The 72,089-nt window shown below is 46.5% G+C and overlaps 1 protein-coding gene across 1 annotated transcript; it reads right to left on the reverse strand.

Moving 5' to 3' along the window:
* Nucleotides 1–9,997: 9,997 nt before the first annotated feature.
* LOC138282985 (pentraxin fusion protein-like) lies at nucleotides 9,998–44,660 on the reverse strand. Its single transcript, XM_069221076.1, has 3 exons — nucleotides 44,588–44,660; nucleotides 15,738–16,020; nucleotides 9,998–12,839 (listed from the first exon to the last, which is right to left on the reverse strand). The coding sequence occupies exons 1-3, from the start codon at nucleotides 44,622–44,624 to the stop codon at nucleotides 12,698–12,700; spliced, it is 462 nt and encodes a 153-aa protein (XP_069077177.1). The 5' UTR covers nucleotides 44,625–44,660; the 3' UTR covers nucleotides 9,998–12,697.
* Between the last annotated feature and the right edge of the window lie 27,429 nt (nucleotides 44,661–72,089).

Below are 72,089 nucleotides of genomic sequence, written 5' to 3' on the forward strand. Positions count from 1 at the left end.
ACTTTTGGGGGACTCTGGTTACCCCAACCTTTCGTGGCTATTGACCCCAGTGAGGAATCCCAGGACCAGGTCAGAGGAACGGTACAATGAGGCCCATGGGCGGACTAGGAGGGTGATCGAACGCACCTTTGGCCTCCTGAAGGCCAGGTTCAGGTGCCTCCATATGACAGGTGGATACATATTCTACTCACCGAAGAAGGTGTGCGACATCATCATCGCCTGCTCCATGCTCCATAATTTGGCTTTGCAACGCCAGGTGCCTTTTCTGCAGGAGGATGATCCAGATGACGGTGTTGTAGCAGCTGTGGAGCCTGTGGAGCCTGTGGACAGTGATGAGGATGAAGCTGATGAAGAAGACAACAACAACAGGAAGTCAGTCATACAGCAATATTTCCAGTGAGACACAGGTGAGAAGATTTTCATTTTTAGCATTACATTAACTTTCACACGTCTAGCTCTATCCTGTTTTTCGATTTAAGTCAACATTTGGTAACTGAGTTGTACCCTTCCATTGCGGTTTCACAGGGGTGGTTACCTACGTGTCAACTGCTTGCATCCTTCAAGGGCTTGTGATGTGTGACATAGGTATGTTAGCTTTAGAATGGTACACCCATTATGACACTGTCATTGATAATACATTTTTACTAAATCACAGACTGACTCCAGATTGTTTTGTGTTTCAAGGGTGTTTACTGAAGTGCTCAGAAATGGGAGGGGGTTGTAAAATGAGGATGGGTGATGGTGGAGGAATGTCCATGGCAGAGTCCAGTCTATTAGTCTCACAGGTGCACTGCCCATCTGGGCATAGGAAGAGGAGCTGGGGCAGTTTAAGTATGGACAGGGTAACAAAGTGGGACAGTGGGAGGACAATCAGGGTGGTGTCATTTCCTGGCGGGGTCTTGCCATCTTGCTCTGTCCTGTTCCTGGATCTCAGGGACCGCTTGCGTGGTGGTTGTCCGTCTGCAGGGGGTGGGGTGCTGGTGTGTTGGTCCTGTGGCGGGGCGTTCTGTCCACTAGCGCCGGCGGAGGTAGTGGGCATTTCATCGTCCTGGCTAGTGTCAGGGGCCCCTTGGAGTGCCATGGTGTCCCTCAAGGTCTGCTGTATGTCCTTCAGCACCCCTACGACGGTGGCCAGGGTGGAGCTGATGGTCCTGAGCTCCTCCCTGAACCCCAAATACAGTTCGTCCTGCAGGTGCAGGGTCTCCTGCAACTTGTCCAGAAAAGTCGCCATCGTCTGCTGGGAGTGGTGGTATGCTCCCATGATGGAGGAGAGGGCCTCGTGGAGAGTGGGTTCCCTTGGCCTGTCCGCCCCCTGTCGCACAGCAGCCCTCCCAGTTCCCGTGTGTTCCAGTACCTCCGTCCCCTGGACCGTGTGCCCACTACCACTGCCCCCAGGTCCCTGTTGTTGTTGGGGTGGTGGGTTACCCTGGGTGCCCTGTAGTGGTGGACACACCGCTGATTGACCTGTCCTGGGTAGGGAGGTTTGGGCCCGCTGGGTGGGTGATGTGCTGGTGTTACCAGAGGATGGAAGGTCGGTGTTGGGCTGTGCCTGTGCAAGGGGAACCGACTGTCCCGAGGCCCACGATGGTCCGGGCTGGTCATCAGGATCCAGTAGGGCAGAGCTGCTCTCGTGGTGTTGTCTGGACCCTATGGTGTGGTGACGGTCCTTCGGGTTCCTGCAGGGGCATAAGAGCATGATTATTGCATGTGTGTGTGTAATGGTGTGCAATGGGTGGGTGTTTGTGTACCCCAGTGCATGCATTCCTGTGTGTGAGTTTGTGTGGTGATGGTTGGGGGGGTGTACTGGGTATGTGCAGTGGGCATGCTTTAGTGAGGGGTGTTCATGCTTAGTTGTGTCATGCAGGGCTTGGTGTTGGGATGGGTGGTTTGTGTCATGGGTACATTAGTGAGGAGTTGTAGTGATAGGTGAGGGTTTGAGGGAGAGGGTGTGTGATAGCATGCAGGTAGGGTGGGGGATATGATAGTTAAGAATTGACTTACCAGTGTCCCATCCTCCACCGACTCCTGCGAGGCCCTCAAGATGCAAGATGGTCAAGACTTGCTCCTCCCATGTTGTTAGTTGTGGGGGAGGAGGTGGGGGCCCGCCGCCAGTCCGCTGTACTGCGATGTTGTGCCTGGAGAGCGTTGAACGCACCTTCCCCCGTAGGTCGTTCCACCTCTCCTGATGTCCTCCCTATTTCTTGGGTGCTGTCCCACGGCGTTCACCCTGTCCACTATTCTGCGCCATAACTCCATCTTCCTGGCTATTGATGTGTGCTGTATCTGTGAGCCAAATAGCTGTGGCTCTACCCGGACGATTTCCTCCACCATGACCCTGAGCTCCTCCTCGGAGAAGCGGGGGTGTCTTTGGCGTGACATGGGGTGGTGTGGGTGATGTGTGGGGTGGTGTATGTGGTAATGAGTGTGGTGAGTGTAGTGGTGTGTGGTGTTTTGTGCGTGGATGTTGTGTGGGTGATGGTGTTGTGTGCCTCTGTGTAGTGGGGTTGTCTATTCTGTGCTCTCTCTCTGTCACCTTTGTGTCTAATTTTTGGTAGTAGGGGTTTGTGGGTGTGTGTTTTGAATTGTGTTTGGTGTGTGGGAGTGTTGTTTGTATGTGTATCAGGTGTGTGTATTTTGAATTGTCCAATGTGGCGGTGTTTTGGAGATGTGTGTGTATCTTGAGCACGGCGGTGTGTACCGCCAATGGAATACCGCGGTTGAAAGACCGCTGCGTGGATTCGTGTGTCGTAATAGCATGGGTGTGTTTCTGTTGGCGTGGAGGTGGAGGATTTGTTTCCGGCCGTTTATCACTGACCTTTGGTGTGGCGGTGTTGTGTGGGTGTCTGAATTTCGGCAGATTCCAAGATGTGTGTCATAATAGCTGTGGCGGAAAGCCCCCGCGCGGCGGTGTATTGGTGGTCTTCTGCACGGCGGTAAGCGCCTTTTACCGCCAATGTTGTAATGACCCCCATAATCATTATCAGTGGCCGCCAGAGAGGTTGCTCATTAAATCCAACGTGAATGTAATGCTTTAGCATTTTGGAACGCTTGCTTTGGTAACAGCCTCAAGGGCTGGAATGGGGGGTACGACAATGATGCATTTCCCTTGGGCCTTAGGTCTCTCTTTAAAGACCGCCATCTGAACAGCTATGAGAATCTTCTCAGTGGGAGCAAAGCACTGTACAGCTGTGGAGTATAACTGTGATTTATATGCAATTGGGACTGTCTCACCCTCGTTGAAAGTCACATAGGTGAAACCAATGGCACGAGCAATTACTCTGATGACCAATTTTTTTTTTATTGTCCCTTTTATGTAAGTGTTTTGCTTCAAGAATGCCTTTTTGTAATGCTGTAGGAATGAGTGTATGTTCGACAATCCAGAATTTGCTGGTAAAGTCAGGACGCATTAGGTCATATAATGGTTTAATGCGTTGTGCATAGTCTGGAATGTAAGTTCTGCCAAAAATTAGAAAGCCCAATACAGATTGAAGCTTTTTACTGTATTTGGTGGTTGTAGTTGTGTGCATTTCTCTAAAAATTGGGGCACAAGGCTCTTGCTTTCATCTGTCAAATCGAATCCCAAAAACAGGAGGGCTACCCGTCATAAATGTTGTATGAGGTTGTCATCTGTGAGATAGCTATCATCCACATAGGACTACGCCTCAGGGTCTATATTGTGTAATATTGATGTCACACAAGCTGAGAACAGACCTGGACTGTGTTTGTAGCCTTGTGGGAGTCCGAAACATTTTCTTTGAGAGCCTAGGGCACTGAAACTTGACAGGTCCCTATTTTCTGTGCTATGTTTTGGCAGAAAAATCTGTTGGAAATATCCAGGGTTGTTTTGTATTTTCTCCACACAATGTTGTTCATTAGTGCTGTGCTGTTTGCATTTTGCATAGCATATGTCTTTGTGTGACTGTTTAAGTGTCTATAGTGTAAGGCTATTTTATTTGAGTGGTCGGGTTTAGTGAATGGAAACAATGGATAATTCATTGATGAGTTTGAGCGTTTAATGACACCCTGGTACTCTAATTGATTGAAGATTTCCCTCACTGGGCCTTTTGCATCATAATTTATTTGGTATTGAGGTTGAGATTTTATTGGTATTAGGTGGTAGGAAGAATCTTTATCCCACCCTAAATGATTGTGATATAATGCAGGTGCCTGCACCACTGCCCAATCAATGGCGTACATTTCAACAAGCTTTTTCGGAACAAGGGCAAAGAAAGATTTTTCAGTAACGTCCTCTCCATATGGGAGATCACAGACAAATACTGGTGGCCAATCTTTTTCGGCCAGCAAGATATCATATATAGAGATGATGCAGTCCTAAAAGATAGCATTGATTATGCGTTCAATGTACCCCTCTAACTGAATAGTTACTTTATACACCCTACCGGGTGTGGAGAAACTCATGCCTGCAGTCTCTATTTGCAGGTAGTCATCAGTTGCTTTCACCTCCTGATGCTCTATAAGATCCTGGCAAACTATTGTGACTTCTGACACTTTTTTTCTTTTTAAATTGTAGTTTCTGTTGTGGAAGTGTCTCTTCTTTCTTAACTGAAACCTCAGACAACCGTTTTCTTGGTTTTCCGTACCTGGTCTGGTGCTCAGACCACCCCCCTCTCTCACTGCTTTTTTCCGGTGAGTCCTGAAAGGAACGAGATTGGCGTGTATCAGTATACTGATTTCTGTCAGGCGTTTTTATATTATCTCTATTCCTAGGGTTACATCTATTTTGTGGAGCCTCCGAATGCAGAGATTCTCCCATTTCTTTTTTAGGTGTTTGTTCTTTTTTATCCCAGTGTTTTTCGCAGCCCTCAGGTGCTTGCTTGGTAGTATCTTTATTAGTTCTACCTTGTAGTTGTGGTTTAGTCAGTCTGACTCCCAGACTATCTCAACCAACACTAGAGTAGGTTTCAGCGATAATCTTTGGCAGCTTGCGTTCTTGATCCTGTGCAGGAACGTCACAGAGCCGCATGCGCACTGTTAGTGCTACTGCTTCCCCTTTAAGGTTACTTAATATGATTGAAGGCACCGTTGCAAAATTGTCCATTAATTGCATCCCCAATTTTTTTCTTGAACTTGTTTCAACACCTCTGGAAGATTGTCAAGTGTTGGTGTATCGTGTGGGGTTGTGTAGAGTGTGGAAAATACTGTGCCTCATGTATTGCAGTTATCAACTGTGGGAACCATCCCAAACGGCAAGCACATTGTCAGAATTATGGGCCATATTTATACTTTTTGACGCAAAACTGGGCTAACGCAGTTTTGCGCCAAAAAAATTAGCGCCGGCTAACGCCATTCTGAAGCGCCATGCGGGTGCCGTATTTATTGAATGGCGTTAGCCGGCGTTAGCCGACCGGCGCTGACAGGTGTGCGTGAAAAAAAACGACGTACACCAGGCAGCGCCGGCGTACGGAAAAATGGCGTTTGGGCGTCCCAAAATGGGGCAAGTCAGGCTGAGGCAAAAAAATCGTCTTAACCCGATTTGCGCCATTTATTTTGGGCGCCCAGACGCCATTGGAGGAGGCATCGCCATCGCACACAAAAACTCCATCCGCATCTCAACCGACACCGACAACTCACTCCCCGACGCCGAACATCTCCACTTCACGATCCACAGCGACCCCAAGACCACCCTCAGAGGCACCCTCATGTACAGACCACCAGGACCCCGCACCAAGTTCAGCGAAGACATCGCAGATTTCGTCAACCCTCACGCACTCTCGCCACCGACTACATCCTCCTAGGAGACCTCAACTTTCACCTGGAGAACCTCACCGACAACAACACCACCGCCTTACTGGACAACCTCGCCAACCTGGGACTGAATCAGCTAGTCAACACCCCCTCCCACTACGCCGGACACACGCTCGACCCCATCTTCTCCTCCAGCAAACACATCACCTTCAGCCACACCACCGAACTCACCTGGTCGGACCACAGCTGCGTCCACTTCATCTTCAAGAAGACCACTGTGCACCACCACACCCAGCAACCACCAAGAAGACACTGGAATCGTATCACCACGGATCAGCTCGCATCAACCCTCTCCCAGAACCGACCCACCAGCACCACCGACCCAAACGAAGCCGCCAACAACCTCACCAACTGGATCTCCGACTGCGCCAACCTCCTGGCCCCCCTGAAAACTCAAGCCAGCACCAACAACCACAAGAAAAACTCCTGGTTCACCCCCGACCTCAAGGACTCCAAGAAAGAATGCCGCGCCCGCGAGAAGACGTGGCGCCTCAACCAGACCGAAGAGAACATGTCAGCTCTCAAGGACGCCACCCGCCAACACCACCAACACTTCCGCGCCGCCCGAAAAACAGCCTACCGGAACAGACTTGACAACAACGCCCACAACAGCAAGGAACTATTTGGCATCGTCAAAGAGCTCTCCAACCCGGACGCAGAGAACAACTCCATCCCTCCATCACAGGACCTCTGCGACTCCCTCGTGTCCTTCTTCCACCACAAGATCATCGACATATACAACAGCTTCCCGACCACCGACGCGAACCCCCCCCCCGGAACCCGCTACCGACATCACCACAATCCTCACCTGGAGCCCAACCACCACCGAGGAGACCACCCACGTCATGAACTCGATCCACTCCGGATCCCCATCGGACCCCTGCCCGCACCACATCTACAACAAAGCCGACGACATCATCGCACCGCACCTCCGAGATGTCATCAACGCCTCCCTCACCACCGCCACCTTCCCGGAGAGCTGGAAACACGCAGAGCTCAACGCCCTCTTAAAGAAACCCACAGCAGACCCCACCGAACTCAAAAACTTCCGGCCCATCTCTCTCCTGCCGTTCCCCGCCAAAGTGATTGAGAAAATTGTCAACACTCAACTCACCAACGCCCTGGAAACCAACGACTCCCTCGACCCCACACAGTTCGGTTTCAGGACCAACCACAGCACCGAAACCGCCCTCATCGCAGCCGTGGACGACATCAGAGCCCTGACCGACAAGGGTGAGACCGTGGCCCTCATACTCCTGGACCTCTCCGCAGCCTTCGACACGGTCTGCCACCGCACCCTGATACAACGCCTCAGCAACGCCGGCATCAGAGGCAAGGCCCTCGAATGGATCATCTCCTTCCTCTCCGGAAGGACTCAGAGAGTCCGCCTGCCCCGCTTCAGATCCACAGCCACGGAGATCATCTGCGGCGTACCTCAAGGATCCTCCCTCAGCCCCACTCTCTTCAACATCTACATGACCCCTCTGGCGAACATCGCACGCAAACACGGACTCGACCTAATATCATACGCCGACGACACCCAGCTCATCTTATCCCTCACAAACAACCCCACCTCAGCCAGGACCAGATTACATGAAGGAATGAAGGAAGTGGCGAACTGGATGACAGACAGCCGCCTGAAACTGAACGCCGACAAGACGGAGGTCCTCATCCTCGGCCCCACTCCCACCGCTTGGGACGACTCCTGGTGGCCCCCCGCCCTAGGCAGCACTCCCCAACCCACCGACCACGCGCGCAACCTCGGCTTCATCCTGGACTCATCCCTCACCATGACCAGACAGGTGAACACGGTGACCTCGGCATGCTTCAACACCCTACGCATGCTCCGCAAGATCTTCCGCTGGATCCCCACCGACACCAGGGAGACCGTCACCCACGCCCTCGTCACCAGTCGCTTGGACTACGGGAACACCCTGTACGCGGGCATCACCACCAAGCTACTGAGGAAACTCCAACGGATCCAGAACGCTGCCGCAAGACTCATCCTGGACATCCCTCGCCACCACCACATCTCAGGACACCTGAAAAAACTCCATTGGCTCCCCGTCAACAAGAGGATCACCTTCCGACTCCTCACCCACGCACACAAAGCCCTTCACAACCTCGGACCCAAACTCATCAACAACCGCGTCTCCTTCTACACTCCTCCGCGCACCCTACGATCCGCCGGACAGGCCCTGGCAGCCGTACCCCGCATCCGCAAAGCCACCGCCAGAGGAAGATCCTTCTCTTTCCTGGCAGCGAAGACCTGGAACTCTCTGCCCAGCCACCTTCGCGCCATACCTGAACACCTCTACTTCAGAAGGCAGCTCAAGACCTGGCTCTTCGAGCACTGACCCCCCCCCCCCCAGCGCCTTGAGACCCTTTATGGGTGAGTAGCGCGCTTTATAAATGCGAATGATTGATTGATTGATTAACATGACTCCTGTCTTAGCAAAGACAGGAGTCATGCCCCCTTGCCCAATGGCCATGCCCAGGTGACTTATGTCCCCTGGGCATGGTCATTGGGCATAGTGGCATGTAGGGGGGCACAAATCAGGCCCCCCTATGCCACAAAAAAAATTTAAAAAAATACTTACCACAACTTACCTTTTCTTCCCTGGGATGGGTCCCTCCATCCTTGGGTGTCCTCCTGGGGTGGGCAAGGGTGGCAGGGGGTGTCCCTGGGGGCAGGGGAGGGCACCTCTGGGCTCATTCTGAGCCCACAGGTCCCTTAACGCCTGCCCTGACCCAGGCGTTAAAAAGAGGCGCAAATGCAGGGTTTTTTGCCCCGCCCACTCCCGGGCGTCATTTTTGCCCAGGAGTATAAATACCACGCACATGCCTGGGAGTCATTTTTTAAGACGGGAACGCCTACCTTGCATCTCATTAACGCAAGGAAGGTGTTCACGCCAAAAAATGACGCAAACTCTATGAACTTTGGCGCTAGACGCGTCTAACGCCAAAGTATAAATATGGAGTTAGTTGTGCGTCGAATTTGCGTAGAAAAAAACGACGCAAATTCGGTGCAAACGGAGTATAAATATGCCCCTATATGTTTATCCTGAGGTCACATATGCGGAAAGACTGGTTCCAGTGCAATTTTGTTTTGAGCTAGCCAAAATGGAATTTCCTCCCGCTTGGCAGGTACCTTACCCATGATCGAATGTACAGTAGCAGGATTAATACCTTGCATTACTGCATGTGGTTGGGCTAGAGCAGCACATGTTGGGTTTATATTTAATGTCTGCATCACAAATTGTACTAAAAGTCTGTATATTGTTGTAAGCTCTGTATGCAAGCGTCAGACCTCAGCTATCGCCGAGGCTACAGCTTCAGGATGTAGTATATATTTGGCCAATAAAGGCCAGGTCGGGCCATCATTACTCAAAGGACCTAACCCAACAGGTAGAATTGTGTGAGGTAGGGTGCCATCAAGCCAATTATTATGGTATTGATAGGTTGAAGGTATATCTAAATATCCATAAGCTCTATATTGTGCAGGTGGATTTGCAGATGTGAAGTTATGGAATGTATGTGTGTTCCCATCTACTGCGGGAAAGTTGACCCATGAATAAAACATTTCTCTTTCTGAAGGCTGCATGAGCCTTAACAACAAATGTAACTGGACCCCCTTGGGACGTTAGACCGTTTGCCAGTAAATGTGCAGTATGGGGGGGCTCATATTCACTGCTATTGCTACCTGTTGTGGGTTTGCCATATTACTGGTATTTATGTGTTCAGAGATAAGGATACCAACTGGGGATTCATCCTTTTAAGGTTCAAGCTTGAACAACCTACAGCTTAAGATCGGTCCTACGTACCTTGTTGAGGAGGAAATCCTGAATACCACGGAAGTTTCAGTATATAGTATCGAGGTGTCTTTAGCCTTCAGTGAGACAGAGATACTTAGGAGGATCCGAATATTAGTGCCTCACCAATTATTGATGGTGCTATGTCACGTAGGTTCTCATTATGGGAATGAGGCTACTTGGTTTGGGTGGTAGGATCGCCTGGATTGCAGGTGCTAATTACAATTCCACACCAGGTAATACCTATCGGCCTAATCTGGGTTTTCCGGCTAACTAGCAGCGCCTCATCTCTGGCCGAGATGATTGTGACAACCGGGCACATGGCAAGATAGACTCCTCAGGGAATCGTGGTGAATCAGATTGCATCCCTTTCTCTCAGTTACCAAAATCTTACTCAGGCTAAGACAACAGAGGCAGAATAAAGTTCAATAAGCATTTATTGAAATAACTGCATCTTAGATAAGAGCGTATGGATAGCAATAACTAGGATGATAAAACAAAATAAAAGCAAGCATGTGACTAGAAATGTAAAACACAAAAACAGTCCTATCATACTATCAAACAGTCCTATCAAAAGGGGGGTGGATCTATGATCCTCCTTTCTACGCTAAGTATGAGCACAGCATACTAAGCCTAATCTGCCCTTCTAGTTTCCCCCTGGGAGAACATCATCCCTCATACCTGGAGAATAGCCCTGAAGTTTACAAAGACAACGTCCCCATACAGATCAAAGGTTCGGCCATTTAAGCAGGTAGCTGTAGCTAAGCATTCAGCAATGAGCATACAGTCGTGGAAATCTGTCTGGAATCTCCCCCTAATGTGTCTGGGACAAAGGGGTGTTCTTATACTACAACTACTAACATTCTAAGAAATAGCCTAATCTTTCTGAGGATGTTAAAGACACAGCATACCACATTTGTCGGAAATCCTATCTGTAGCCTTGGAAGAAGCACAGAGTCTCTGCTACGAACGCAGTGTTTTCCTAGGCGGAAGGACAATGCGATAGTAATGTTAAAACAGCAACGCAAAAGTGGCTCTTGCTAAAAAAATAAAACCTTGCTTACAAATATTTATCTGGGTGAAAGTGTACAGCTGCAGGCCTAGTTAGCTACAATAACGTGTATAAAATATGGCTAAAATAGCTATACTACACCGTCAGCTTCCATTGAATGGTGCAGACCCATTGTTTTCAATAAATTATGTTTTCTTAGGGTGGGCTTTGGGTCAGCCCTTGCTCTTGATTGGATTGCTTTGTTGTGCATCTTAGGTCTCTGCTCTGGATCTGAAGGCTTTCTGCCCCATTCTTGGGTTTGGTCTGTACAGGGATGTATCAGTCTCAAAGTGTTCTGAATGGATGAGTTATATCATTCCACTGTTGAATGAGGTGAAATGTTTTTCATTTCAGCACTCCATAAGAGTAAATGCCTTTCCTTGGTCTCTTCCTCATTCGTTCCTCCTGACATCAATGCCCATACTCTTTTTCTTTCTGCTTTTAATCCATTCCCTCTGTTGCACCTTTATTCCTTTTTTTGTTATACAGTTTTCACTTCCCCCACCCACACATTCTGTTTTCTTTCTCCCTTTTCATTCTCATCCGTTCTTTTCGGTCACACAGTATTTTCCCATTCTTTTAACACTTTCCTTCTTACTTTTCGTTAACCATTCTAAGATGACAGTTCAAATACTAAATTTAAAAAGCAAAAATGGTTGTTGTTACATCGGAGCACATCACAGCTCTTGCATGCATATGCAAAGCCAATAGCACAGACTTTTATTGGTGAGACCTACTGCCTTTATCAGCGGTTGTTACATATAATTCAACATATATGCCACTCTTATTGATTTCTCAAGGTACATTTTCATAAGGAATTACGTTTTACCTCCACTCCCTTTGCAAACAATATTTGTCCAGGAACTGTACTCATTCTGCAACAGTGTATTCATACCTAAGATTTTGCTTTGACATGCACACTCATGTTGCTCAGACACAGCTGAAGAACGCGAAAGAAGCCACAATCTTGGCACTTTAAGGTTGTGAATATGCATTTCAGACATACTAACAAAACAATTAGATTTGTTATTTCCATACAGTGCAATACATGTTTACCAACTCTGCCAGTGTGTACCAATGTTGACACTCATTAGAATATGTTAAATTTCTTTCATAAATAATTCAGAATTGCAGAGACAGGGAGAAGCATACAGGAAAGCAGATCTAACACATGTGACTTATACCTAAAAATGCAAGCCAGTCCTATTTGCTTCACCAGCACTTGTGTACTCATGAGATAAATGTAGGAGCATATTTACGAGAGGCTTGCACCGCCGAGTGGCGCTTTTTTTATGCTCTGGTGGCACAAGCTTCTCAACCATATCTATGAGGCCACATAGAGCTCCTTTCTGTGATTTTTCATGGACTCAGACATGGAATAAGGCAAAGCACAGCAAGTCGCTGCACTGCCCTACTCTGCGTGCAGGGGCATTTAGTAGGTTTTCCCACGCAACACCCATGGATTTCGTTGCTGTCCCTGATTTACCTAATGATGTAAACCTGGGATAGCGGTAAAAGCTTACACCTCCCCAGGGATGGGGTAATGAGGAAAGATGTATTTATTTATCCTCATTTTCTTCCTCTTTCCAGGTGTGCTGTATTCTGCAGCACACGTAGAAAGAGAAAAACACCTCTATGGATTGTTTTTATGCAGGAAGGTGCCCACCATGGTACAAGGGTGCCTGCACTGGTTCTAGGCAGCAAATTTTTAGCTGGCACAGGGGGAAAGGACAAGAATGCACAGTATTTCATAAATACACCTCATTTCTGCCCTTTCACATCGATGGAGGCCAGTACAACAATAAGACTTGCTGAGCTGTGCTGCCCTACGCCAATTGCCCATAAATAAAGGCCTTAGAGTATTACAGTAATAGTTCATATCATGTTACTGAACACTTGATTGCTTCCACAAGACATTAGCTAGTCATCAAGTGAACTTGCATGATGGAAAACAGAGTAGCATGCAGAGGTCATCTCCTCAGCCATGGTGGAGTAGTGCCAAGTGGAGCTCGGAGCAGCACGTCCAGTGAAACACTTTATTTTCTGTCTGACGTCAGACCACGTTGGCTTATGGACCGTAAACCTCCACTTCACACAGTGTGAGGAAATCCTTCCGGTTTGGGATAACTACACTGACGTATCGACCCACGAGACCATCACAGCAGAACCTTAAATTGTAGTACACGCCCAGCGGAGAGAAGGAACCACAGCTATGGGAAAGGAGATGGACAGATGAACAGATGTGAGTTATAGCAGAAGGAATTAAATAGAAAGCAGGCAAACGTCGAGAGGTGACAATAATGGTTTATTGACAGCTGTATGAGAGGATGAGCAATCAATATGTACTTTTAGTGGAACTTACAACTGCTCTATACCTAAAAAATGTAAGCACTCTCAAACTATATGTTCTTTGGGAATTTGAACTTCTTCCAACCATTTCTTCTTTATGCTTGTACTACCTCTGACCACTCCATCGCCTATTGAAATGGAAAGCCTTTATCAAATCTGTGATAAGCAATATCAACAGTTTTTATCACTACTATAGTGTATTATTGTGGATCAATGCTAAATGTACTGGTTTCATGTATGCAGATGCCACCCCAGCTTACCTCTTTGTGTATATATAATTCTTGGTTTGACCACCTGTCTCGCACAGAAGCACATGATCTTAAATTAAAGTTAACATAAAGCTAATCCCTCATCTTTGCTCCAAAAGTGGTTCTTTGTATGCTCCATCATGTTTACCTGATTTTGAATCAGGGGTGAGTTATCCTATCTTGATGTCGTTGGCTGGTTAGTTAGGATGTTTTACTTTTTCTACAAGCTGAGGTGAAAAGACACATCACAGCATGGTCTGAATCACAGGTTCAATTTCTTTTGGTATGCCTGGCTCTCACAAAGAGTCTGTAGCTCGAAAGAGTGGCTTGTATGTCAGGTCTGAAGGCTTCAAATTAGGCATTCTCTACTTTGCTTTATTTTAACACAGCAGCCATGCAAACCACGAGCAGTAAACACAGAAAAGATCAGGACAAAGCTACAAATCCCAGTGCTCTCAGGTATCCCATATGTAACAGTAGAATGTCTAGTAACCAATGAGCACACAAGTCAGGCTATGAACCCTTTGGACATCCTAAACTCCACCTCTCCTGCTGCAAGGAACTTCTCTTTCCTTTGTAAGGAAATCATGTAATTCTTGCTTTTGATTTGAAACTGAATCAAATGCGAAGGCATAAATATCCATTTAAATATCTAAGTGGATGCAAAATGATCACATAAAGTTTGCAAGAGTACCTCTGAAGATTGAAAGAACAGCTGTTCCCTGTTGTGATCTTTTCTGTTTTTACTGCTTGTGGTTACATGGCTGATGTGTTAAATGAAGCAATGTTGAGAATGCATAATTTTCATCTGTGTCCTTACTAAAGTTTAAATATTCTTGCTCACAATTGCTATGAAATGTCGGACATCCCCACAATTCACTGTCACCATCTACACCATCTATACTTCTATAAATATAAATTAACAACATTGAGGATTTGTGATCCGGCAGATGTATTTTCTTTAGTGGCTCGGACCATTTTCTTACTCATTCCAGTGGGGTGATGCATTCCTTGTGGTGGTCTAGCCATGGCTATCTATCCTGTATCCTGAGGCCTATCTTTGTGTATAAGTGATACATGTGAGCGAGCTACCCATCCCTGCATTCATATTTGCAAAGTCCTGGCAATTTTTCATTGAAGCCCATGTCCCTTAAGGAGACAGGCTCTGCAGTAAAAAAATCGTGAAATTGTCATGAGGAGAAAGAAGGGCACTGGGTAGATCGTGCAATGCGTCACTGGTGTGGCGTGTGCCCATTCCCACCCTTAGTACCCACAGCCTACATTCATGGAGTGGAAACTTTGACTCCCAGACGGCTTCCAATTAGCCAATAGCTACCACACACTATGGGTTCAGTATCCAATCAATGTTTTGTGACCACAATCAAGATTGTAAACCTTTTTGAATTATTAAAATACACATTTAGAAATAGAGCTTCTATATAGATTTTATCCTGGTGAAACTACCTAAAACCCCACTTATTATAGATTTAAAACAAATAAACACCACATTGTTCATAGTTAAGGAATAAAGGGTGAGAAACGTGTGTTATTGGGGATACTGACATTCCTCAAGGCTACCCTAGTTAAGAGGCCCAATGCTTCTAACAAAGCCCTCAGCTCCTTAACTTTTCAGGATTGGACGGTTTCATCAGAGACGGGGCGCACGGAGTGCCTATTGGCCTCCGATAGGCTGCAGATAGGCCCAACGTTTCTCTCAGTCAAGCCCATGACATGCTTAAGGTGTATGCAGTGCGGCCATCCTTTAAATATGAAGGCCTTTCCCTTGGTAATGCCATGAGCGGGATCTAGTCGACATCCTTGGAGACTGTGCATTGTGTCTTGGGTCCTATGGCCCCATCAGGACCATCAGGATCCTCCAGGATGGGTGACTGATGAGTCAGGGTGTTAGTCTCTCAGCTAGCAACTGTCAGGAACACATAAATATCCTGCTGAAGGAGAAGCTTCAGAAGAACACAAGAGAAAATGTGGAATGTATACCAACCATCACAAGGATCCCAATATTGGTGCAGTAAGAGCAATTGCAGCAACAACAGGGGATTGGCGGAGTAATCTACATGAAATCAAAAATTACCAATACCACCATTTCCGGTTTACATTATTTATAGACTAAGACAGAAGGTGGTGACATAATTCCATGCATTCTAAATTGCAAAGTAAAAATACGGGCAGTTCACCTATCGCATATTTGAATACCTGTTAAATGCTGTCGGGCAGGCAGATTAGCGTGCAAATGCTAAAAATAAAAAGTTAAACGTTGTTATGAGTTAAGGAATTGGTTAACCAGAGAATTCCAGTAAAGGTTATAACTAAGAAAATAAAATATGTTTTTCTTAAATAATTATTATGAATGAATTAATAATAAATAATTAAGAAAAACATTGAACCCGATATTTATCTCAAAGGGATAATGACTCAGAAAAAGACATAGGGAAAGTGGCTGCACATCAAATCCTCAAAATAGTAATGCATTACCATCTATCGACCGCTTACCTTGGGTTGTTATTGTCCGGGGAATTCCCGACGCGAATATCCGCCCCTTCTAGGCGCGGCTGGCAGCAGTCATTCCTGTTGTATACAACGACAGCGCCTACCGTGCGAGGCTGCTTGAGATCCAGCCGCCACCAGGGAGCCCTGTCCGGGCCGGTGTGCGTGCAGGAGGAGCGCTGGAAATCCTGCTTACGGTTCCCGTCGATGGCGCGCGCCGCGGTAGCCCACGGAAAGAGGGCGAACTGGGAGCTCTGTCGGGCCACCCCTTCGCGCGCCAGGTTCTTCGCTGAAAGAATGAGAGGGAACAGGGGCTATGACGCCGGGAGAAGAGGAGGCTCCACAGCCCTGCGTGTCAATTACTTCAGAAAGTTCTAGAAGAATTTCATGAAATATTCAGGGATAAACCATGTTCTTCATGAGCACATGAATACACATTAATTTACAATACTAAGCCCATTCTCCAATGAATAACTGTTATTAGTTTGAAAAAAGACCAGCTCAAATTTCTAAGACAACTGGAAGATGGGGGATAAAACTATATTCAAAAGTAGTGCAGAAAAATAATTTTACAAGTGAGCAGGGTAGGAGTTGCCATAGTAGCTTTTGGGCCAGATGTACTAATATTTAATTCGGAATTAAATGTGGTAGCAAAGTGTCCAACAGCTTCTTGCTAATTAAAACCGGTGTTGCCAACTGATTAATATATTAATGGAATGATTCGCACAATAAAGATTTGCAGTGGGTCATTATTATACACAATAGGTTGCAAATTGCGAGTCAGTCAAATTGGAGCCCTTTAAATGAATTGGGGCTGTATTTAAAAGGAAATGTTGGCTTTTTTTAACAGTTTGTTCAAGAGATTGTAGTGGACTTCTGGACCATGGTCTACTGCCAAATACACTTTCCCAGTACCCCCCTTTGTGAATTGGTTACTGTTGCAATCAAGGATGGATGCTTGTAAGTTATAAAAGAAGCTCAGTTGTAGGTTACAGATGGGGCCCCACCCGGAGCAGTATCCTGCTGCTTAGCCCTTCCCATCCAACTCTCCATCCAATCAGGCACAACACTCTCAACATTCCAACCATACAAGGACCTCACTCACTGGCTGAGCAGCACGGAACATTAAGGTAGTGGGGAGAATGCATAAGATAGAAGGAAGCCACAACAGTTACCACCTCCTTTGAGAAGCCATTACTTTTCAATGGTTCATGACCTCAATTCCAGACCAGAATTTCAGTCACAAACTATTGATACACTGCACACCAAATCGCAAATTGGAAGGTGTGCCCTAAATACACCTCTTACAAATAGCTTTTCAATATTCTTGTCTGAACCCATCTTGAAATTCAGTAACCCTTTACTGAATTGACAAAAGAGTTTAGTGAATACCAAAAAGTCATTTTGCTGTCACAAACCCTGTGATTTTATACATCTGGGCCTTTGCTCATTATAATAAAAGTAAACCACAATAAGGCTGTGACTGGCCCATTTCACATGTTTATATTTATGAGTTTTGAGAATTCTCATTAATTCCCAGTATTCCTGGAAAGCTGCAACACTTGTACATTTCCCAGTGTCCTACTCAGAATGACATTTGACAGCTACTATTTTCCAGGTGTGAAGTTACATGCAGAGTTCCATTCCGCTTTGTGGAAAGGCAGCTCACTGTACAAATTAACATGTTTTCTCTCCTTAGAGGAATCCCTTCCCCATTTGCCCCCCAGGTTTTGATGTGCCTCCTTTCCACTTCCTGCACTAGAACTGTTGGTACTCACGTTGGAGTAAATCTCTAACCTTTCCTATGGTGGTAACAGATGTTATGGTATGTTATGTTATGTTATATTTGCTAAAGGCACTATAACATACAAAGGTATTCTTGTGCTGAGCAGTTCTGTGTGCCTAGCCCTTCCTATGGTAGGTTGTTTAATTGAAAAGCCAGGTCTTCAGCTTCCTTCAGAATTCAAGAAGAGAGGAGGAGGCTCTGATGTGAAGTGGAAGGTTCTTCCACACTTTTGAAGTGATGTAAGAGAACACCCATCCTCTTTATCCGGTTCTGTATATGTGTGGGTTGTATGTGAGTAGGAGTCCTGTGGAGTTCAGATATCTGGGTTGTTTATGAAAGGAGATGCAACTGCTCAGCTAAGTGGGGTTTGAGTTGTGTAGTGCCTTGAATGTGTGTGTGAAGAGTTTGAACTGAGCATGTTTGGGCACCAGGAGCCAGTGTAGTTTCCTGAGGTGTGGTGTGATGTGGTTCTGTGTGGGAGGTTGAGTCTGGCTGCTGAGTTCTGGGTGGTTTGTTGTCTTCTAGTAAGGTTCTTGTTGATCCCCGTATAGAGGGTGTTCCCATACTCGAAGGTTCGGTGACCAGGGCATGAGTGACAGTTTTTGTAGTGTTGCTTGGGTGCATTTGAAGACCTTCCTCAGCATCTTCAGGGTGTGGGAGCCGACAGTTTCATTGCTTTATCTAAATTGTGGAAAAAAATCAAACCACGGCAAAAAGAGTGTTTGGGTTTTTTAATCTTCGTGGTTTTAGGTGCATTCTGAATGAAATTGCAACTGTTCGGTAGCATCAACTCTGAATTTACTTGTCATTTGTATAATGTTAAACCACGATCCACTGTAGCCTTCAAACCTGCTACCTGCAGCTGTAACTGGATTTTAGCAGCACGTCAAATGACCCAGCCAGAGCTTGACTGGGGAACTGAAAGCAAGCCTGGCAGAAATGCTCAAACCAGCCCTACCTCCTTTCTCTCATTGTTCTCTATCTTTCTAGCAACTTTTACTCTTGTTCTGTCCTCTCTTTCTCTCTGATCTCTCAATCCGTCATCCCTCTTTGCCCCTCCCCCTCTCTTATTCTCTCTTTTGAAGCCCTCCTGCTTGCTGAAAATAGTCTTGAGGAGCTGGGGAAAGTGATAGAGCCGTCATCAGTGGTCCCAGGCTTTGAAAACTGGCCACCAGGGAAATGCTCAGTGCAATAAAAGGCCTGTCCAGCCATGGACAACCATCATCTGCTATATACCGCTAACAGTCTGCCCCTCAACTTCATCTAAAGGCTTGGCTGGAAGTTGACATATAATGCAGATACATGAACTGGACTGGTATAACTCACCAATGAGCATTGTCAGAGTGGTGTTGGGGGATTTTGCAATCCACAACTGCAACCATCAGATTTGAATTCAAATTGGCAAGGAAATTGACAACATCTAAACCTAGATCCAGTAATGGGTGCCACACCTTGGAGTGCTTTACCCTGTTGAAGACATTAGAGAGATCCATAAATGCTGGGTATAGAGGATGACATCGGGTAATGGTGTACTTGCCAATTAATAGGTGTTAGACTTTTCATCCTTGGCGTGGTCTCCCTTAACTTTTTGCCTCTGTTCCCCAGGTTGTTGATGTGTGCTGGACTCTGATTTTGCTATTTGTTTTACTTTGGGCACTTTACCAATGCTAACCAGTGCTAAAGTGCAAGTGCTCCTTTACAAAATGTGTATGTGATTGGTTTAACCATGATTGGCATATTTGATTTACTAGTAAGTCCCTAGTAAAGTGCACTAGAGGTGCCAGGGCCTATAAATCAAATGCTACTAGTGGGCCTGCAGCACTGGCTGTGCCACCCACATAAGTAGCTCTGTAATCATGTCTCAGACCTGCCATTGCAGTGTCTGTGTGTGCAGTTTTACCTGTAAATTCGACTTGGCAAGTGTACCCACTTGCCAGGCCTAAACCTTCCCTTTTCTTACATGTCAGACACCCCTAAGGTAGGCCCTAGGTAGCCTCAAGGGCAGGGTGCAGTGTATGGTTAAGGTAGGACATATAGTAATGTGTTTTATATGTCCTGACAGTGAAATATTGCTAAATTTGTTTTTCACTGTTGCAAGGCCTTTCCCTCTCATAGGTTAATATGGGGGCTACCTTTAAATCTGAATAAAGTGTAGATTCCCTCTGGGAGCGGATGGACCTGTGGAGTTTGCGGTCTCTGAGCTCACAATTTAAAAATACATCTTTTAGTAAAGTTGATTTTGAGATTGTGCGTTTGAAAATGCCACTTTTAGAAAGTGAGCATTTTCTTGGTTATACCATTTCTGTGACTCTACCTGTTTGTGGATTCCCTGTCTGGGTCAGTTTGACAGTTGGGCTGGTTGCACCTCACACTAGACAGTGACACAAAGGGAGCTGGGGTGTAGCCCGCATATCCTGATGAGCCATCTGTGCTGGGGTGGGGGAGAAGTGGTCACTCGCACCTGAAAGGGCTGTGCCTGCCCTCACACAATGCAGTCTCCGTGAGTGTCTGGGGCCTGGCCTGGGCAAGGCAGGATTTCACATTCCAAAGAGACTTTACTTTGAAGTAGGCCTACTTCAAAGGAGAAACTGGGTATAAGAAGGGCACCCAAATCCACAGACTTTAGAAACACTTCTGGAACCAAGAGGAACCTATGCCTGGAGAAGAGCTGAATAGCTGAGGAAGAAGGGCTGCCCAGCCTGTGACTGTGCTTTGTGGAGCTTTCCTGCAGTGCTGCTTCTGCCAGAGTAAGAGGGCAAAGACTGGACTTTGTGTGCCTTCCATCTTGTGAAGAAAACCAGGGGCTTGATTTAGAGCTTGCCTCCTGTTGTTTGAAGTCTCAGGGACAGCAAAGACTTCTCTCTGCCAGCACCTGGAGTCTCTGGTGAGACTCCTGCTCTGACAAGTGGTGCCCTATCCAGTCCCTGGGCCCTTGAAAGGAAAGCTGGTGGAAATCCAAGGAAATCGACTTCGGACGACTTTGGACCGACGCCGCTGCTGAATCCGGTGACACCGCCTGCACCCGACGCCGTGACCTTCGCTGGAAAGCGACGCTCTTCGCAGGCCCAACGCCGCTGCAGCCTCGCTGAAGTCCGCGACTCCGTGGAAGTCGCCGCACCACGTCGTGACCGACGCCGCTCGAAGTGCACGGATTCAACATTTCACACAGATGCCGCGATCCCCGACTTCGCGCATCGGCTTGTTTTCACTCTTCACCAAAGGTACTGTACTTGGGGGTCTACGCGACTCTGTGTCCGGCGCCGTTGGTGTCGGCTTGGTGGGAACGACTCTGTCACGCCGTGTTAACACCTCATCGAAGCATTTTTGTTTCTAAGCGCTATTTATGAGTTTAATCTTTAAAAATTCATAACTTGACTTGTGTATGTTGGATTTTTGTCGTTTTGGTCTTGTTTTGTTTAGATAAATATTTCCTATTTTTCTAAACTGGTGTTGTGTCATTTTGTAGTGTTTTCATTAAGCTACTGTGTGTGTTGGTACAAATACTTTACACCTAGCACTCTGAAGTTGAGCCTACTGCTCTGCCAAGCTACCAAGGGGGTAAGCAGGGGTTAGCTGAGGGTGACTCTCTTTTACCCTGACTAGTGTGAGGGTCCTTGCTTGAACAGGGGGTAACCTGACTGTCAACCAAAGACCCCATTTCTAACAGTAGGTTAATGTGAGAAATCTTAATTTGCAATAAGGTATGATCTTCCACCAGTCGGTTGGTTCTTAGGACAGACCCCCCCCCCTGCTTATGTCTGAACTGGGAACACTCAAAGCAGTGGGGTTGGAAATGGCTTGCCATGGGCCATCAACCAACGGAACCTCTCACCTTTTTCTCACAAGGAGCATTAGAACTCCTGCCACACCTTATTCTGGGACCTGTCAGTGTCACTTTGGACCTCCCAATCACTCTGTTGGGAGGGTGTGCAGGGGTGAATCACTTTTCTTACAATCACTTGCAGGTACCTTTGGTACCTTTGTTTGCACTCCGGTGCTGATCCAGAAGCCTGCCTTCTTGGCAATCTTCCTGGGTGAGGTGAACTTGGTATCAATAGGTGTTGGTACATCTATGTAAAGCAAGCATTGAATATGTGTTCTCTCAAAATCAGATCATAAAGCTCCTCATAATTACTCTTCTTGTTGCCCTTTACCCAACCATTCAGTGTCTTACTAGAGTTATCAATGAAATCAACCCAGGTCTGGCTTGAAAGCATGTGGCTGTCGCTAAACTTTATGTGGTATTTCTCATAGTGAGTTCAAACTGACAAGAATGGCTTTCACCTGTAGGGTCAGCAGGGTATCGCTCCCCACCATGGGCATGTGTTTCGAGAGACTCACTCCACAATCCACTTTTGGGAGCCTATTCATCAATGTCATCCCCCACCGCATAGCTAGGCTCCAGGTCTTTAGGAATGTGGACTCCATTGTCTCTATTGGACCCTGTGTTTTTTGGGACTTTCAGGTCCAATACTTGTTTACTCATTTTATGAGCCAGCAGAATTTTCTTCTCCTCCAGGGCCAATTTATTTTCCTCCAGGAGCCTGTCAGCCCAGCCTTCTATTTTTCCAAGGCTCTTTCTGCCTCAGCATTTCTCTCCTTTACAACACTCAGGGCACCTGCCTCAACAGCTTCAATCTGTCCAACTGTAGCCTGAACTCCCTTATAACTTCCCTGTCTGCCAGTTCCTCAAGGGAAACCTTGCGGGAGGAGATACTGCTGCCTGCTCTAGATATAACAGAGGACCCCCACTCCTATTGGCTCTGCTCTCTCCTCTTAGGTTACCACCAGGGGTTGATACCTCCCCTTCCATCTCCTCCTCAAAGTCCACTTCCTCATTCTCTTCATGCACCTGTAGACGATAGCCGATGGGCCTCCTTCCAGGCCTGGAGGGCCTTCTGCAGCTCCTTCTTCCTGTAGCCCTTTTTTGCTTGAAGCCTTTTCTTCATGCAGAGTCTTGAGTTCAGTCTCTGTGTTGTTGAGCTCAAACTCCATGCTTGCAAGCAGAGTCTCAGATGCACAAAGTCAGGCAGAATCAAAGTGAACTGGGAAATAGTGGAAGATGCCAATCAAGTACAATTTAAAAAGAGGTTGAATCTGATGTTAGATTAATAATAGGGATTTCTACTGTTACACAAAATCACAGAGTGGCACTGCACAAACACAAGTACTGGATCCAACTGTTGAGCACCAATGTTAGAAATCAGGTTATTGGCTTAGGGGGGTGAACCCCTTCTCAAGCAACAACCACAATCAGGGTGAATCATAAAAAGTGCTTATCCTTCTAATAGCTTGGCAGAAAAGTAGAAAGGCTTAACTTAGAAGCAATGTGCAAAGTATTTTTGCAGTACACAAACAGTAATAACGTAAAAACACAACACAAGAAAAAATCCAAATAAATCTAGAGGAATAGAGTAAACTCTAATAAATAAAATGATACCTAAATGACAAAAACCCAATAAGTAGAACTGGAGATCTGAAATTTCAAAGTCTTAGGTACAAGTAGCACCAAAAAGCACAGTGTCATCTGTGGTTATCTGGTTATATGGGACCAGGACAAAGTCACAAGTTCAGGTCAACCACGATAGAGAGTAGGCCAGCTACAGGACCCTCATTGGCCTGCTGGATAGATTATCTGGTTGTACTTGGGCTGAGAAGCGAGGTCTTGTGTCTAGTTGAATTGGATCTGATGGGGGCGCTCATCAGGACCTGCGAGGTGCTGCCTTGAGTCGTGCCACGCTGCGTCAGTTTCGATGAGACCGCTGAACAGGAGTTGTGAGGTGTTACATCAAGTTGCGTTGTGCTGCATCGGTTCCAATGAGCTTTCCGCTGCGTAGTGAGGCTTTACATGGCTTTGTGTCACTTTGCCTCGGTTCTGATGAGCTTTCAGCTGTGTGGCGAGGTTTTGTGGTACTTTGTGTTGCTAATGTTGGTTTCAAAGGAACCTTCCATGAGGCAAGGAGGAGTTTTCTCTGATGCTAGTAAATAATCCAGGACCTGGGAAGGCACCTTTTTGGGATCAGGGACTCACCCCAGCAGAGGCCAGCAGGGCACAGCTAGGTCCTGTTGCAGATTTAGTGCAACAGGGCAGCTGGACAGTTGCAGGGAGGCCTCTGGAGCTTGTTCTGCCCCTGCAGCTCAGAACAGCAGCCTAGCCAGCTAGATCTTGGAGTCACTCTGTTGGTCCTGGGCTCAGGAAGCAAGTCAAGGCTTCCTTTCTTATACAGCAGGACAGTCATCCAGTTGCTTATTCTGGAGACAGCTTATTGAAATGTAGGTGGGGAAGGGAACAGCTCCTTCTACACCCATACTGCCAACACCTAGACCCTCTTTGCCTCACTGTCAATACAGAAAGGCAAACTGCCAAGCTATTCACAGTCATGTGCCCCAAGACACGGGCAGCAGGTAACCAATGGTTAGGACAAGAAAATGCCAGCTTTTTAAAAGTGGCATTTTCAATCAATCCAATCAATTTGTATTTATTTCTGTTTTGGAACGCAACTGAGGTTCACATAAATGCAAAAATGCATCCATTATAAATGTTTACACAGGTGTTAGTGCAACAATGTTAAAAACAACCTAAGAAGGTCACAACATGTAAAGTGCAAATGAACACTTAACTGCAGAATAAGAGTTTATAATTTATTACAGTACAATAATATCATTAGAAAAATGTTAATATGCGCAAAAGACGATTTGAAAACCAAATCACACAGTATGAAGTTCAGATGAGACATATGGCTACTTGAATAAGATGTAAAATTCATTGAACTCAATATTAAAGCGCAAGAACACTAATATACACAAAAATCTGTGAAAAAAGTCACAGCATTTAAAGTGCAAATGGAACATATACCTGCATGAAAGAATTTACTGTTCATTACGACTCAATAATAAAGTGCAAAAGTGCTAATGCACACAATCATGCATGATTAAAACACACTTAAGAAACATTTATTAAAGATAACAAGTTTTGCACTAACTATTTCTGTTGGGGGGAATAAACATTGACGAAATTGGTTGCCAAATATATATTATAGTTCAAAAAGACTGGTCACAAAAAGTGGCGACACTCACAGTACAATGTGGACACACAAAACCCACATGATTTAGATCTTGAAGATGATTAAAACAGTGTTCACAAAGTCTCTATTTCTTCTGTATGCCTTGCCATATTCACTCGCAGAGGAAACAAAATTAACCTTAGGATCAAGATAATTCTCTGGACACCATTTGGGAGGTTCCATGTGAGGTAGGGTAGAGGATTGTTACATATACTACTTTCTATTACAATCTTATTCCTCACATGCTGTGAACAGAGCAAGTATTCCTTTTCATGCTCGCTTTATACAAATATTTTTTAATAAGATTTTTAGAAGATGTTTTAGGCATAAAAATCCCTAATTTCAACAATATCAAACAATGTTTTTAATTTTTTTATGAGAGGACTAAAATGCACTTTTCTCTCTCATAGTGTGGAAGATTTCATACTATAGCGCAGCTCGGATTGACCCCATTTTACTTCCGAGCAGGCTGTTACCCCACCTCATAACTTTAACTCAAAATTGAGTTGAAGAACAAATGGGTAACACAAAGAATTCACATTTCAAATTTGATGCCAAATATGCCCCTCCACAATGTCAAAAAAGGTACAGTGCTGCATGTCCATCACTTTGCCAGCATAATTCAACGTGGGCAGAATTTTTGCCCTTTAAACCAATATGACATGTGCAAAGTGAATTGTCTGCAGTTTTTATACAATCTATGAATGGCAGAAGCCTGGAACAGTGCATTACTTGTACAGTGATTTATGTGCATGATCGTTATTTTGACAATTATTTGAAAAAACCCTACCGAAGTAAATGTAAAATTGCACTTTTTCCATCTTTGCACTCCCCAAAAAGCAATTAGCACTACACCTAATTCTAACACCCTTTGTTCTAAAGGTCAGGACTTTACTCTTTGAGATTTATTAGTTAGTGCTCCCCCACATAGTCTTCCAAAGCACTAAGGGGCCTTTGAAGTCATATTGGAGTTAACTCCAAAAGGACTACTTTGGTGGCATACAATAGACAACAATCATCCACTGAACGAAGTTTAGGAGGAACCTCCTTTGCCATACCTACTCTGCAAGGCAGATCACAAATATAAAGCAAAAAGAGAAGTGGTGGCAGTAGGCACGCTTGCTTCAAACCATTCTGCGTCACCACTATTTTTGACAAATCTTGGTTCCCACCCATCAGGACTTGAGACCAATCAGAGGAGTGAAGGGCTATTATCAGCCTCAAAAGATGTGCGGGGATTCCTAGCACAAGCAAGTTTCTCCAGAGTGTCCCTTGGTCTACCCTATCAAATGCTGTGGAGAAATCAATGAACATGGAGTACATAGGCATGCCTCTCAACTGAGGATACTTCTCTATGAGTGGTTGGAAAGCAGCAATGCTATCAAGAGTACCACAGTTCTTTCAAAAGCTGTCCTGCTGTACTGGAATGATGTTATTTCCAAATGCCCGTTCTTGGAGATGGAGAAGAATGCTTTTGGCAAATAATTTGCCATTCACATCCAAGAGGGCAATTTGCCTATAACTGGTGAGAGAAATGTTTAAACGTTTTTTATACAGAAGAACAATAATGCTTCCCTTCCAGGCATAACAAGTAACCCATAAGGAGACCTCCTGCTTAGTGATTGCTATTTATCTATGGCACCAGACGTTCTTGCACTTTTAATGATTCCCACGATCTCCTTACTGGAAGGTGGACCATACAAAACTAAGGAATCTCCTTACTGGAATGTTAACCGTAAAACATTAAAGAACTCTTAGGAGAGGCAAATCACTACTACATGAGTTATAAAACATATAGCACAGAACCCGGGTACTGCCAAACTGCCTTTCTGGGGTCTCCACTGCAGTGGCTGCTGCTGCCAACCCCGCAGACAGGTTTCTGCCCTCCTGGGGTCCAGGCAGCCCTGGCCCAGGAAGGCAGAACAAAGGATTTCCTCTGAGAGAGGGTTTTACACTCTCTCCCTTTGGAAATAGGTGTGAAGGGCTGGGGAGGAGTAGCCTCCCCCAGCCTCTGGAAATGCTTTGATGGGCACAGATAGTGCCCATCTCTGCATAAGCCAGTCTACACCAGTTCAGGGATCCCCCAGCCCTGCTCTGGCGTGAAACTGGGCAAAGGAAAGGGGAGTGGCCACTCCCCTGACCATTACCTCCAAGGGGAGGTGCCCAGAGCTCCTCCAGTGTGTCCCAGACCTATGCCATCTTGGAAACAGAGGTGTTGGGGGCACACTGGACTGCTCTGAGTAGCCAGTGCCAGCAGCTGACGTCAGAGACCCCCTCTGATAGGCTCTTACCTCTCTTGGTAGCCAATCCTTTCTTGGTAGGCAAACCTCCTTTTCTGGCTATTAAAGGGTCTCTCCTCTGGGGAATCCTTCAGATAACAAATGCTTGAGCTCACTAGAGTTCCTCTGCACTTCCCTCTTTGACTTCTACCAAGGATCGACTGCTGACTGCTCCAGGACGCCTGCAAAACCGCAACAAAGTAGCAAGACGACTACGAGCAACATTGTAGCACCTCATCCTGCCGGCTTTCACGACTGTTTCCTGGTGGTGCTTACTCTGAGGGTCACCTGCCTTCACCCTGAACTGGAAGCCAAGAAGAAATCTCCCGTGGGTCGACAGAATCTTCCCCCTGCTAACGCAGGCACCAAAAGACTGCATCACCGGTCTTCTGGGTCCCCTCTCATCCTGACGAGCGTGGTCCCTGGAACACAGGAACTCTATCCAAGTGACTCCCACATTCCAGTGATCCTTCAGTCCAAATTTGGTGGAGGTAAGTCCTTGCCTCCCCACGCTAGACTGCAAACCTGTGTACTGCATGATTTGCAGCTGCTCCGGCTCCTGTGCACTCTTCCAGGATTTCTTTGTGCACAGCCTAGCCTAGGTCTCCAGCACTCTGTCCTGCAGTGCTCAACCCTGTGAGTTGGCCTCCGGCATCGTGGGACCCTCCTTTGTGACTCTGAGCCAGCTCTGGTTCACAAATCTTCTAAGTGCCTGTTCGGGTACTTCTGCGGGTGCTGCCTGATTCTGTGGGGGACTCTGAGTTGCTGAGCACCCCCTCTGTCTCCTCCTCCAAAGCGACATCCTGGTCTTTCCTGGTCCCCAGCAGCACCCAAAAACCTCTACCGCGACCCTTGCAGCTAGCAAGGCTTGTTTGTGGTATTTCTGAGTGGGAACACTTCTGCTACCTTCATCGCGATGTGGGACATCTTCCATCAAAAGGAGAAGTTCCTAGTCCTGTTCGTTGTTGCAGAACTCCAAGCTTCTTCCACCCGGAGGCAGCTACCTTTCACCTTCATCTGGGGTTTTCTGGGCTCCTGCCCCCCCGGACACTATTGCGACTCTTGGACTTGGTCCCCTTGCCTTGCAGGTCCTCAGGTCCAGGAATCCACCTTCAATGCCTTGCTGGTGTTTGCTGTTCTTGCAGAATCCCCCTATCACAACTATTGTGCTCTTTTGGGGTAGTAGGTGTACTTTACTCCTACTGTTTAGGGTCTTGGGTTGGGGTATCTTGGACACCCGGACTGTTTTCGAACAGTCCCAGCGACCCTCTACAAGCTCCCATAGGTCTGGGGTCCATTTGTGATTCGCATTCCACTTTTGGAGTATATGGTTTGTGTTGCCCCAGACCTATGTTCACCTATTGCAACCTATTGTAATTCTACACTGTTTGCATTACTTTTCTGACTCTTACTTACCTGGTTTGGGTTTGTGTACATCTAGCTTGTGTATACTACTTACCTTCTTACTGAGGGTACTCACTGAGATACTTGTGGCATATTGTCATAAAAATAAGGTACCTTTAGTTTTAGTAACTCTGTGTATTGTGTTTTCTTATGATATTGTGCATATGATATAAGTGGTATAGTAGGAGCTTTTCATGTCTCCTAGTTCAGTCTAAGCTGCTTTGCCATAGCTACCTTCTATCAGCCTAAGCTGCTAGAAACACCTCTATTCTACTAATAAGGGATACCTGGACCTGGCACAGGGTGTAAGTACCCCAGGGTACCCACTATAAGCCAGGCCAGCCTCCTAAAGACAGATAACAGGTTATTATTATAGAATACAGGTGATTATTTACAAGGAAAGAAAGATGACACAGTACTATAAAGTACAAATAATAATCTTGTACAAGAATATACAAAACAGGGTGCCATAGAGTTTTAATGCTAATGTACATGACATATAGATCACTGTACTTTACAGTACATTTTACTGTTAAAATATAAAGTACGGAAGATAGCAGTGTACTGTAAGGATCCTTAATGGTTACATACAAAGATATTATAGAGAATACCAAGATAACTTACAAAAAAAAAACATAGTATTGTCATGTAAAGTACAAAAGATAATGTAATAGGTGATAGACAGTGGGGTAGTCTAAAGTACTAATGATATTGCACAAGCAATATCGATCACGGTACCATAGAGTCCTAATGATAACATACAGGTGAGACGTCAGGACTCCATAGAATACTGATAATAACGTATAAGGAGATAAACAGTAGGATATTATAGAGAACTATTGAGATTGTATAGGGAGATCAACATCAGGTTATGTAGAGTACAAAGAGACAGACTAAAGGGCACAGTGAAAACCTACAATGTACTATAGAGTACTGATGAAAATTACAAAGTGATAGAGAGCAAGGAAATTGAGTACTAATAGTATTATACCAAGGAACGTCCTCAGTACTAGAAAATACTAATGATTACCTTAAAGATACAACAATTATGGTATTTTGAGTATTAATAATAATGTACAAAGTGACAGAGAGAGGAATGCTATTGAGTATTACTGATAATAAACAAAAGGATAGGCAGGATGATACTATAGACAAATAATCACATACAAATGGAGACATGTTCTATAGATTGCTAGTGATACCCTTCTGCCAGATACTCTTCCCTACTCTTTTCCTTCTAGATTGCAGCCCTTCAAGTTGCTGTTTCCAAATCTATAACACTGTTTGCCTACTAGGAGGTGTATATTTCCTGTGTTTCATGTCTTCGCAAAGTGCCTCTAAGATCAGTATTTGAATGTTATCTATTTACCATTGCACTTTACATCACTGTCCTCACTATTGTTGTGTATCAAAGTTCTCTTCTAGGTTTTGTTCCTTCTCATTGCTGGTTGAAACTAGTGAACTCTTTAGCAGCTTCAAGATGTTAGAAACCACCTTAACCCGTTAAATGCGGGCGTCGGCCACTGGCCGACGCCCACACACCCTCCCTGGTGCGGGTCACGACCAGTGGCCGACACCAGGAAGGGCATTAATAAATCCTCGGGTGCGTCGCACCCGAGGATTTATTTTTTATTTTTTTTCCCCCCCCGGGAGACACGGAAGCTACCGTGTCTCCCCCCGCCCCGCACCCGCCCCTTTGTGACGTCAGCGCGCCGCGAGGCGCGCTGACGTTGCAAAGGTGTTTTCCCCATGAAAGCAGGAAGCAGCCTTGCGGCCGCTTCCTGCTTTCATGGGGAAAACGGCCTTTTTCACGTTCGGGAAGGCCTCGTAAGAAAGGGGAGAGTCTCCCCTTTCTTACGAGGCCTTCCTGAAAGTGTTTCCTGGCCCCCGATCGCAGCACAGCTGCGATCGGGGGCCAGGAAACACTTTCAGGAAGGCCTCGTAAGAAAGGGGAGACACTCCCCTTTCTTACGAGGCCTTCCTGAAAGTGTTTCCTGGCCCCCGGTCGCAGCTGTGCTGCGATCGGGGGCCAGGAAACACTTTCAGGTTTCCTGGCTCCCCCGATCGCAGCACAGCTGCGATCGGGGGGGTCAGGAAACATTTTGAAAAGGCCTCGTAAGAAAGGGGAGACTCTCCCCTTTCTTACGAGGCCTTCTGAAACTGTTTCTGGCCCCCGATCGCAGCTGTGCTGCGATCGGGGGCCAGAAACAGTTTCAGAAGGCCTCGTAAGAAAGGGGAGAGTCTCCCCTTTCTTATGAGGCCTTCTGAAACGGTTTTCTGGCCCCCGATCGCAGCACAGCTGCGATCGGGGGCCAGGAAACCCCACTAGACACCAGGGATTTCACTTTTGGGGGGCAGCCCCCCCCCGGAAAACGGGCCGCCCCCCCCCGGATAATTTTCCTAAAAAAATAAAAAGGTAGGTGCCCCCTGGGGAGGGGGGGCGGCGCGATCGCGCCCCCCCCCCCCCAGGGGATTTAAAAAAAAAAAAAAAAATAATAAAAAAAAAAAAAAAAAAAATGAAATGACAGGGGGTCGCCCGTGGGCAGGGTGACCCCCTGTGGGGGCAATTTTTTTTTTAGATGTTGTAGGGTTTCCCTGGGGGCCATTTTGGCCCCCAAGGAAACCATACAACAACTAAAAAAAAATATATGTATATATCTATATATATATATCTATGTAGATAGATATATCTAGGTACATGGATATATCTATAGATATATCTATGTAGATATATATTTATATATATATATATATAGGTAGATCTGTATCAAAGAGATTTATAAAGCGCGCTACTCACCTGTGAGGGTCTCAAGGCGCTGGGGGGGGACGGGGGGGAGGGAAAGGGGCTAGGAGGTTCACTGTTCAAAAAGCCAGGTTTTGAGGCCCTTCCTGAAAAGAAGTAGGTTTTGGGTCTTGCGAATGTGGGTTGTGAGTGCGTTCCATGTTTTGGGTGCAATGTAGGAGAAGGATCTGCCCCGGTGGTGGTGTGTTTGATGCGGGGGTCAGAGGCGAGAGAGAGGTCAGCTGAACGGACGTTTCGTGTGGGGGTGTGGAAGGTGACTCTCGTTGAGGTAGGCAGGGCCTGTGTTGTGGAGTGATTTGTGTGTGAGGATGAGGATCTTGAAGGTGATCCTTTTGTCAATGGGGAGCCAGTGGAGGGATTTGAGGTGTGGAGAGATGTGTTCGTGTCGGTGGAGGTCGAGGATGAGTCGTGCTGCTGAGTTCTGGATGCGTGTAGTTTGCACTTGAGTTTTAGAGTGGTGCCGGCGTAGAGGGCGTTTCTGTAATCAAGCCTGCTGCTGATGAGTGCGTGAGTGACAGTTTTTCTGGTCTCTGTGGGGATCCATTTGAATGTTTTTCAGTATACGGAGTTTGTTGAAGCATGAGGAGGTAAGAGCGTTGATTTGTTGGGTCATAGAGAGGGAGGAGTCTAGGATGATGCTGAGGTTGCGTGCGTAGTTGGCGGGGGTGGGTGCAGGGCCTAGCGTGGTGGGCCACCATGGGGGGTCCCAGGTTTTTTTGGTGAGGGCCAAAGAGGATTATTTCGGTTTTGCTTGAGTTGAGTTTCAGGTGGTTGGCTGTCATATATACATCACTTTTGTCAATATGTGTGTGGTTTCCCTGGGGGGAAAAGGGTCCGACTTGTCTAGTGGCAGTTTTAGTGCCATAAAGAAGCGCAGAAGGTTTATATGCCTACTGCAAAGAGCACATCTGTATTTTATGTAAATAGCTGAGTACATTAGTAAAGTCTATGGAGAGATGAAGGGCACTTGTGCTGGGTGGTAATGAGGGAATCCGAGGAGGAGGGAGTGGGAGCACCAATAATGATTGTTGGACTGGGCGCAGGAGGTGCTAAAGACTGTGACGAATGGTATGTGACAAGGTGTTTTTTGAGTGTCTTGAAAGTACGTGCTGATTGAGGGAAGAAGCGCAGGTAAGGTGGCCTCTACTGTTGCACGTATCTCACACACACCATCGATTTTGTGACTGTCTACGTAGGCTAGTGTTTTAGAGCAACAGTTTAGCCAATAGCAGAGATGGCATCTTGATGGATGACTGCTGCCTGCACTCGGGTTATAGAGGACCGCTCTGACATAGGATCAGAGACTGAGACATCAGATACTGAGGCAGCATCTGAGGGATAGGACAATGGCGCAGACTCTGGGAGTGATTTTTCAGTCAGAGGAGTCCCATTCGAAAACTCCTCTTCCAGTACATTATGAGGGAGGTGATGAGGACAGTCCTGCTGTCCCTTCGCAAGCTGTTCGTGCAACTGGGTAATAGTGGGTTAGGCCAACCCAGAGAGCAGGTGAATGCGGCGGCAAGCAGAGAGAGAGTGCTCTCTTGGGAGCTCACCAATTTAGTTCAGCCCCAAATTCCACCACCCAAATCATATTGTGGAGACATCAAAATTGTCTATGGCAAAACAAACTGGTTTTGTAAGGCAGGCACCTGTGTTTTTGGTCCTGGATTCGGCGGCCATATAGAGAAACACACTAAACCCAAACATTTCTGGAAACTAGACATTCGGGGGAGTCCACAGAGGTGTGACTTGTGTGGATTCCCCAAAGTTTTCTTACCCAGAATACCCTGCAAAGCTGAAATGTTGAGAAAAAACTCTATTTTTCTCGCATTTCTGTCACACAAACTACAGGAATATGCTGGGATCCACAACATTCCTACCACCCAGTGACTCCTCACCTGTCCTGATAAAAACACTACCCCACTTGAGTGCCTACACCTAGTGCCTGTGTCAGGAATGGATCACCCCAGGGTCAACAGCTGCCTCACGTAAGGACCAACATTGACCGTTGTGTGATCTATTCCTATCGCAGGCACCAGGCCTAACCACACAAGTGAGGTATCATATTTATCGGGAGACTTGGGGGAACGCTGGGTGGAAGGAAATTTGTGGCTCCCCTCAGATTCCAGAAATTTCTGTCACCGAAATGTGTGGAAAACGTGGTATTTTAGCCACATTTTGAGGTTTGCAAAGGATTCTGGGTAACAGAACCTGGTCCGAGCCCCACAAGTCACCTCATCTTGGATTCCCCTGGGTTTCTAGTTTACAAAAATGTGCTGGTTTGCTAGGTTTCCCCAGGTGCCGGCTGAGCTAGAGGCCAAAATCCACAGGTAGGCACTGTTTTCTATGAAAAAATGTGATGTGTCCACGTTCTGTTTTGGGGCATTTCCTGTCACGGGCGCTAGGCCTACCCACACAAGGGAGGTATCATTTTTATCGGGAGACTTAGGGGAACGCCGGGTGGAAGGAAATTTGTGGCTCCTCTCAGATTCCAGAACTTTCTGTCACCGAAATGTGAGGAAAACTTGTTTTTTAGCCACTTTTTGAGGTTTGCAAAGGATTGTGGGTAACAGAACCTGGTCCGAGCCCCGCGAGTCACCCCTCCTTGTATTGCCCTAGGTCTCTAGTTTTCAGAAATGCACAGGTTTGGTAGGTTTCCCTAGGTGCCGGCTGAGCTAGAGGCCAAAATCTACAGGTAGGCACTTCTCAAAAAACACCTCTGTTTTCTTCCAAAAATTTTGATGTGTCCACGTTGCGCTTTGGGGCGTTTCCTGTCGCGGGCGCTAGGCCTACCCACACAAGTGAGGTATCATTTTTATCGGGAGACTTGGGGGAACGCCGGGTGGAAGGAAATTTGTGGCTCCTCTCAGATTCCAGAACTTTCTGTCACCGAAATCTGAGGAAAACTTGTTTTTTTAGCCACTTTTTGAGGTTTGCAAAGGATTCTGGGTAACAGAACCTGGTCCGAGCCCCGCGAGTCACCCCTCCTTGTATTGCCCTAGGTCTCTAGTTTTCAGAAATGCACAGGTTTGGTAGGTTTCCCTAGGTGCCGGCTGAGCTAGAGGCCAAAATCTACAGGTAGGCACTTCTCAAAAAACACCTCTGTTTTCTTCCAAAAATTTTGATGTGTCCACGTTGCGCTTTGGGGCGTTTCCTGTCGCGGGCGCTAGGCCTACCCACACAAGTGAGGTATCATTTTTATCGGGAGACTTGGGGGAACGCCGGGTGGAAGGAAATTTGTGGCTCCTCTCAGATTCCAGAACTTTCTGTCACCGAAATCTGAGGAAAACTTGTTTTTTTAGCCACTTTTTGAGGTTTGCAAAGGATTCTGGGTAACAGAACCTGGTCCGAGCCCCGCGAGTCACCCCTCCTTGTATTGCCCTAGGTCTCTAGTTTTCAGAAATGCACAGGTTTGGTAGGTTTCCCTAGGTGCCGGCTGAGCTAGAGGCCAAAATCTACAGGTAGGCACTTCTCAAAAAACACCTCTGTTTTCTTCCAAAAAATTTTATGTGTCCACGTTGCGCTTTGGGGCGTTTCCTGTCGCGGGCGCTAGGCCTACCCACACAAGTGAGGTATCATTTTTATCGGGAGACTTGGGGGAACGCCGGGTGGAAGGAAATTTGTGGCTCCTCTCAGATTCCAGAACTTTCTGTCACCGAAATCTGAGGAAAACTTGTTTTTTTAGCCACTTTTTGAGGTTTGCAAAGGATTCTGGGTAACAGAACCTGGTCCGAGCCCCGCGAGTCACCCCTCCTTGTATTGCCCTAGGTCTCTAGTTTTCAGAAATGCACAGGTTTGGTAGGTTTCCCTAGGTGCCGGCTGAGCTAGAGGCCAAAATCTACAGGTAGGCACTTCTCAAAAAACACCTCTGTTTTCTTCCAAAAATTTTGATGTGTCCACGTTGCGCTTTGGGGCGTTTCCTGTCGCGGGCGCTAGGCCTACCCACACAAGTGAGGTATCATTTTTATCGGGAGACTTGGGGGAACGCGGGGTGGAAGGAAATTTGTGGCTCCTCTCAGATTCCAGAACTTTCTGTCACCGAAATCTGAGGAAAACTTGTTTTTTTAGCCACTTTTTGAGGTTTGCAAAGGATTCTGGGTAACAGAACCTGGTCCGAGCCCCGCGAGTCACCCCTCCTTGGATTGCCCTAGGTCTCTAGTTTTCAGAAATGCACAGGTTTGGTAGGTTTCCCTAGGTGCCGGCTGAGCTAGAGGCCAAAATCTACAGGTAGGCACTTCTCAAAAAACACCTCTGTTTTCTTCCAAAAATTTTGATGTGTCCACGTTGCGCTTTGGGGCGTTTCCTGTCGCGGGCGCTAGGCCTACCCACACAAGTGAGGTATCATTTTTATCGGGAGACTTGGGGGAACGCCGGGTGGAAGGAAATTTGTGGCTCCTCTCAGATTCCAGAACTTTCTGTCACCGAAATCTGAGGAAAACTTGTTTTTTTAGCCACTTTTTGAGGTTTGCAAAGGATTCTGGGTAACAGAACCTGGTCCGAGCCCCGCAAGTCACCCCTCCTTGGATTCCCCTAGGTCTCTAGTTTTCAGAAATGCACAGGTTTGGTAGGTTTCCCTATGTGCCGGCTGAGCTAGAGGCCAAAATCTACAGGTAGGCACTTTGGAAAAAACAGCTGTGTTTTCTATAAAAAAAATAGGATGTGTCCATGTTGTGTTTTGGGGCATTTCCTGTCGCGGGCACTAGGCCTACCCACACAAGTGAGGTATCATTTTTATCGGGAGAACACAGAATAGCAAAACAAGTGTTATTGCCCCTTATCTTTCTCTACATTTTTTCCTTCCAAATATAAGAGAGTGTGTAAAAAAGACGTCTATTTGATAAATGCCCTGCAATTCACATGCTAGTATGGGCACCTCGGAATTCAGCGATGTGCAAATAACCACTGCTCCTCAAAACCTTATCTGGATCCCATTTTGGAAATGCAAAGGTTTTCTTGATACCTCTTTTTCACTCTTCATATTTCAGCAAATGAATTGCTGTATACCCAGTATAGAATGAAAACCAACTGCAGGGTGCAGCTTATTTATTGGCTCTGGGTACCTAGGGTTCTTGATGAACCTACAAGCCCTTTATATCCCTGCAACCAGAAGAGTCCAGCAGACAAAACGGTATATTGCTTTCAGAAATCTGACATCGCAGGAAAAAGTTACAGAGTAAAACATAAAGAAAAATGGCTGTTGTTTTCAGCTCAATTTCAATATTTTTTTATTTCAGCTGTTATTTTCTGTAGGAAAACCTTGTAGGATCTACACAAATGACCCCTTGCTGAATTCAGAATTTTGTCTAGTTTTCAGAAATGTTTAGCATTCCGGGATCCAGCATTGGTTTCACACCCATTCCTGTCACTAACTGGAAGGAGGCTGAAAGCACCAAATATAGTAGAAATGGGGTATGTCCCAGTAAAATGCCAAATTTGTGTTGAAAAATTCGGTTTTCTGATTCAAGTCTGCCCGTTCCTGAAAGGTGGGAAGATAGTGATTTCAGCACCAGAAACCCTTGGTTGATGGCATTTTCAGGGAAAAAACCACAAGCCTTCTTCGGCAGCCCTTTTTTCCCATTTTTTGGGAAAAAACAAAATTTTCACTGTATTTTGGCTATTTTCTTGGTCTCCTCCAGGGGAAACCACCAACTCTGGGTACCATTAGAATCCCTAGGATGTTGGAAAAAAAGGACGCAAATTTGGCGTGGTTAGCTTATGTGGACAAAAAGTTATGAAGCCCTAAGCGCGAACTACCCCAAATAGCCAAAAAAGGGCTCAGCACTGGGGGGGAAAAGGCCCAGCAGCTAAGAGGTTAAGGAGCATTACTTCTATTTTACTGTCAAAATATGCTTCCAGTGCCTATCTATGGTTATAAGTGTAGAGGCCCTTGACTGTCTTTTCATTACGGAAACGTGGGCCAGGGAGGACTCGGACCCTGACCTAGTTGATGCCATCCTGCCAGGCTATTCTATCTCCAGACATGATCGTCACAGCTGGGTAGAAGGTGGGCTGGCTATTATAGAAAAGGTTGAGATTGGTTGCACACTGCAGCTTCTAACTTTAAATATCAAAGGTGGGACAGAGGCAACCTTCTTTAGACTGTGGGTCTTGGCATGGACACTTTCTCTGCATCTTAGTTTACAGACCGCCTGGCACACGGGCCAGGTTAATCGAATCCTGGGGTCAGACAATTGAACGCTACTTAGGTCATAAATATTGTACAATACTAGGGGACTTCAGTTTTCATCTTGATGACCCCTCCTGCAGGGACAAAGCCTCATTGCTTGAATTGATTTCGAACTTAGAGCTTTCCCAGTGTGCCAGGATGCCTACTCACACCTCTGGGCACACTCTTGATGGTATTGTCTCCACTCATTCTGACCTATCAATCAAAATAATTTATCCTATTTACAGGACAGACCACCAAGTTATTATATTTAGCATTGCTTCCTCTCACCCTAAATCTAGTGTCAATCAAGTCTCTCAAAAGCCTATTATTTCTAGGAATGCGAACAAACTTATCTCAGCTAACCTAGAACCAGCACTTCATTGCTCGAAAGACAACACAGCCGACTTCCTACTTTTTTCCACTGACTGTTTTCATACTTGGGTTATGTCCTCTCTGAATAGCATCGCCCCTCTGAAGACTAAAATTAAGACAAGAAATAAACCCTCTGTACCCTGGTTCTTGGCGGAACTTAAAGAGCTGAGGCAGGAATGTTGCAGACAGGAACGTGGGTGTAATTCCACTGTCAATACTGAAGCAAAAAACACTGAAAAAGAAAAGTATAAGATCTTGCTGTTGCGGTACAAGCAGGCAAGCAATTCTTTAAAACTACTGTTTAGAGTAGTTAAGGATCTGTATACTATTTCCTGCCAGGTCAATTGAAGGGGGTGGCCATTCTGCTGATGCTCAACTTGTCGGCAGCTTTAAATATGTCTGGCCGGCATGGATGATTCAATAGATGCAGGACACTGGGTTTGGGGGCCTGGCCCTCCGTCTACTATCTTCTTTTCTTACTCATAGAGTACAACTGTCAGCTGCAGGGGTTTCAAGGTGAAGGCTTTTAGCGTTCTCTTTGGGGTCCTTCAAGGATCGACTCCTAGTCAACTCTTTTTAATGTTTACGTTGCTCCACAGGCGGCTCTGGTGCGTTCATTTGGATTCGAAGTACAGTTGACACTCAATTATTGTTTCCTTCTGACCTATGTTGCTGAGATTTTCATTCACTCCCTGTCCAACATTAGTAAATGGATGAATGACAACACCCTTAAACTCAATGCTGGAAAGACAGAAGTGTTGGTTTTTGGCTCCCAGGTATTGGTCTGGTCTAACATCTGGTGGCCAGGGGAATGTGGACCTCTTCTCACCTCTGTCAAATCATCCTAAAGCCTGTCTGTCATATTTAAAAACACTTTGGCCCATATTTATACTTTTTGACGCAAAACTGCGCTAACGCAGTTTTGCGTCAAAAAAATTAGCGCCAGCTAACGCCATTCTGAAGCGCCATGCGGGCGCCGTATTTATTGAATGACGTTAGCCGGCGTTAGCCGCCGGCGCCGTCTGGTGTGAGTTAAAAAAAACGACGTACACCAGGCAGCGCCGGCGTAGGGGGATATGGGGCTTGGGCGTCAAGAAATGGGGCAAGTCAGGTTGAGGCAATTTTTTCGCCTCAACCCGATTTGCGCCATTTTTTTTCACTCCCAACCCCCATAGAAATTACTCCTGTCTTAGCAAAGACAGGAGTCATGCCCCCTTGCCCAATGGCCATGCCCAGGGGACTTCTGTACCCTGGGCATGGTCATTGGGCATAGTGGCATGTAGGGGGGCACAAATCAGGCCCCCCTATGCCACAAATAAAAATAAAAAAAACACTTACCTGAACTTACCTTAATGTCCCTGGGATGGGTCCCTCCAGCCTTGGGTGTCCTCCTGGGGTGGGCAAGGGTGACAGGGGGGGTCCCTGGGGGCATGGGAGGGCACCTCTGGCTCCTTCAGAGCCCACAGGTCCCTTAACGCCTGCTTTTTGCAGGCGCTAAAAAACAGCGCAAAAGCGGCCGTACGTCATTTTTTTTGACCCGCCCACTCCCGGGCGTGAATTTTGCCCGGGAGTATAAATCCGACGCACATGCCTCGGAGTCGATTTTTTAGACGGGAACGCCTACCTTGCATATAATTAACGCAAAGTAGGTGTCCACGCAAAAAAATGACGCTAACTCCATGGACTTTGGCGCTAGACGCGTCTAACGCCAAAGTATAAATATGGAGTTAGTTTTGCGTCGAAATTGCGTCAAAAAAAACGACGCAATTCCGGCGCAAACGGAGTATAAATATGCCCCTTTGAGTTTTGATACCCAGGTCAATCATACAATGAGCACATTCTTCCACATCATTAAAGTCCTAAGGAAGATATTTCCTGACATCTAGACGATCATTATTGCACTTATAACATTACATTTGGACTATTGTAATTTTCTTTACCTTAACATCAACGTCTCTTGTGTCAACAAACTGCAGGTTGTGCAGAATGCAGCTGCTCACCTCATTCTGACTGTTTTGGTCAGAGAGGGTATACATTATTTTCATTGGATCCCAGTCAAAAAGATAATTGTTTTTAAGGCTCTCTGTATGGCCTCCCTGGCCCTACACAAACAAAGTTCAGACCAGTTTAACTCTTTATTTCACTGTTATTCCCCAGGCAGACTGCTTAGGTCCTCCTCTTCACGGAAATTGGTGCACATCCCTAGATTTTGTAAAGCCAGATGCGGAGGGACGGCCCTTTCGGTAGCTGCTGCAAAGCTCTGGAACACCTTGCCAGGCCTCTTTGCAGATATGGAGTCATTTATGTCAGATTACATTTGGTATACAAATCATTGAAATTCAGTAGAGAAAGAAAGAAAGATAGAGAACACAGAATGCTAAAGTGTAAATGGTAATATAAAAATGTAAAGAGCAGGCAACCATTAAGTGAAAATATTATTAAGACCTGTAATTTTTCATTGGCTCAACAACATTCAATTTAGGTTGGAAACTGACATCTTTTCAATTCTCAAAGTGTGATATTTACAACTGTAGAGTTATGTCAGTCAGTGTTTTCATATGAGCAGAGACTGGCTATTCCAGGGTGGAAATGCCATGAAAATGTGTGCATGCACACAAAGTGAGGTGTTTGTTGGTTATTTATGAAACTATATGCTCATTGTCACTCTGAACACAATTGAAGATTGCGTGCATGAGGAGGGTACACAAACAGATTTCATGGGGTATTTGGGAAGTGGTTACTCCAGTGGTAAAACATTTTCATTGTGAATTATACTTATCAAGCACAATTGTGCTAATGTTTAGCTTTTATGCATAATTCACAGGCAGTGATGTAAGCACTTTCCGAACATCGGTCCTGCTTGCAGAGATTATAGGACAGAAGTCCGCTAATGTGTAGTATTGAATTGCAAATTTCAGCCTTGAATAACATATTGACTGGCCTGACTTTGGTATTGTATTCTGACTTTCAGACCAATACAGTTACTGATGAGCAGTGGGTTCTTCCAAAGGAGTAAAATAAGCCACCATCACTGCACTAGTTAACACAGGGGTGTGGAATTTGTGAAAAAAATTACTTGTCTAAAGGACAAAGTTCCACAGTAATCTTCTAGCCCTGTAAAGAAATACACTTGCCCCACCTACCGTACAAATCGACTAGAAGGGCTTGCATGGATGCATTAAAACAGCCTCCAAAGTAAACATGTCCATCTCAGCCTCTTGGCTGCATTAGTAGGCTGCCATGCAAATCCTCTTAGAGCAGCATTTTATCTACCAGGCTGTTTTCTTGCCATAGGCATAAACCACTTACCCTTCACTCTCTAACTTCTGAGCCCATATCTCTTCCATTGGCTCTGAGGATCCATCATACTTTCTTGCTTTCTCACAACATTGGTTTAATAAATTTCCTGTTAACATACAGCACTTTCTTTACAGATAGGCCATATATATATATATATATATATATATATATATATATATATATATATATATATATATACACATATATATATACACATATATATACACACATATATATATATACATATATATATATATACATACATATATATATATATATATATATATATATATACATACACACATATATATATATATATATATATATATATATATATATACAGGAAGAAATACAGAAATATGTATGCAACCTTCCCCACCTTTCTCACAACAGATTTCATTCCCCTCTTCGCCACTCTCCCCTCCAACAGCTGCATGCCCTATGTCCAATCTTACTACAGGTTCCGCAATTGTCCTCTTCTTCACCACTCTCACAATAGGTTTCATTACCCTTCCTCCAGTCCCACCACAGGCTACAAGTGTCTTTCTTTCACCTCGACTCCAAAATCCCCTCCTCTGTGCTTGTCAACAGCTGCAACTCCCTTGCCTTCCACTCTTTCACCACAGATTGCCCACTTTTGTTTACCCAGTGATATTTGTTCTTATCTAATAGAAGGTCTGTCCAGCAGCCCCTTTACCCTAACTATCCCACTTTGCTCCAAGTCTTCCAGCAGCCCTGCAACCTGCCCCTGCAGTAACACCGATCTTAGAGGTGTGTTGTAAAGAGCTACACAGGTCTAGTCAGGGAAATATAGAAGCTAATTAACGTGTCCTGTGCAGTGATGACAGGATGATAAAACATTTACAATGATAGCTAAAATATCGATTTCAAGCTCTCAATGAAGCACACACAGTTGCAAATAACATAGTAAACATGCCACAATATTAATTGGGTGTGAACCGAGTGCAAGTGGGAAAAAAAAACATGGCAACAGGTTCAGACAAGCCGACTTTTATTAGGGGCAATGTGGACTATTTGCTACAGCTGCTAACCGTGCAATATGTGGAACCAGGTTCAAATTCAGCCTTGGCTCAGCATTCTGTGAATCCCAGCAAATCTCTCTGTGATGAAAAAAGGTGGCGCATAGTCTATGTCTGTTGTGAAGAAATGTTATTTATTGTGTTAGATTTGAGCTTTATAAAACAGTCAAAAATATAACCTGGATTGTTCCCATCACAGACGCTCTAATCTTATTCTATAAGAATTAAGTACAAAGCATTACCTCTAGATAGGAGAAAGAAATAGCTATTTAGTTGCTGAATTGTACAATGTGAAACTGGGAACCAGGATCAATCGTGACTTCCCTGCTTTACCAAATTGTGTTATCCTAGGCAAAAACTTTGGGGCATATTCATACTCCGTTTGCGTCGAATTTGCGTCGTTTTTTTCGACGCAAATTCGTCGCAAAACTAACGCCATATTTATACTTTGGCGTTAGACGCGTCTAGCGCCAAAGTATGAGGAACGAGCGTCATTTTTTTGCGTGAACGCCTTCCTTGCGTTAATGAGATGCAAGGTAGGCGTTCCCGTCTAGAAAAATGACTGTGACGCAAATGCGTCGTATTTATACTCCCGGGCAAAAATCACGCCCGGGAGTGGGCGGGGCAAAAAAACCCGCATTTGCGCCTCTTTTTAACGCCTGGGTCAGGGCAGGCGTTAAGGGACCTGTGGGCTCAAAGGCCCGTATTTATACTTTTTGACGCTAAACTGCGCTAACGCAGTTTAGCGTAAAAAAAATTTGCGCCGGCTAACGCCATTCTGAAGCGCCATGCGGGCGCCATATTTATTGAATGGCGTTAGCCGGCGCAAGCAGACCGGCGCTGCCTGGTGTGCGTGGAAAAAAAACACGTACACCAGGCAGCGCCGGCGTTGGGAAAAATGGCGCTAGGGCGTCTTAAAAATGGTGCAAGTCAGGTTGACGCAAAAAATCGCCTCCACCCGATTTGCGCCATTTTTAACGACGCCCAGACGCCATTTACATGACTCCTGTCTTAGTAAAGACAGGAGTCATGCCCCCTTGCCCAATGGCTATGCCCAGGGGACTTATGTCCCCTGGGCATGGTCATTGGGCATTGTGGCATGTAGGGGGGCACAAATCAGGCCCCCCTATGCCAAAAGCGTTAGCGCAGTTTAGCGTCAAAAAGTATAAATACGGGCCTTTATTTCACCAAGCCTCCTTCTCTCCACAAAAACCTCTCGTTCTTAATTCAGTAGCCTATAATGGTGCTGTAAGTATAATAAGAATCAAGGCCACATGTATGGTGCACAAGATTGCTGGCTTGCATCTGAGTTTACTCATAGCATTGTCACCAGGGCAGAGCCTGGAATCTTTCACAGTGCATGTTTGAAAACTCGCAAATTAATAAATGCCTCTCAATGAAGTGATATAATTTGATGCACTATTCTGAAAAGCTTTCTTGTGTTAAGGATATACCATTTTTGAGTTGTGAATACACTGTCATATTCTGACATGTTTGTTGCATGAAAGTCATGACAAATATATTAAGGCCTTGCCACTAAAAGCACTCTTAAACATTTGACAGCAACCCCCACTCATGGTGGCTTCCCCTCGTTTGCCTGGGTGACAAATGTGGTATTTTTGACACCATGATGGTTTGAACAACAAATCCGAACACATCCTCTGAACTAGTACTTGACATCCACTTGTTACATCTTGTTTGCCTATTCCACTTCCAGCGAGTGACCACATTCTGGAGCGCCTGCTGTTCAGCAGGCATACCACACTCGGGAACTCGTGCTCTCTTGACCTTCGGTTTCCTGACAAGGAGAGTTGCCTGCCCTGTAACCTACTTCACAATTCCTTCATCATGCCGCCTATCAACAAATCGGGCCACGCCAGAAAACTCTTGCCAGCCACTGTTAAGCAGCATACTCACTGTCAGCTGTTTGGCATGCGAGCCTGGCAGTCACTGTGATCACGGGCTTCTTGTGCTCTCGTTTTTCTTCCGATTTTCATTGTAAATGGCCTGCAGCAAGGAATTCATCTAGATTTGCCACAGTGTTTCAAACATGCAGGGACCGGGCGTCTGATACTTCCCACTTCAATCCTACCTCAGGGGAACGCAACGGGGTATTGTTTCACTCTCGGGAGGCATTTTCACAGCATGTAATTTTTAGTGTGTAGGCCCACAACCAATAGACGATCTGTTTTCACCTCTCTCTTCCTATTATGGTTACCGTATTTACCTATGAAAATGATCACTTGGGACATTTTCAGCATGCAATTTGAAATAACAGACTCAGTGCTTGTATAAGTTGCAGGAGAGCTTAGCAGAATGTCTGCTTGTCCGGCGGACTAAATACAGATTAAAACTTCTTGTCTGCGGCAGGAATCATCATGTCTTGGGCGTCGGGCGATACAAATTCCCCACCCCTGTTGACATCATCACTAGACTACCAAATAAGACAGCAATCTACTAAAAACCTAGGAGGAGGAGAAGGAAAAAAACAGTGAGAGTTCAGTTCTCATTTTCTCATTATTACACCATAAAAACTGCAGAGAAATGCATAGTACCTGTGACAGTAAAAAGAGAGGGTTATAGAAGATGTGATGAAAGCATATACACCTGGCAAAGATCTGATTTCAGCCTTTCCTTACCAGAGGTTTTCATTTTACAGAGCCTTGCTTGAGTCATCCCCAGAATCCCAAGTACAAAAATCAGAGTAGTCTCCATCCTAAGGGAGGAAAGAAAGTTGATGGGTGAACAGAGAACATAGTAGAGCAATGTACATTACATCAAAACCATCAAATGGACCACAATGGTAATATTGTATGTAATATCGTGAAAAGTGCATGCTACAGCACGTGGCGCAGTTTTCTCACATATGTGTGCTCTGATAATGACCCCTCTCTGTACCAGTGTTTGTGCTTAGAAGGGAGCATGCAAATATGTACAGTGCATAAACTCACGATATTTTACTAAGATTTTGCAATTTGTTTTGTTACAAAAGTGATGCAAACCAACACAAAATCTTTTTTTCCAATCTACTTCCCAGTGCAAAAATAGATTTGACCTGGAAATTCACTTGAAAGCAGCACAAAGCAGGTCCTCACGCTGCTTTGCATTACATAGCACCAAGGGGGCATTCAATGGTTGGTATAGGGGTCGTCCCATGAACCATGAACCACCCATGGTTTTTGATGCAAAACCCTATTTACTAAAAAAAGAGTGGACCTGATTTTACATCAACAAATATCAGCCTCTTCAAAGAAACTCTATCAAGGAGAAATGCTTTTTAGAGACAAAGGTCAAGGAATTAAACATAGATTCTTGGTACTTCATGTTGTACAGATACATGTACATTCTTAAGAACTATCCCTGTTCAAGATGAACACTTGAAGAGCATGATTCAAGATTAAAAACAAAGATATGGTACAAACTATCCTCACAGTAGAGGGAATAGGGACAAAAGCATCTTAACATTTGTAAAAATTTATCAACTTCAACAGCCAGAGAGATGTAAAAACTCTACTTCCCCCCTTTAGTAGTACTAAACGTCCCTCCATCAAATTCCTCCATCCCTGTAGTCACCAACCTTTTCTGTAATAAGAACTACTTATGTTCAATGAAAATAATCCCAAGCTACTAATGTTATTAGCATTGTAATACTGACCTCATGATTCCATTACTGGCCATCATATGCAAGGTAACCTACAGTATCACCGCAGTGAACCAGGCATGATTGGCAGCAGTAATGTTAAAATGACTTTGTCAACGTGGAATGCCTCCATGTGAGTAATATAGAACAACCGTAGCTACAGTGGCCCTGGCGCCAAGGTAATCATATTTGTAATATGGCTCTTTAATGCCTCATAATTTATCATTTAAATATCAACTCTAAAAACACATCATCTTTTTTGTTCTAAATGTACACAAATTGTATCTGAAATATATGATTTTCAAATATAGTAAACATATAGTTATTCAACCAGACAACAGCTAATCATTTAGTATGTTGGGAGGCACACAGTAGAGCAACATACATGTAGCTGGAGAGTGATGAGAAGTTCACAAGTTTCTCATTGAAGAAGCCTTCTCTGGCTTAACTAAAGGACAGCAGTAAAAGATAGCTTCAAGGTTGCAAATTTAGGACCCAATTTATATGTTAATGTTCCCTCCCGCCAACATATAGGTCCGTCTGCCCAATTTAAATGGACAGACAACTAAAGTGGACGGACTATAGGTTTAAGAGAGAACTTAGAGGTCAGTATTGAGTTAAAACGACTAAATGATCCCCTTGCCATGAGACAGGACTTACATGGCAAGGGGAGCATTTTCTTCAGGATTTTCATTTTGAAAATAAACAAAAATAATAATTTGATGCAAGACTCTATCATGTTGGTGGAGCCATGCGCCAAACTGCAAACAACATTGACAGGAATTGCCATGATGGCAGTATCTGCCAAGGCTTTGAAAATGACCACCAGTTTGGTAATTTCTAAATTAGGCTAGTAGCATCTCTGTTAGGGCAACTGAGTAATTTACTCCATCATTCTGATGGAGAAATGGGCTATCCGCCTAAATAAAAATTGGGCCCTTAATCCTCTCCACCAAGATCGATCCTATCATTTAGGCCAAAACCTGATCAGCTAGTGGCATATCACATTTGAATACTCTATTCTTGTCCTGGATTGTATAGATAAAAGAAAAGGCAGACTATAGGTAATTCACAAAACTCAAAACAATGTGAGGGTCCAAAGAAAAACAATAAATTTCCCAACTTTTAGTGTCATTCAGTTGAAATTAAATCAACCCCTCTCCTCGTAGGCTCTATGGGGGTCATTATGACACCGGCAGTCGGTGTTATAGTGGAGGTATTACCGCCAACAGGCTGGCGGTACATACCTCCACTATTATGACATTGGCGGTTTGGCCAAAGCCAAATCGCCATGTTAACCGACCGACCGCCACTTCGGTAACAACTGGCAGGCTGTAGACTACATTCTCCAGCCCGGCGGCCGTCACTAGGCCACCCATGGCATTTTGACCCCGCCCACCGCCATGGTTTCTGTACTGCAACGGAAACCATGGCGATAGGCACTATCAGTGCCAGGGAATGCCTTCCCTGACACTGATAGGAGTCTCCCCTGCTCCCCATTCCCCTCCACCTCACCAGAATACTCCCCCACCATCCCCCTCCCGACCCCCCACATATACACACATACACGCACATACATCCACACCTATACACACATTCACCCACACATGCATACATTGATACACACTCACAGCAACACTCCCGAACATACATCTAGGCACACACGCAAACACACGACACAACATGCACGTACACACACACACACCCACTAATGCATACACGCATTACACATGTATTCACGCATTCAAACACAGTCACACACACCCCACACAAGCAAACAACACCCCCACCCTCCTCTCCTGTCAGAGAACCCGACTTACCTGCTTGCAGAGGGTCCTCCGGCAGGAGACGGGACGCAGCGCTGTTGCCAGCATCAGTGTCCGCCAGCAAAATGCTAGCATCCGCCGCCATGGCCATAGCCAGAATTCTGTTGGCCTGCTGGCAGAATTCTGGCAACGGTCATAATGCCATGGACAGCCGGTAGCCACAGTGACGGTATCTTGGCAGCCATAGCCATGGCGGTAGGCAGCATTTTCCACCAATCTCACAATGGGGACCTATGTCATCTGCCCCCAAACTGGTGACAGCAAAATGAATATGGAATGATGTATAGAACTCATCACAGAAACTCAAGTAACATTTTCCTGTGTGACTTTCACCTACACTAGGGAAACGAAAAAGAAGCTGCCATAGTCCTCTTTCTTTGTTTAGTCAGTTGTTAGAAATGGGGTCTCTAGTTGACAGATGTATGCACCCTTGTCCAAGTAGGGTAAGTCACACACAATCCAAATTATCCTGTGCCCACCCTCTGGTAGCTTGGCACTGAGCAGGCAGGCTTAACTTAGAAGGCAATGTGTAAAGTATTTGTGCACTACATCATACAGTAACACAGTGAAAACACCACACAAATACATCACACAGGTTTAGGAAAATAGATAATATTTATCTAATAAAATAAGGTAAAAACGACAAAGATCCAATAAGCAAAAGTTGAAATATCACTTTTAAAAGGTTTAAAAGAGTCTTAATAAAGAAATAAACAATTGTCGTTTGTTACACACAGTACCTGGTATGTGTCAAAAATAACGACGCGCGGAGACTGCAAAGGAGGAAATGCTTGGAAAATCGGGTGTTGCGCTGAATTTTCCGATGCGGAACAGACAATGAGACATTTCTTTCCACGCTGCGAGGGGATTCCATCATTTTGTGGCATGCAGTCTTGGTTTCTTATAGCAGTGCAGGGATATTTTGATGCCAGGGTCAGTGCAGGGAAAATCCTTGATGTGCTAGAAGAAGGCACAGGTGCTGCTTCGATCCGGTGGGCGATGCATCAAATTTTCCATCGCAAGACAGGCACTGCATCGAATTTCAAGTTGGGGAGTAGGGCTGCGTCATTGTGGTCAGATGTGTGGCAATTCCTCGGTCCCAGTGTAGGCTTTGCGTTGATTTCGGCAGGTGGTACGTTGATTTTCGACGCACAAGGAGATTCCTGAAGAGATTAAGGGCCTCATTACAACCCTGGCGGTCGGTGTTAAAGCGGCGGTAATACCGCCAACAGGCCAGCGGAAAAAAAATGGAATCACGACTATTGTGGAAACCGGCAACATAGACAGCCACTTTAACACTCTGACCGGCAAGGCAGTAGAAACAAACACCGCAGCGGTAACCGCCAACAGACAGGTGGAGGACAAAGTACCGCCCACCCTATCACAACAGGCCTATCCGTCACCTTTTCCGGGGCGAAACCAACGCTCTCAAAAGCACAGCGGAAGCAGTACACAGAAGGGAAACCACTCACCTCTCGACACCCAATGAGGAACCAGGACACCATGGAGCCGAACTACACGTCCTGCCTATGCTGCTCTTCCTCCTCCTCTATCAGGAGCAGGACAGACGCTGTCAACGACCACGCTGAGTACTGCACCTAGAACACAGGGGAGGGGGGAGGGAAAAGAGAGTGACACACACATACAACATGCAATACCTTCACCCCCACACTCACCCACAACAACATACACACAAATACATGCAGCAACATTACATATACACCCCGCCACCCCCAGTAGAACACAAGGGCAAAAGGATATGATTGTAACAATTGTAATCATGAAAAATCTGATACTCCAAATTCAAAATTAAGTATATACAAATATGTACACCAACTACACAAGTCCGGATAGTGTACCAATCATTGTCCATGGACCACTGGTCCCCAAATGCATGGGCGAAGCCCACACAAGATGCCTGACTGGAAACGGAGAGAACACTGCTGGGGCATCAGATCAAAAATAAACAGGCCCCGCAGGAGGAGGGGGAGGAAGGGCACCTCAGCCAGATGAACGCACAACGCCACTGTTGTACGAGGGGGCTCCATGCCCATTGCTGTATCCTGGGGAGTGCAAAGCCACAGTCTCTCAAGTCTCTCCAGTGGGTGGTTTGCCCACTGCTGTATCCTGGGGAGTGCAAAGCCACAGTCTCTCAAGTCTCTCCAGTGGGTGGTTTGCCCACTGCTTTATCCTGGGGAGTGTCATTCTCCACTGGTTCTGGAAGGGGCCTGGTGCAGAGAGTGCTTCATCCTACCAAAGACTGAGGTAGTGGATGTCATTCTCCACTGGTTCTGGAGGGGGCTTCGTGCCCAGAGTGCTTCATCCTTCCAAGGACTGAGGTAGTGGATGTCATTCTCCACTGGTTCTGGAGGGGGCCTGGTGCCCAGAGTGCTTCATCCTGCCAAGGACTGAGGTAGTGGATGTCATTCTCCACTGGTTCTGGAGGGGGCCTGGTGCCCAGAGTGCTTCATCCTGCCAAGGACTGAGGTAGTGGATGTCATTCTCCGCTGGTTCTGGAGGGGGCCTGGTGCCCAGAGTGCTTCATCCTGCCAAGGACTGAGGTAGTGGATGTCATTCTCCACTGATTCTGGAGGGGGCATGGTGCCCAGAGTGCTCCACGTGCAGTGTGGCCGGTACCATTGCCTCACCTGGGTGTGTGTGCCACGAGATTGCTGAGGAACAGGTAGCATGATACGCCATGGAGGCAGCGACATACCCCACACTGCTGCGGCTTCGCCTTCCACCTGCAGGTGCAAACAGTGATGGAAGTCATGGCTCATGGAAGCTGGCCACGGTCCAGGAAGTCTCCTCCAGCCTCGGACGACTGACCACTGGGGATGGTACCCATGTCAGTTGTGGTGCCACTGTCCGAGCACGTCGCGGGGCTGGTGGCAGTGCTTGCGGCGGTGTCTGTGGCGGTGGTGCTGGCGGTGGTGCATGAGTCAGCACCTGCTGAGGGACACAGCAGGATGTCTCCTGCAGCCTCGGATGGCTGCCCACTGGGGAAGATGCTGGGGACTGTCGCTGAGGATGCAGACGTGCCGGTGCCTGTGCAGGTGGCGGTTCACGTGGCGGTGCAGGTGGCAGTGCTGGTAGCGGGGCAGCTTGCGGTGTTCGCCGCCGTACAGGTTGGTGTTGTCGTGGACAGAATGGGGTGACACTGGTCCCTCAGTCGGTGCTACCGTGCCCTTTCCCGATCTGCTCTTCTGCTTTTGCCCCTTCCCCACCGTTGATGGTGCTGCAGGTGTCTTGCCACTATCCACTTTTGTTTTTGCGGAGCCCTTGGTGGTTGGTAGGTGTGGCTTCTCCCTCTGGGATGTGGGCACCTTCTTCACTTTGGCAGGTGGCGGAATGTCCTTGCCGTCGCTATGTGGCACACTGGCAGCCCTGATGGGTGGCACACTTCATGACCCAGCTGTTGCTGGCACCACTGTGCCTGGGGATTTGGTTGCTGAGGTGCTGGGCTGGGACCTGGAAAGCCTGGCCCTAGGGGAAGGACTGGGGGGGAGGTGAAGGGAAGAGGTCAAGGTTTGCCAGGAAAAGTTTTCTCTGGGACGGGAAGATGGAGTGGGTTTGGGTGTGGAGGAAGAGGTAGTGGTTGTAGGAGGTGTACGTTTGCTGAATTTGGGTGAAGGTGCATGGGCCAGAGGCTGTTGTGAGGTGGATGGCTGTTGGGTGGGTGTGTGCCTGCATTTGTGTACCTTGGGAGTAGGGCTCACAGACACACTGGGAGAGGACACTGGGGATGTGTGCATGGTAGTGGGGGTGGTGAGTGCACATGAGCGGTGTGTGGTGATGGGTGTGCTGGTGATGGAGGTAGTGGCTGAGGATGTAGCGCATGCAGGTGTGAGTGGAAAAAAGACTGGGAGAGAGGAGGACGTGGAGGAGGGGGATACAGTGGAGGCAGTGAATGTTGCTGTGTCTGCATGGGGATGGTGCTTGTGGGACGTGTGGTGCTTATGTTTGCCATGTCCACTCTAGTGATTTGATGAGTGTGCATGCTGGTCTGATGGTTTTCTTGGGATAGGCTGAGGTACAAGGGATTGGGTCTGGGTAGTGGAATTGGAGGGGGGAGGCTGGACACAGGGAAAATGGCTGCCATCAGTGCTGAGGCCAGAGCCTGAAATGCTCTCTGTTGGGCCGCCTGCCCAGAATGAATGCCCTCCAGGTATGCATTTGTTTGTTGCAAATGCCTCTCAATACCCTGGATGGCATTCAAAATGGTAGATTGCCCAACAGTGAGGGATCACTGGACGTCAATAGCCTCCTCACTGAGGGCAACAGGGCACGGGACACACGCTGAGTGGCTGCTGGGAGGGCGGTGCTGGTAGTGGGGGTGGCGGATGTACCTGTTGATGCGGTGGGCACAGAGGTGCACGCCACCGCATGGGAGCTCCCATCAGAGGAGGAGTCGCTGTCACTGGTGTATGCTCCTGTCCCCATAATGGAGCTCCCCTCGCCCTCCGTCCCACTGGTGGCCTCAGACTCCATTGCTTCACCCTCCAGGGCCAAGTGGGACCTCCTGCTCTGGTGCCACTGCTCCTCTGCCTGATGATGCTATTGCACACAAGAACTGGGAGATAACAAAAAGGGGGTGGGGGAGACAGAAGAGAAACATGTTCAGTGCATGCAACACCATTACCGTCGGAGGACACAACACACAGGGAGCAGCCCTCAGCACTACACCATGCACTAACAGTTCCTAGAAAATTCACGTGCCCAAGGGGTACGAGGCCTAGGCCCAATTGCTGCACACCTGGAAGTCACAGGAGCCTGACTAGGTGTAGATGGGTATTACCACTAGTGGGGTTGGGGTGCCACAGAGCCTTCCTCACAAAGGACCTTGTCTACCAGGTTTGCCCTGGCCTAGGGGAACCCACGCCAACCTCCCCCAACCAAGCACCTCGTAATGAGCACAGAGTCAGCTGAATGAGAGTGTACTCACCCTCTTGTGGCTGCTGTGATGCCCTCAAGTGCCCATCCAACTCCGGATAGTCTACCGCCAGGATCCGGTACATCAGGGGGGTGATGGTGCGACGGGCACCCCTTCCACGTTGGGAGGCCATCCCCAGCTGGGCCTCCGCCGTCTTCTTGCTCCAGCGGCACAAGTCCTCCCATCTTTTACGGCAGTGGGTGCTCTGTCTATGGTAGTCCGGACGTCTTTGGCAATGGCACACCAAATACCCTTCTTCTGATGGGTGCTGACCTAGAGGAATGGTACAGGGGGAAAGGAAATTACTCACCCGTCCGGACCGTCATGCTCATTGCCCACCAGTTCCCTCCCATGCCCTGACACACATATACTCAGCATCCGCACATGCAGGCCTCAGCCCCCCCATGTATCTTCCATCCACACCACTCAAAACAGGCATTGCCCACGCAGCACGATCACAGTGTACTCACCTGTTTGTCTGGAGGACCATACAGTTGCGTGTACTGGGGGAGGACCCCATCCACTAGTTTCTCCAACTACTCCAAAGTAAAGGCTGGGGCCCTTTCCCCAGACACTGTAGCCATCATCGCTTCCAGACACAGTTCACAACAGCACTTGCAATGTAGGTCCTCTCCTGTTGAAGGTCAGGTATCAAGTGAGTGAACAGACAGAAAATGGCGGTCACGTCCGCGGCGGTGCGTACCGTCACCGCCGGCGTTCATCGTCATTGGCTCCTGGGACCCATATGGCCCAATGTTAACCAATGCTGAATTGTGCCGCGGTCTTCGACCGCCCACGGCGACGGTGTACAATGCCAGAGCAGTTACCTCATTTCCCCTTGTCCCACCTTACAGGTCAGGCAGCTGCCATTTCAGGGGGCCACATGGGATGGATACAAACTGCGTCACACCTATCTAGGCCGAGAATACAGACGGATACCGGGACATTGTGAATTACATACCTTTCTGCAAATAACACATTGTGATACCTCAGTGTTGGATGAGTCTCTGCCCGCTGTTTTCCTACATAGGGCATGTCTGCTGGGGCAGGTGATGAGATGGCGGCATCCTCTGGTGTACAGACCCCTGGTGGACCTGTCCACAATGGAAGAGAGACACATCATAATCACATACAGACTTGATCGTGCAACAATCCAGGAACTGTGTGCCCAGTTGGAGACAGACCTGATTTCAGTTATCCACCATCCCACAGGAATCCCCCCTCTAGTGCAGGCCCTGCCTGTATTCCATTTCCTGGCCAGTGGGTCTTTTCAAATATCAGTGGCCATGGCATCAGGGATATCCCAGCCAATGTTCTCCAACGTGTTGTCCAGAGTGTTATCTGCCCTACTGAAACACATGCGCAGGTACATCGTTTTCCCTCAGGTGGAGGATTTGCCCCCAGTGAAAGGTGACTTTTATGCCCTGGGACATATCCCCAACATCATTGGGGCCATTGATGGTACACATGTGGCATTTGTCCCCCTGCAGGAATGAACAGGTATACAAAAACCAGAAAAGCTACCATTCGATGAATGTGCAGATGGTGTGTTTGGCAGACCAGTACATCTCCCAAGTGAATGCCACTCATCCTGGCTCTGTGCATGATGCTTACATTTTGAGGAATAGCAGCATCGCTTATGTGATGGGGCAACTCCAGAGGCACCGTGTGTGGCTAATAGGTGAGGCCAAGGTCCCAATACAGTTGACATAAGTGTCTGGGTATGGGGTTTTCCCTAAGGGTTAGTATGTGTCTAACAGTTTTCCCTCAAAATGTGCAGGTGATTCTGGTTACCCCAACCTGTCATGGCTACTGACCCCAGTGAGGAATCCCAGGATAAGGGCAGAGGAATGCTACAATGAGGCACATGGGTGAACTAGGAGGATTATAGAACGCACCTTCGGCCTCCTGAAGGCCAGATTCCGGTGCCTCCATCTGACAGGTGGATCCCTATACTACTCACCGAAGAAGGTGTGCCAGGTCATCGTGGCCTGCTGTATGCTGCACAACCTGCCTTTGCGATGCCAGGTGCCTTTTCTGCAGGAGGATGGGCCAGATGGTGGTCTTGTGGCAGCTGTGGAGCCTGTTGACAGTGAAGAAGAGGAGGCAGAAGAAGAGGATATCGACAACCGAAACAACATCATCATGCAATACTTCCAGTGAGACACAGGTAAGAAGATGTAACTGCTTCTCACTTCTCATACTATTGTTGGAGCTAGCATGAGTCTGTCATTTTCACTCAGTGTATGGACCCTGACTTGTCACTTTGACTTTCCATTTCACAGATCTGGGTCCCACTTTGTGCCCTCTGCTATGCTTACTGCTGGCCTACAGCTGTGTTACATTGTTATGTGAACAAGTACATTGACATTGCTATATTTCATAGATATTACAATTACACATTTGTGAAAGCACCGACTGACTCCATATTGTTTTGTGATTGAAGTGTGTTTATTTCTGTGCAAATAAGTGGAAGGGGTTGTAAAATGGGCTGGGGTGATGGTGGAGGAATGTCCATGGCAGAGTCCAGTCTATGTGTTTCACAGGTACATTGTCCAAAGGGGCATAGGAAGTGGAGCAATGGCAGTTTAAGGTGGACAGGGTGACATAGTGGGACAGAAGGGTGGCATTCAGGGGGGTCCTATTTCCTGGCAGGGGTCTTGGCAATGTTGTCTGTCTTGTTCCTGGATCTCGGGGACAGTTTGCGAGGTGGTTCTCCATCTGCAGGGGGTGGGGCGCTGGTGTCCTATTGTTCCTGTGGCAGTGCCTCCTGTCCACTAGTGCCGGCGGAGGTGGAGGGCAGCTCACCATCCAGGCTAGTGTCAGGGGCCCGTTGTTGTGCCACTGTGTCCCTCCTGGTGTTGAGAAGGTCTGCCAGCACCCCTGCAATGGTGACCAGGGTGGTGTTGATGGACTTCAAGTCCTCCCTGATCCCTAGGTAGTGTTCCTTCTGCAGCCGCTGGGTCTCCTGAAACTTGGCCAGTACCGTGCCCATGGTCTCCTGGCAATGGTGATAAGCTCCCATGATGTTGGAAAGTGCCTTGTGGAGTGTCGGTTCCCTGGGCCTGTCCTCCCCCTGTTGCACAGCAGTCCTCCCAGCTTCCCTGTTGTCCTGTGCCTCTGTCCCCTAAACCGTGTGCCCACTGCCACTGCCCCCAGGTCCCTGATTGCCTTGGGTTTGTGGGGTTGCCTGGGGTCCCTGTAGTGGTGGACACACTGCTGATTGACTTGTCCTGGGGACAGAGGGATGGGCCCGCTGGGTGGGTGCTGTGGTGGTGTTTCCTGAGGGGGGAGGTTCAGTTCTGGTTTGTGACTGTGTCAGGGGAACCGACTGTCCCGATGTCCCTTATGGGCCGGGCTGGTCATCTTGATCCAGGCGTGCAGAGCTGCTGTCGTCACTGTGGGCCTCTTCTATGCGGGGCACTGGATATGTCTGGAACCTCCTGTCTGGTGACGTTGGGTAGGGGTCCTGTTGGGGTGTAAATGCATAGTTATTATATCTGTGTGTCCCATCTTGGGCAATAGATGAGTGACCCTCTACTCCTGTGCTTGCATTATTGCCATGCCACGTGTGTGATTGGTGATTTTGGGGCATAAGTGAGTCTCTCTACTGGACATGCTTTGGCGATGGGTGTCCATTCATTCGTGTTACATGCAGTACTTGGTTTTGGGATGTGTGGGTTGTGTTAGTGGGATATCTGTGGGTTGTTGGGGTAATGGGTGTGAGGGTAAGGGTGGCGGTATGTGAATGCATGCAGGTGGGGGGGATAATGTAGTCAGATTTGCCTTACCAGAGTCCAGTCCTCCTGCTACTCCTGCGAGGCCCTCATGATGCATGATTGCCAAGACTTGCTCCTCCCATGTTGTTAGTTGAGGGGGAGGGGTAGGGGGCCACCACCAGTCCTCTGTACAGCAATCCGGTGTCTGGATACCATGGAACGTACCTTCCCCCGTAGGTCGTTCCACCTCTTCCTGATGTCATCCTGTGTTCTTGGATGCTGTTACACTGTGTTAACCCTGTTGACAATTCTGCGCCATAGCTCCATCTTCCTTGCAATGGATGTCTGCTGTACCTGTGATCCGAATAGCTGTGGCTCTACCAGGACGATTTCCTCCACCATCACCCTGAGCTCCTCCTCAGAGAACCTGGGGTGTCTTTGAGGTGCCATGATGTGGTGTGAGTGATGTGTGAGGTGGTGTCGGTTGTGATGTGTGAGGGAATGTGTTGGTGTGTGTTGTTTGAGGTGCGTGGATGTTGTGTAAGTGATGGTGTTGTGTGTCTGTGGATGCTGGTGTTGTTTTAGGTGGTCTCTCTCTCTGGCCTTCTTTCAAATTATTGGTTGTAAGGGTTTGTGGGTGATATGGGTGTGTGTGTATGTGTATCAGGTGTGTGTATTTCAAAATGTCCAATGTGGTTGTGTTTTGTCAGTGTGTGTGTATTTTGAGCGCAGCGGTATGTACCGCCAATGGTTTACCGCGGTTGAATGACCGCCGCATTGATTCGTGGGTCGTGATACTGTGGGCGTATTCTTGTTGGAGGTTTTGGTATTGCCAGTTTTTCACTGACCTTTGGTGTGGCGGACTTGTGTGGGTGTCTGTATTGTGGCAGATTACAAGATGTGGGTCGTGATACCTGTAGCGGAGTTCCACTGCCGCAGCGGTCTGTTGGCGGTCTTCTGCACGGCGGAAAGCGGGAATTACCGCCAGGGTTGTAATGAGGGCCTAAATATTTTTGGCCCTGTGACTTCAGAAAACAGGAGGCAACCTCAATCCAAGGCCTTGGAGAGCAGTTTTGGGGATTGCAGAGTTCTTCTCAGCAAAGTCAGAGACCAGAAGAGCAACAGCAGGAAAGCAGTCCTTCTCAGCAAAGCATTCCAGATGAGTCCTTTAAGCAGCCAGGCAGCTCCTCTGACAGGGAGCAGGTGTAGGCCCAGAAGTGTCTGGTTTGGTGGGGTCAGAGACCCAGTTTAAATACCCAAACCAAGTGGGAGAGACTTCAAAGTTTCCCTTTCAGTTCATTTCTGTCTGACAGGGTCCAGTAGGGGTTTAACAATCCATTGTGTGGAGAAAGGTCACTGGCATTTGAAATGTAAGTGTGAGGCCATCCACCCTTCCAGCCCAGGAAGACCCATTAAATATGGAGATAAGTGCAGGTGTGACTGAGTGTCCTGTGTTTGTAATTGTGAGGGCGAAATGCGCAAGGGAGCTATCAACAGCCCAGCTCAGACATTAATTGGAGACAGGCTGTAAGGCAGAGATGTTTTAAGTGCAGAGAAATGCTCACTTTTTAAAAGCAGCATTTATAATATAATAATATTAAATCCAACATCACCAATAAGCAGGATTTTCTATTACCATTCTGGTCATACTTAAATATGACCTGGTTACCCCTTTCAGATCAGAATCTACTAATATCTGAGGGCAGTCCTAATGCTAATCTATGAAAGGAGCAGGCCTCAGTAGTAGAAAAACAATTTAGGAGTTTTTTACTACCAGGACATATAAAACACATATGTACATGTCCTGCCTTTTACCTACATAGCACCCTGTCCTATGGGTTACCTAGGGCCTACCTTAGGGGTGAGTTATATATAGAAAAAGGGGAGTTTAAGGTTTGGCAAGTACTTTTAAATGCCAAGACGAAGTGGAAGTGAAACTGCACCCACAGGCCTTGCAATGGCAGGCCTGAGACATGGTTAAGGGACTACTTATGTGGGGAGCACAATCAGTGCTCACTATTGCCCACTATTGTTGCACTTAAAAATGCTCCTAGATGAATTATTTGTTATAGTATGCGTACGTATTATACAGTCTTCAATTAATGAATAAGACAACTCCGTACTGTTAAAATCCAATATGTTACCCAACAGGATTCAGGAAGTCCAAATACATGTACAACAATTACAGTGAATCCCAACTGCAGATCCAGGAAGGGGTTATAACCCTCCTCATGACACAGTTCTACACAATAATTGCCCGGTTTTCAGTCCCAGTTCAAGTAATATTCAATTCAGCTTGTCAAATGAGAAGGTAAACTAGTAGCACTTAATTTACAGGCCGCGGGCATGAGTAGTGCACTTGGGAATTACAAGTAAATTAAATATGCCAATTGGGAATGAACCAAAGTTTCCATGTTTAAGGGATAGAGCATATGCACTTTACCACTGGATAAAAGTGGTAAAGTGTGCAGAGCCCGAAAACTAGCAAAAACAGTGCCAGAAAAGTAGAGGGAGGCAGGCAACAAGTTGGGGCATGACCACTCTAAGGCTGTCAGATCTAATATCAGTCTTATTCAATTATGTATAACTCCCATGCACTACTGATTCCACTGTGGAACAGCGACTTAGTGAAAGAATGGTGGGTCAAGATTGATGCTCATAGGACCCATAGATGGGTTTGACCATTTCGTCATCCCTTTTGCTCTCCTCTCTTCAATTGTATAACCAATCAACAGCAGAGAAGACCCAAGACACTGAAAATAGATCTGAAAAACATTAAAACTCCATTTCAAACTTTAGAAGTAGAACACATATCACAGCCTAGCAGGAGATAAAGTGTCTCACAGCTCAGTACAATGAAAACATGATATGGGTAATGGGCACAATTATTTTACAAATACCTATCAGACAAAATAACGAAACAATGTATGCAGTAGAAAATTGTCCAAACAAGTTTTGTGTGAAACTCCTTTCCAGAGAGCTTGGTGCCACCTGGAATTGAAGGCAATAAATGTAAAATGCTTTATCTTCAAAGCAAAATCATCCTCCACAAAAAGCAGATATCCCAAGCAAAAACATGCTTGAAAACTATTTTTGAAATCATGATATAGTTGACTTTCCCAAAAGGGGTACTATACCAACTATAGCAACTGCTCACTCAAAGTTAAGGTCACTTGGCTGACTATCAAGGATGTCACCCCAAATGAATTGCTTCTTACACTCAAAACTAAGCACTACTTTTATTTTACTTAGCTTGTCCCTCACCCTTATCAAGGAAATCAGCTCCTATTTGCATTCTTTTGGATCAACCTAAATAATACCTCTTTATCCAAAGGATGAGTCAATTAATGCTAAAATTTTGGAGTGGGTGTGGCTTATCTAAAATAAAAACTGTGTCTGATCTTGCAGATCTGAATAACATTTGCCTGGCTAAAGTCCTAGAGTATTGTTTGATGACCTAGCTGAAACCCTTCATTGAGGCAAATAATTTACTAAATAAGCTACAGTCAGGCTTTGGATTGGGACAGTGCATTTTGGCCATTGCTTTTAAGATGATTGAGGCAAATAATTTACTAAATTAGCTACAGTCTGGTTCTGGATTGGGACAGTGCACTATGGCCATAGCTTTCAAGATGATTGTGGACGTTCTCCCAATCCCAAATAAAAATGGCCTTAATCTCTTAATAATCCACACTGATGAAATGGGGCTAAAGGCACAGTCCTTAATTGGTTCTCATTGTACTAAAAAACAGGCTTGACAGAAATGGGGTTAATAATTTTGAAGGAGGGTATGCCTATCAACACAATAAACTCACCTTAGTTAGGTCAAAACACAGTTTTGAGAGAATCTTTGTTTAACTCCTTGTATCTACGGCACAATTAGCAGGCAATCTCCAGAGACATGCATGCTAGGTTCAAACTGTAGCAAAACTTTTAAAGTAAAGAACACAACACAATAAAAATCCCAAACCAATTTACAAAAATAGAGAAAAGTTTAATGAGCAGAAAGATGCTAAGAACATCAAAATAAGTTGAGAGAATCTGAGCTATGGATTTTAAAGTTTTAGGGCAAAAAGTGCCAAGAAAAAGTAAAGCATAAATCAACAGTCAGGTTTTGTGTTTGACTGGGAACTGGGCATGATTTCAGACTGACTGCGATGCAGTGGAGGTCAGATATACCAACTATGTTGTCCTAATTAAAGTTTTCACCTTCTGACTTAGGGCCGTATTTATACTCTGGTTGCGCCGAATTTGCGTCGTTTTTTTCGACGCAAATTCGACGCTAAACTAACGCCAACTAACGCCATATTTATACTATGGCGTTAGACGCTTCGGGCGCCAAAGTGCCCGGAGTGTGCGTCATTTTTTAGCGTGAACCCCTTCCTTGCGTTAATGATATGCAAGGGAGGCGTTCCCGTCTTAAAAAATGACTCCCAGGCCTTTACGTGGTATTTATACTCCCGGGCAAAAATGACGCCCGGGAGTGGGCGTGGCCAAAAACGGCGCATTTGCGCCGCTTTTTAACGCCTGGGTCAGGCATGGCGTTAAGGGACAAGTGGGCTCAAAATGAGCCCAGAGTGCCCTCCCCTGCCCCCAGGGACCCCCCCTGCCACCCTTGCCCACCCCAGGAGGACACCCAAGGACGGAGGGACCCATCCCATGGACATTAAGGTAAGTTCAGGTAAGTTTTTTTTTTTTTTTTTTGTGGCATAGGGGGGCCTGATTTGTGCCCCCCTACATGCCACTATGCCCAATGACCATGCCCAGGGGACAGAAGTCCCCTGGGCATGGCCATTGGGCAAGGGGGCATGACTCCTATCTTTACAATGATAGGAGTCATGTTGATGGGGGATGGGCGTCGTTAAAAAATGGCGCAAGTCGGGTTAAGACGATTTTTTAGCGTCAACCGGACTTGCGCCATTTTAAGACGCCCTAACGTCATTTTTTCCCAACGCCGGCGCTGCCTGGTCTACGTGGTTTTTTTCCACGCACACCAGGCAGCGCCGGTCTGCTTGCGCCGGCTAACGCCATTCAATAAATACGGCGCCCGCATGGCGCTTCAGAATGACGTTAGCCGGCGCAAAATTTTTTGACGCTAAACTGCGTTAGCGCAGTTTAGCGTCAAAAAGTATAAATATGGCCCTTAGAGTTTTAAAGTTTGGCCGACAGGTACTCCACCACAAATAAAACTTGCAATGAACATGTATTAAGGTAGACCAGATATCTGTTGTGTGTGTGATGGAATACCCTTCCGCTAAACTCTAAATCAGGCCCTTACGACCTGATTACAAGTTTGGAGGTCCAAAGACAGCCAAACCAGTGATGGTGGTCAGACCACCATACTCCTAGCGGTCTGACCATCAGATCACAATCCTGGTGGTCTGACTGCCAGAAGGCCGCCAGCACTGCCAGGATCATAGATTTTGGCGGGATGGTGGCAGTTGGAGAAGTGGTCAGTCACTGTGGTGTGGAGTTTGGCACCGCCGTGCTGATTACAACTCCACTTTCCACCAGACATTTTAAGGGAGGGTCCCTGTCATAAAAAGGGTGGCAGAAAGCCAGTGCTGAGGGGACCACTGGTGGGGCAGCCCTGCAATGCCAATGACCATGTCAGGGGCAGTGCAGGTGCACTCCTGCCAGAACCCTTGGAATGTGCACTGTCTGCTCTGCAGACAGTGCACATTCTGAGGGTGCAGGTGTGCGACGGTGGTTGAGGCCATTGGGTTGACGGGAGCCTCATACCCACAGGCTTGGCAGTCTAAAGGTCAGACGCCTAATTAGCCCCTTAGTCTTTTTTATGGAAGTCAAAATCTTGCAGCGTGGCAAGGTCCAAGACTGTGTCCAATGAGGGTCCATCGATGTTAGATGAGTCGTTGTTGAGCACCGCTGAAGTCACTGATTTTGCAGTCAGTAGCTGTTATCAAGACAATCCTGGATTTCATACCCTGCAGAGTTTCTTAGTTGGTCGGATATATTTGCCTCCTATCCTCAGTCCAAAGACTTGCCTTTAGACTCAGTCACGTTTGGTAGTTGAAAACTTCAAGGGGGCAAGGGCAGAAACCATGGCTGGACATGTCTCCAGGAGGCCAGAAACCTTTGTTGTAAAGTCCTGTTGAACCAGGTTCCAGAGTGTCAAAACATTAAAAGCAGTATAAATCGGATTATTTTGCGTGCCTTGGTTATGACCTTCGTGTGCACACTTCAGCACAAAATGACTCCTAAACAGTTCTCCAACCTCTAGTTCCTAAGACCAGGCTTCTAGGCACCATGTGTGTCTCTACATTCAGTCCCTCTTCAGAGTTTCGTCGTCAAGCAGGGAAAGTCCATCCACTTGACCCTTGGAGAGGAGTTTCAGTCCCAGTGTACCAGCAAGAGCTGGGAGTCCTTAAGTCCTTGTGTGAGTCCTCTTCTTCCAACAGATGTCAGCAGTGTTTCGGTAGGGCGTTTATCTTCAGTGGAGTCTTTCTGGGTATTGGCCTGTTATGAGGAGGTGGAATTGGCAAATTTATCCTGTGCACTAACCAGTGACTGCAGAAATTTCCTCCCCATTCCATCTATTTTCTTCCAGTCCCAAACCTCCTTTTGCAACAATTTTTCTTTACCTTAATGTACAATTATCCATCCAGAGTCCCCTGTTTCCAGATGGTGAAACTCACATACCACTCTTCACTTTCTAATCCACCCCCTGCTGCGATGAGCTTTCTTTCCTATTGTCAGGGGCAAACCTGGTTTTCACTCCTACTGTGCTTGTGTTGTGTAGCCATTTTAGCTATAGATTTATACACGTTATTTTATCAAACTAGGCCTGCCGCTGTGCACTTTAACCTAGATATATTTTATTTTGCTTCGTTATATTATCTTAACATTAGCAGTCTTGTTTTATTTTTTCTATCTAGCTGTCCTGTGCCTAGGTCAGCACTGTGTTCTTAAAGAAGACATTTCAATCACTCTGTGCTTTTCTCAAGGCTGCAGTAAGATAGGTTGCCAGCAAAAGTGGTACACTTTGACTCCAATGTTCACAGAAACATAAACACTCTTACGTGGGGATCCTTTCTTGGAACATCAGCTGGTGTATTATAAAAACACTACTTTGACCTATGTACGTTAGAGGGAGATTCCAGCCAGATGACCACAACTGTATGCTGATGGCTGATTGCTTTGCTACAGCTGCTTATATTGACTACAAGCCTCTTGCTCAGGTATGAGGGATAATATCTTCCCAGGGGGAACCTGAAAGGCAGAATAAGAGCTTAACATTCTGTGTCTATCTTGTGTTTTACTCTTCTTGTCACAGTTTTAATCTTATTGTGCTTCATCGTCCTAGTTATTGCAATACATGCTTTACTATCTAAGATGCAGTTACTTCAATAAAACCTTTTTGAACTATACTCTGCCTCTGATTGTCTTTACCTATGTGAGACTAATGTAACTGAGAGAAATGGATGAGATCTGAGTGACCACAATTCCCCTGAGTAGTCATGTATGTCGTGCGCCCGAGTGCCCCAATCATTCCTGCTCTTGGGTGGAGATGAGGGACTGCTAGTTAGCCGGAACAAACCCAGATGCCGACAAGAGTCGCATGGTGCAGGATCAGACTCAGTCCCCCGCAGTACAGGTGATTCTGCCACCTGAATCCAGTAGTCTCTAGGATAATGAGAATCTACGTGACAGGAGAAGCCCTCTACAAGTCAAAAGAGATAGGGGGTCATTCCGATCCCTGCCGGTCCATGACGGCCAGGGCCGGGGACCGCGGAAGCATCGCCAACAGGCTGGCGGTGCTTCCTGGGCCATTCTGACCGCGGCGGTAAGGCCGCGGTCAGAAAAGGGGAACCAGCGGTTTCCCGCCGGTTTACCCCTGGCCCAGGGAATCCTCCATGGGCCATGGGGATTCCGACCCCCTTCCCGCCATCCCGTTCCTGGCGGTTCTTACCGCCAGGAACAGGATGGCGGGAACGGGTGTCGTGGGGCCCCTGGGGGACCCTGCACTGCCTATGCCACTGGCATGGGCAGTGCAGGGGCCCCCTAACAGGGCCCCATAATGATTTTCAGTGTCTGCTTTGCAGACACTGAAAATCGCGACGGGTGCCACTGCACCCGTCGCACCTCTGCAACTCCGCCGGCTCCATTCGGAGCCGGCTTCCTCGTTGCAGGGTCTTTCCCGCTGGGCCGGCGGGCGGCCTTTTGGCAGTCGCCCGCCGGCCCAGCGGGAAAGCCAGAATGGCCGCCGCGGTCTTTTGACCGCGGTGCGGTCGTTCGGCGGTGACCGCATGGCGGGCGGCGACCGCCGCCCTCCGCGGTCAGAATGACCGCCATAATATGCTAAAGCTGCCCTTTGTTCTAAAAACTGTTTCTGTTTACTCCATGTAGCTATTCCCTAATAAGTGGTCAGCAGTTACCACACATTGGCCCTTCCTGGTCTCACAGGTAATCTATTGCCGTCTGAGCTAGGGATGTTAACTATCACAGCAAAGGATGGGTATTCTATCTCTGCTGTTCTAATGAGTAGCAGGACTGGTTTAACACCAGTTCTGATGCAGACAAGCTAAAACACGTTTTTATGAAGATTTTTCAAGCTTAAAATGTCAAGCATCTGATTTCACCATTACATCAAATGTTTAAACCCAAAGCAGCAAATATCTTTGAAACGTTTTTCTGGTCTTTTCCTAAAAAAAAGGAAATAAGGATTTAACTTCATGTAAATTTACTTAGGAAAAAGATCAGCAAGACTTATGCTTTGAAATAGTTTTTGACTTTTGGCACTAACCCAATATTTAGTATGTCCTGTTTTAGGAAAGTAGCACCCTATCTAGAGTTTTACAAGGCATATTTTAGGCATACTTTAGGGGTGACATACAAGTAACCCCCGTGGCCCCCAGTACCTGTTCTCCGCCAGGCTTTTCATGGCAGTGTCACTGCCTGAAAAGGCTGGTGCATTACGATCTCCGCCACTGCCAGGCCGCCATCATCATGGATCCTGGTGATGATGGCAGTTCCATGGAGGTCTGACCACCAGGGTTTTAATATGGCGGTCGGACCGCTGCAACAGCGGTGGTCCTGATCATCACCACAAGTGTGGCGGTCTGAAGACGCCTCACTCGGAATGAGGCCCAAAGTACTGAAATAAGTGGTCATAATAAGTGCCAATGAAAGGCTAAATACCTAAGCCCTCAGTAATATTTAAATCCTTGTATATCAATCCTGGCCGACAGCATAGAAGAATTCAGCACCCTCAAGGAGGATAAAGAAGAAGCTTTAATTTGTTATTATGTATTACGTTAAATAAAATGGTTGGAATTCCAATATTTGTCAATTATGATTCATTTAACTGTTTAAAAATAGCTAAGAGTTTTAAATATGTTTTTATATTTACGGAATATTTTGTATTTCTTTTATTTTATGTTCATGTTTTGTGTTTTCTTTGACCCCAGCCCGCAAAGTGTGCACTTTCAAACATATTTGTTGGATTGTAGTGAAAATAGTAAAGCTGACCCCAACAATGTATGCTCTTTCTCAAAGGTGTGTTAGTTTTGATATAGAATTGTAAATCTGACGTAAATGAATGCACGTTGCTCAGTGTTTTCAAGATTAGAATTAAAATAGTAAAATGGTAAAATCTGACTCCCCCAATATATGCACCTTCCCCAGTGTTTGTTAGAATGGGGTTAGAATAGTAAATCTACTCCATTTCGCCCACATTATTTGTTCTTAACAATGTTTGTTACATTAGAGTTAGAATAGTAAATCTGTCCTTCCCTTCCCTCTATGTAAATGTTTTTTCAATGTTTGTTAAACTGGATTTATAATAGAATAAATCTGAATCCACAAGGCATGCACTTTCCTCTGGGCTGTTAGACTGGAGTTAGGATAGTATGTTTTCTCTATGTATTCATTTTCCACAATTTTTTAGGATTTTAGTTAGCCAGTGTATTTGTTTTTCACTCCATTAATGTGTATTGAGAATGTCTTTATATTATTTACTTCCATTTTTTATTTGATAATATTTTAAAATATTAATTTTTACTATGTTTTATTACTATGTGTTATTTATGATGGTTGCATTTGAAATGTTTTGCATTTTTCTAAATTATTGGTGGTATACACTTTAATATAAATTACAATTGTATGTTTTTATTTAAGAATTATTGTAATGTGTTTAATATATTTACCATTTACTGTAATTTATAATGTAATATTAAAACGTTTTTATTATTATGAATATGTTTTATGAACTAATATTTTGTTTTAACCATAACTTAATAAACGAAGGTGTATATGCTATTTTTATTATATAATGTTACTTTTTTTAAAAGTATAATAATATTAATTCACAATGTTTTTAAAGTGAGCGCTCCGGGTGCTGATTCTGCGTGGGTGGTCCCCCCTTCTGAGGGCTGTTATTTGTTCCTGTTCTGGCAACTGCTAGAGCCCACAAACAAACACTGCTCTGCTGTAATTACTTCCACACTGTAGGGGCGCTTATTATACGTGAGCCCCATTTATTGAATTATGAATCAAATATACTTAAAGTATAATTATGACATGTAGAACTACAATATTTTTAAATAATACTTTTTCCCTGGGTTCATTTGACTTGGTATTAGATCAGCTACTGCCCCTATGTTATGGCCTGGAGACTTCACCTTCACTACAAATGCTGGAAGAGATTAATACCCACCCCAGAGGAATAAGAAGTGCCAGATGCCTTCCTTGAAAAGTATAAAAGCCAACATTCAGAAACAGGAAAGAGGGAGGTTTTGAAAAATAAAAAAGGAAAATGTATTCTTGCAATTGACTTGCATTGAACTGGAGACAATTTTAGATAAGAGAAAACTAAAAATAAAGCCATTTTAAGCTTTTAAAGCATGGAGACGGGAGAATGCAATTTATGATCTAGGATTGTCTGATAAGGCAAACTCAAAGGGCTCCTCCTTTTACACCTCTGTGACAGACCTGGTGCCTTCCCCAGCCTAAAGGACCCTCAACTTACATTGGCTTCATCGGAGGATGGTGCACAACTGAGAAGCCAGAATCATATATTATAAGTGACTTGGGACAGTAAACAGGGGCTAGCCTGGAGCTGCTGATCACTGAGAAGTTATTCAGCATGGATAGCATAGATAGCTGTGACTCTCTATCTGCTATATGCAGTTCCTTTACCTGTGGGCCAAGATACGGAAAATGTCACCCAGTGATCTCAGCAGAGGCACTGCCACATGAATTAATGAACTTCACTATCTCCACATGCTTGAAATTGGGAGATGAAGCAAACAGAAGTGTCTGTTGTACCTGCTTCTGTTCAGATTAGCGACTGACTTGTAAAATACATAGAGATTTGTGTAACACCAAAAATATAACGCCATGGCATCCCCTGCACTCCCATTGGAGGTTCCCCCTCTCCTCCCAGCTGCCACTCCCTCCCACCTCCCCTCTTATGCCGGCCACAGCGCGAGGTTAGAAGTGACCTCTGACCCTGCATCCTTGCAGGCAGGTCGCTTCCTCCTCACCACTGCTCCGGTAAGTGCTGCCATTGTTTTGGGCTTGTTTGGACTTGTCTGGGCTTGTTTGGGCTTCTTGGCTTCTCCTCTCCCGGAAGGCCCCACCCCCCCCCCCTCGGAGCTCTTCCCGCTCCTGACTCCTGCTGCCCCGCCCCCTGCCTCCCATTGGAGGTTCCCCCCGCCTCCTCCCTGCTGCCACTCCCTCCCACCTCCCCTCTTATGCCGGCCGCAGCGCGTGGTTAGAAGCAACCTCTGACCCTGCATCCTTGCAGGCAGGTCGCTTCCTCCTCACCACTGCTCCTGTAAGTGCTGCCATTGTTTTGGGCTTGTCTGGGTTTGTCTGGGCTTGTCTGGGCTTGTTTGGGCTTCTTGGCTTCTCCTCTCCCGTAAGGCCCCACCCCCCTCCCTCCTCCTCAGAGCTCTTCCCGCTCCTGACTCCTGCTGCCCCCACCCCCTGCACTCCCATTGGAGGTTTCACTCCCTCCTCCCAGCTGCCACTCCCTCCCACCTCCCCTCTTATGCCGGCCGCAGCACGGACGCGCAGCGGATGCGCACAGCAGGCGCGCCGCTGGAGCACCGAAGGCGCACCAAAGGCAAGCCTGTCTGCGGCAGTCCGCGCCAAGACCACGCCCATCGCCAGAGCCCCTGGCCAACACGCCTCCCGTGCCACCAAACACCTTTACACTGCCAACGAACTCCACACCCTTAATCCAGGACGCTCCTCCATCTGCTTCCAGTCCACACCGACGTGCACCAAAGTACCCTTCTCCTGCAAAGCCTGCAATTTCACCTGCAACCTAACCTCCAAACTCCAAATCAAAACAGACAACCACCTAAGATGCATCCTACTTAACACCCGCTCCGTCCACAAACATGCAATTGAACTCTGGGACCTCCTGACCACATACTCGCCCGACGTCGCATTCCTCACCAAAACCTGGATGAATTCGGCCTCAGAATCAGACGTAGCCATAGCCATACCAGAAAACTACAAGATCACCAGAAGAGACCAAATCAACAGACCAGGAGGAGGAATCGCCTTAGTCCATAAAAACACCATAAGAGTCTCCACCAACTCCCACGACACCATCAACTCCGCCGAGCACCTCCACTTCAAAATCCACATCAACGCCAACAACACACTCAGAGGAACACTGGTCTACAGAACCCCTGGACCCAGACCGCAGTTCTGTGATGACATCGCCAATGCCATCAGCTCCCAAGCCCTCGTCTCAACAGACTACATCCTCCTTGGTGAACCAAACTTCCACACAGAAAATAACAACGATATCAACACCACCAACCTAATCGACAACCTCGCCAACTTCGGCCTCAAGCAACTCGTCACTACACCCACCCACTCCGCAGGCCACACACTCGACCCCATCTTCTCAGCCAGCAACCACGTCTATTTCAGCCACACCACCGAACTCAGTTGGACAGACCACCACTGCATCCACTTCTCCTACCAAAAACCAGTCACTCACCACCACCGCACACAACCTGATCTCCACTCTCGCCTGGGCCCCACCCCCTGGGACCCCAAACCCCAACATAGCCACCACCAACCTGCATCGCTGGATAGAAGATTGTGCCAACACCCTTGCACCGCTCAAAAAAAACATCCCACAGAATCAAGGCCAGCTGGTTCACCCCAGAACTACAGGAATCCAAACGGCTATGTCGCAGAATGGAAAAAACCGGGCACCTTGACCCTACCAACTCCAACCACATTGCTTTCAAGGATGCCCTACGCAAACATCACCAACTGATCCGCACCACCAAAAGGACCCACTTCAAAAACCGCATCAACGCCAACGCTCACAACAGTAAAGAGCTCTTCGGCATCGTCAATAAGCTCTCCACCCCCAGGACCTGCTCCAACGAACCCCTGCCATCACAGGAGTTCTGCAACTCACTGGCAACTCACTTCCATCGAAAGATAGAAGAAATCCACAACAGCTTCAAACCCCAGACCCACCAGCTGACTACAAACACCCAAGAACCCAACGCTCCAAGCAACACCCACCTCATCCACACCTGGACCCCCGTCAACATAAAGGACACCGCCACCATCATGGCCTCCATCCACTCCGGATCACCATCGAACCCCTGCCCACACCATATCTTCAATAAGGCAAACATCATCATCGCCCCCACTGCTGCAAAACCATCAACAGCTCCTTCGAGTCAGCCACCTTCCCAGAAAGATGGAAGCACGCAGAAATCAACGCCCTGCTAAAGAAACCAAAGGCAGACCCAGACAACCCCAAGAACTACCGGCCGATCTCCCTCCTCCCCTTCCCAGCCAAGGTCATCGAAAAAATTGTAAACAGCCAACTATCCCGGTTCCTGGAAGACAGCAAGGTACTCGACACCTCCCAATCCGGATTCGGCAGAAACCACAGCCCTGAGACTGTACTCATTGCTGCCACAGACAACATTAGGACCATGCTCGACGAAGGAGAAACAGCAGCACTCATCCTCCTGGACCTCTCCGCAGCTTTCGACACGGTATGTCATCAAACTCTCCGCACACGTCTACACAACACTGGAACCTGCGACAAGGCACTCGACTGGATCTCGTCATTTCTCTCAGGCAGAACCCAGAGAGTCCGCCTCCCACCGTTCCTGTCAGAAGCTTCCAGAATCATTTGTGGAGTTCCCCAAGGATATTCGCTCAGCCCCACGCTCTTCAACGTTTACATTGTCCCCCCTCGCCAACATCGCACGAACCCACCACATCAACATAGTTTCCTACGCAGACGACTCTTAGCTCATCCTCTCCCTCACGAAAAACCCTACAACTGCAAAGAACAACCTTCACAATGGACTTCACGCCATCGCCAGCTGGATGGAATCAAGCCACCTCAAGTTAAACACAGACAAGACAGAAATCCTCATCTTTGGCACCAACCCCCAACTTGGAATGACTCCTGGTGGCCCACCTCCCTAGGAACAGCGCCCTCACCCACCACCCACGCACGCAACCTAGGCTTCATCTTGGACTCGATAATCAGCGTGACTCAGCAGGTCAATGCCATCTCCTCTTCCTGCTACAACACTCTCCGCATGGTCTGCAAAATCTTCAAGTGGATTCCCATTGAAACCAGGAAAACTGTCACCCACGCCCTGGTCAGCAGCTGATTGGACTACGGAAACGCTGTATATGCAGGAATAACAACCAAACTCCTAACAAAACTGTAAAGAATCCAGAACGCATCCGCCCACCTCATTCTGGACATCCCACGCCGTGACCACATTTCCCCCCACCTCAGAGACACTCACTGGCTACCAGTGTCAAAGAGGATCACCTTCAAACTCCTCATCCACGCACACAAGGCCCTCCACAACACAGGCCCAGCCTACCTCAACGACAGACTCACCTTCCACACCCCCACCCGCAATCTTCGCTCTGCCAGCCTCATTTCCATCCCCTGCATCCGCCGCACCACCGCCGGAGGAAGATCCTTCTCTCACCTAGCCGTCAAGACCTGGAACTCCCTAGCGTTCCACCTTTGCCAGACCCAAGACCTCTTGACATTCAGGAAACACCTCAAGACATGGCTCTACGACCAGTAGCTCCCCCCCCCAGCGCCTTGAGACTCTAACGGGTGATTACTGTGCTCTAAAAAACCTTGATTGATTGATTGATTGATTGGCATATATTCGAGGCCTGGCTACAGTGATAAATAACACATTGACTGTTTTAGTGCTGCATGGCAGGGTATCTGGTCTGAAGGTCAACTGGGACAAATACATATTGTTTACCCCCTGAAGTTGAAAGACACATTGACTGCGCTGCCACTCAAATGGAAGCTAGACATACACTGATACCTAGGGATATTTTATTAGATACTTGCCTAAGAGATCACCTGAACATATGCACAATAGTGCATACTATTTTGGGGTTTTCGGGTTTGGGTGATATTGTTTTATTTAAGTCATTTATTAATCAATTAATTTTAAATGAGTAATATATTTTTCATTTCTTATTTGTTGATATGTTTAATCATTTAAACTGTTTATTAATACATTTGGGTTTATAGGTTTCTTCAAAGTTTAATGTTTACTGATTATTTTTTAAATATTATTTACACATTTAATAAAGTTTTCAGTTGTTTAATACATTTTAATTTCAGGTTGTAGGGTTTACAGGGAACTGGGTTGATAGTGTTTAAGTAAAATATATTTACATATATAATATGTATGCATGTATTAATTATGACATTTAATTATCTCTGACTTTTTATATCTATGTTGCAATATATGCTTTTGTAAGTAATAATTTATGTATTTACATTTTTTTAAAGAGTGTTTGAAAAGATTTGAGTGGGAATTGGTTTTAAAAATGATAATGAATTTGTTTAGCATATTTTATATTTTTAAAATTTCCTAGTTTTTTATTTTAATTTAGCTAGTGGAAACTGGCTCTGCGAACGATGCAAACAAGGTGCTTTGGGAATAGAAGGCTCCACTATGAAGCATGATTTACATCTGCAAATCCTCTAAAGATATTGATATGTCA

The sequence above is a fragment of the Pleurodeles waltl genome, chromosome 2_2 (genome assembly GCF_031143425.1).
Source record: "Pleurodeles waltl isolate 20211129_DDA chromosome 2_2, aPleWal1.hap1.20221129, whole genome shotgun sequence".
In the NCBI taxonomy this organism is placed as follows: Eukaryota; Metazoa; Chordata; class Amphibia; order Caudata; family Salamandridae; genus Pleurodeles; species Pleurodeles waltl.

What these genes read in the sequence shown, in the direction of transcription:
- LOC138282985 (XM_069221076.1), bottom strand. Translation starts at nt 44,624, where the DNA reads ATGACTCAAGCAAGGCTCTGTAAAATGAAAACCTCTG. An exon ending in CTGTAAAATGAAAACCTCTG is followed by an intron (nt 16,021 to 44,587) that starts GTAAGGAAAGGC and finishes TCATTCTTTCAG; the next exon opens with CGAAGAACCTGGCGCGCGAA. An exon ending in CCGGACAATAACAACCCAAG is followed by an intron (nt 12,840 to 15,737) that starts GTAAGCGGTCGA and finishes CCTTTCCCATAG; the next exon opens with CTGTGGTTCCTTCTCTCCGC.